Consider the following 57,839-nt stretch of genomic DNA (forward strand, 5'->3'; position numbering starts at 1 on the left):
AAGGAATGACGAAGTGCTGGATATGGCTGGCGAGGAGAGGCAGCTTTTAGATGAGATACGGAGGAGACTGAAGGTATGGATAGAGTTAGTGCTTAGCGGGGAGGGGATGTTGAAAATGGGGTTAGAGGGTAGAATGTTAGGGAAACGAGGGAGGGGAAGGAAAAGAATATGATTTTTAGATAGATTGAAAGAGAGTAGGCCTTACAGTGAGTTAAAGAAGGTAGTGCTGGAAGGAAAGGGAGGCTCCCAGCTCACTTCTTGAATACTCCATGAAAACCTACCTTAATCGGTAGAATACTATAATAATAATAATATTAAGAGATGTTTCCTTGAGCTCTGTGCCTCATGCATGCATTGGTAATCTCAGACTATGTAAAAATCCTGTTTACCCGTATAGCATCTTCGTCCCTGTTACATGGAGTGGCATCACATGGGCGCCAATCTGGCCTTTTTCAAATGAGGCTAAAATTGACCGTTGCCATTCCTCTAAACTGGGAATTATAAAACCAAATAATTTGAATAATATGAATACACTAATGGTGGGTAACGAATCGCGATCAATGCCTTTCGTTTTCTTTGATGAAGGAAACTACCTTATTGGTTGGATCAAAGATTTCCTAAACGATTGCAAACAAAGGGATGTTTTGGATAGAGTTTGGTCGGATACAATTCAAGTTACCTCAGGAGTACCCCAAGAAAGTTTTATCGGCCCTCTTTTGTTGCTTCTTTTCATTAATGATATAACCACTGTGGTCACGAGCAAAATCTGCCTCTTCGCAGATGATGTAGTTTTATACAGAGAAGTTTATGACCATAGCGTTAGGCTAGCATTAGAAAAGGACCTCGTTACCGTAAAAGACTGGTGCATTACTTGGGAGTTAGAATTAAATCTTGAATTAAATTATTTGGTTTTAGAAATCCCAATTTAGACGAATGTTAATGGTCAATTTTAACCTCGTTTGAAAAAAGGTCTGATTGGCGCCCAAACGATGCCACTCCATGTGAAGTCACAGACACCTAGATTCTATACGATTAGTCTGAGATTACCAATGCATGTGCATGAAGCACAGAGCTCAGGGAAACATGTCTTAATAATCACCTATTAAAACTGCCTAAGGTAGGAAAGTTTCCTTCGTTTGATAGGGTATTAATAATCCTAATTTAAGCCAAGCGCTACCAGCTAGCAGTGTACTCTGCTACCTGCTAGCACCCTGCATTGTATCAGCCCTCCAAGCCTCGCCCCAAGGCCACCTCACATGCCGACAGCGGGAACCAGAATGACGTCACATGTCGTTTTCCCAGCATTTATACTTAGCAGTCGCATTTTCGAGCGCTTAAAAATTTTCACTTTTCATTTATTTGCTAAAAATAGATATCATCATTTAAAAATGTAAAAGCGTGAAATAAGTACTCCAGGAGTAATAATCTTTCGATTTAGACAGTAAAAAAATAATAGGAAACCACCCTATTCCAATGGAAATTGTCTGGAGGCTCATACTATAATAACGTTAGCCAAAGGTTTTTAATAGAAAGCCATGGTCTGTGAATCGATCCCATTGAAGGGAAATTTTTTCTCATGGTAATTCATGTTACATTTTAATGTTCTTGATACTAATATTTATAGCAAAAAATAATAACTTCAGTCAAACATCTGGCTCTGAATGCATTAAGTTACATATTTTTGTGAGGTTAGAATTAAAAAAAATCTTCGAGAATGTCGAAAACTTATATTGCACGTTGGAAAAATAAGATTTTTATGTCGAGGATAAATGAGATGAAGTATAAAATTTCAAATTTATTCAACTATTTCTAGTATGGCATTGTACGGTTTCTTATTTTCTAGTTTTGTACTTGCCGCCATCGAACTTCCGTTTTGTGTTGCTAGTGACACCAACGGTGGGTTAGGAAAATTATGTTTGTGTAATATTGGCTATCTTGTTTTGTAATGGCAGCCCTGCTTTTGCATCAGCTGTTTGCAGAATGAAAGGAGGACATAGGTCCATGGATATTACTTTTGGTTAACCCCAGTTTCACTAGATCATACCTCCCCTATGTGGAAACGAAACAAAACATTAGGAAAGGCCCATGTTCGTCATATGCTATGTAAGTACATTTTTTGTTGTAGCAATGTTTGATTGAAACTATTAAGCACCTGTACTTACAGTGATTAATCAATCAACTTCTGCTGCTTCATGGTTCTAATGCCACTTTCAGTTCGGAGTGTTCCGCAGGGTAAATTGTTTAACAACTACAAAGAAATTATTCCAAAGAGACGTCAGCGGTCGAGTTACTGAATATATCTTGAATTTTAATAATTAGGTTTATTTTGGCGATTGGGACGAGAGCAGTATCGAGTTTTTTTTCCAGTGACTTCCATGATCTAAAATTTGTTACTTTCGGCGTAGCGGTATATATTTCACATTTATTCACCAGTAAAGTAATTAATCGCATTTTCGTCAATGGATGTATAGTGGTTTTTTTCGTCCGGTTCAAATGCTTGGAACGACTTTGGATATCAATACGTTGAATGCTAATGTGGTCGTATAGTTATTTTTTATCAGTGTATTAATGCTGAGTGTGGGTATTGCATTAAAATAAGCGAGGTGCGGTTGAGGAGTTGGTAATGTTGAATGTGATGAAAACATTTATTACACCACCATGGAGTGTTTCAGCGAGGCGGCATTTGGGGAGCAAATTAAGACACTTAAAACTCGCTAAAACTACAAGTATTGATGTTTAAATTAAAATATATTTTAAGAATTTGTATTTTTTGCGGTAGGAACATGCTTAGTTGACTTTTTTAAAAAGTCTTGCGGTATAATTCGTAGGAGTTGAATAAATTATTTATATTGACGTGCGGACATTGTTTTGTAAACAACGCTCATGTTATGTTGAGCCCTAGAGTAAATACTTGAAGGTATGCATTTCTGTCATGTATTCCAATGAGCTAAATTATCCACGAAGGATGTGTGGCTGATATATATTCGTGTCTTATGTAAAAAGAGTATACTTTTGAGAGAGTATGACTTTATTCCTATTTTTACTTTCTTGTAACTTCGACAGAATTTTGGTTATAGATAATAGTAACAGTGGGTCAAAAAATCATCTCTGTATGATGAACTGTTAATTTAATAAAGAAAATCAAATGGTACTCGTCTTAAATTACCATTGCCATTCATTTAAAGTTTGGCTTTGATCTTTCATTCATATTTACATTAGATAGCTGCATTGGCAAGGCAGCATGGCCTCTAGTGAGACATAACTTGCTTTTTTACTTTGGAAATAACTCGCCTGTTAATACTTCTGTAATATGAATTTTGACTTTGTTTCTAGATTTCATTCTTGCGGTTACTCTGCAGTCCAATTGCATAGTTTGTACTGAATAAACACCAGAAAAATGTTCAGCTTTGAAGGGGACTTCCGGAGGAAGCCTCAGCAGGATCTGTCAGGTGCAACTCGCAAGGAGAAAAGAGAGGCTTTGCTTCAACGAGCTCAGAGTGAACGTTTTAAAAGAGAGGTAAGGGAAACATTTATACTTCTGGGTCTGGAAGTTAATCGAATTCTTTGGCTTTAAGATCTGTTGGATGGATCATAGACTGAATATTAGCCATCGTCCTCTCTTGCAATATTTTATATCCTTCATATTGGCACTCGTTCATTACTTCTAACCCTGGTGTGTTAAAGGTTCCTATTACTTGGTTTATTGAAGACTCATTTATTGAGCCTTATTATCTAGTTTCTTCTTAATCTCACTTACTCACAATATCTAGAAATTTTCCCATATATGCTTACAGATGAGGTAGTTTGGATTTATGCCTGCCACTACAGTTGTATGTTCAATCCTACAGGAGAGAGATATATTTTTAACTAAGTATGAGTTGGTTTTGAGTGCGTTAAGATGAAGGTTACTTATGACCTTATGCACTGAGGTAATAATTTTGCCAATAAGAGGGCTTGTGGAAAATATGGGAGGTCTGACTACATTAAGTACCCACTTGCAAATTGCTTTTAATGCAACAGCTGGAACCACTAATTTCATCTCGGATGATATATTGAATGAGAGCTGGGTTTTATACATGAATGTATCAATTGGTAATGCATGACCATTCTTTGTAATTAAATGTACTTTCCTTGAGCAGAAGCCAAATCTGTTAATTTCCCATAAAATATCCTTAAAATTGTATGTCAGATTATCATATAATGTAATTTAAGCATCACGTAATCATATCTGAAATTTTGTCCGTAATGGAATGATTTTTTGAGATACTACATACTTTGAGGGTCAATATGTTACCCTCAGAAGACTTAAGTTGAGAGCTTTGGCAGTTACCCTTGAGGTGGCTTTTTTGCATATTTGAACTTCTTGGAATTTGCGCAATGTTTTTCTGTGAAATGGGAATGAAGTCGATGAAAATCCCGAATACTTGTTTTGGGAGACTTGGTAGCTATGCCAGGAAAAGAACATATGTGTGCTTTACATATTTCATCTATTGAAAAGATACATTACCTGTTAGGTACATAACATGTGTGATAAATTGTGGTGAGAGATCCAACCATGTATTATATAGATCATCCTTCACAAATTTTCATTCCCAGAATCTTCCAGGCGATAGTATTGATTTTTCATCATACATATTCCTTTTTTCATGTTTTTATTTATTTTCAATTGCATGCCATATAGAAAGCTGTGAGGTCTGCTTAGTTATTGTATTTCACTCATCAAATGCTGCTCTCATTGCTCTCTTTTTTCATCAAATGTCCTCATTTTCCCCGCATTTCATCCTTACTTGCTAGCCATGAAGTTGTGGGCTCATATCTCGCCTGGAAGTTGAAGTTTTTGCTAACAGAGTATGGATATATGTTTATATTCTCAAGTTAAACACAAGAGAAGGCTGATTAGTCCTAAATATATTAATTTGTATGAAGGCACAATTGTTAGTGCATATTATTTTTTCACTAATTTCATTGGCTTTCATGCTTTCAATTTCAATCCTGGTATATACTAATCCTGGTTTTTTATGGCCGAATGAAATATGAAAATACCTTGTCATAAATATTTGTTTGATTAAAATTTTTACCCGTGTTTGGCTTTTGTATGGGCTTGAAATTGTTTTATGCCAGTTAATACGAAACATAGTTTTTACTCTGAAATATTATTGGTATTTGATTGGTATGTGATAGATGTGGATGTCCTCAATACCCAATAATTCATGTTAACTGAAATTGGCCTATTCATAATTTTTGGTTCTTCTGAAAGATTTTGTTGGTCGTTGTTAATTTCTTACTTTTGAGTTATTTTCATTGTGAAAGTTGTTGGCTATTTTACATATGGTTTTAATAATTGGCCTCTAGGATTGTTTAATGTAGCATATCAACTGTGAAATCTGTTGTTTGAGCACTGAATATTCTTTTTTGTTTAGGAATCCCGTCGACAGCATAATAGTGCCATATTAATTCAGGCATTTTACCGAGGGCATAGAACCAGATGCTTCCTTCAAAAAAGGTTAAGAGAAGAATTTGATTGCAAGATAAGAGAGGGTAATTTATCGCAATGGACAGTTGATGATATTTTGACACCCCTTCGGTGCTTGCTCTCATTTTATAGTGAATCTTTGGATGCCCAAAGGCTGGTAAGTTCTTCACCTTAATCACCATGTTTTTTTATGAAAGTAGTGTTGCTATTTTCAATTCATCATTAATTTTCATGCTCATTGGCCATCTTAACTCTTTCCTGACAAGATTTATTTTGGGAATAAAAAAAACATTATCTACGAAAAATGTTGATTCATGTGTTTAATTGTTTACACTGATCAGTTCATTTCTCAGTTGTATATGTGTTGTATTACCGAGATTGCACTGTAAAAATTGTTGCTATCTTCGTGTTTATCAAAGATAAATATGCAAAAATGTCCCATTGTGTTAAAATATTTAATGATATGTGCTTTTCTTATTTTACAGGCATGCATATCACAACAATTAATTAGGCTTTCTAAAGTGATCATCAAACTTTGTGTGAATGGGAATCAAATTCCAGCGAATGCAGCAGCACCAAATTCCATGGATACTTCCAAATCTCCCCTGGCCATATCCCTTAATGAGAATGTACTCTGGGCATGGCGGATTCGAAGACTGCTGAACCTTTGTCTGTGCAGTGCCCTGTCAATAGCATCTGTTACCTCTGTGAATATGGAAGACGATGGCATGGCAAGTAGTGCTGCAGCTGGAATGGCTCTTCCCCTTCGAATGTTTGAAGTTTTTACTTTTAAAGAAAGCTTGGAGAGTGGCTTAGAAGAAAAAAGTGCACCTTTGGTTGTTCGTCACTTATTTCAAACATATCAGTTCCTCATCAAAAAAGGTAAGTTTTGAGAATAGGGAGCTAATTACTGTTATCATAAAGGTATTCAATCGGTTAAGGTAGGTTTGCATGGAGCATTTGTGAATTACTCCGGCAGTCTTCCCTCCTATCATGGGCCTCCCTCCTCAGTTCATAATAAGGTGTATTCCCATTCATCTATTTAAAACTCCTATTCTCTCCACACCCTACCATACATTCTTACCCCTCACATGATTTTCAACATTTTCTCCCTGCTCAGTAGTTACTCCATCCAAACCTCCTCCATATCTATCTTGAAGCCTTCTCTCATTGTCCACCATACCCAGTACTTCATCATTCCTCTTCCCCTCTGTCCACTTTGCCTTCTCCATCCTCCTCTGTACCCGTATTTCAAATGCTTTGTCTCTTCTCGTCCTCCTTCCTCAGCATCCATGTTTCTGTACCGTGAAGTGCTTCATCTCCAGATCAGACTCTTAACTAGCCTTCTCTATAAAATCTATCTATTTATCTAGTGATTATCCTTTCAATCAATATCAAAATTCATTTGATTACTACTTTTCAGAATTTACTTTTCTGTTTGTTTGCTGAAAGGGTTAAGTTATGGAAGTGTCTCTATTAATTTGCATAATTTGGTGGTTTTGCCTGCACATACTTATTGGAGGGTGTGGATCCAAACTTTAGGTTTTGGGAATCATCACTACTTGTTCTCTTTATCAACCTCCTCTTTCAATGTAAAAAACAATATTATTACTATCTTTCATGGTAATAGAATCAAATATTGTTCTCAGTACCAATTGAATTTGATCTCCCCAAGTGTCAGGGTTTGCTTCTTGTCTGCAGTTTGGCATACATGGGACATTCTTTTTGACTTTGTGGACCGGTTAAAGTTTTTGTCATGTCATATTAAATGTATATGTGGTAGTAAATTCTTATCATCTTGTGGCTGGACTGGCCCACCTCAATTGGCTGGCATGGAAGTAGAGAAAGTTTGAAGATCAGGTCTGTCAACAGTTGAATTTCATAATTTTTGTTGATGTACTTCCATTGAAATGGCTGTTTAAATTTATTTGAATTGCTTGTATGTTTTTATCCTCAGTGAGTGACTCTTTGCTTTAACAATTGCAGGTTATTTTGAGCATTTGCGCTGGCTGATTGAGCAGAGAACCCCTCCCCTTCTTGGCGTTTCACCTCGTCCACCAACTCCTCTGGCAGCTTGTCTTGTCGACCTCCTCGCTCGACCTCTTCTTCTTCTCTCTTCCCACAGGGAGCCAGATTATGTCCAGTAAGATAGCTTAATTTCTTTAATTATTGGAAGTTGCATGCATTATATTCATCAACTTAAGTGTCAAAAATGCTTGGCAGTAATTGACGGGTTGTGATATCAAATTCTTATGATTGTTAATAGAAAGAGTTAGCTCTTGCTCTTTGAAAAAAAATTGTGCCGTTTGCATATTAAGATTAAAACTTTAACTATGGTCTTCACTTATTAATAAATGCAAAACTAAGTTCCCGCTGCTTGTCAATAGATGGCTATAGCAGTGATTTCTGGCCAATTTTGACGCATCGGAAACTTCATGAACGTTCGGTAAACATATCGCTTGGTGACAACAGTGAGTTTTTTTTGTATCATGTCCTTATTGTTGTGTGAAAGTATGATTTTGTGGCAAATAACGTTGTGGCATGAGAAAGTGATTATGTACACGATACAGCATGACAATACTCGACCTCACATTGCCAAACCCACATGGTAACTCTCAAATGGGAAGTCCTAATCCACCCACATATTTATTACACATATATATTCAACAGGCATTGCTCCATCCAATTATTACTTGTTCCATTCGATGGTACACGGTCAGGATTTTCCTGCATATTAAGGCATCAAAAAATGGCTTGATTTTTTGATAGCCTCCAAAGATGAACACTTTCAGTAATTACTTCACTGTATTCCAGCTCTGCCAGTAAGATGGGAAGAAGTATCTAGTGATGGGAAATACTTTGAATTATTCATTTGTTACCATTTTTTCACAATAAAGTTGTATTTTCATTTTAAAAAGCTGCAAGAACTTATGTAGTTGTTTACCTAATAATAACAAAAATTAAAGTTAGCTCTCGTGTCAAGAAATATGGTTCATAGCCAAATTTATGTTGTATGTGAAATGAAAAATCTGCTAGCTCAAGTGTCTGTATTAATAAATACATGGGGTGTCTCTTCTTTTAAATGGCATCTGTATAACCTTCCAACATCCAACTGCTTGCAAAACGTCATTGGCTTAATTGAACTTATAAATATTTTGTTTTGTTTGGAGAAGACTAGATGTTGATTTTAGCGAGCTATTGTCTATCAGAATTTTGAATTTTGAAGTGTAGATCAAAGGAAGTAGGACAAGGAGTAACTTTCAAATAGAGAAGCCATAAATTTTGTTGACACCTTCACTGAAAGTATATATGTACTATCATTTGCAAAAGTCTTGCAACAAATCGAGCGGCGCCACTTTCGCTCCATTGTCGATTTCTGGCCACCATTAAGATTGAATGATCACTATCTAGGTATGAATCTTCATGGTAGCTCGGGAACGACTCACGAACGGGTCATCGTGACACGGGAGTGAGACCACAGATATATACAATAGATTGGCAGTGCCTATGTTTTCCTCACGGTAGCGCTGAAGCCGGCCGGCAGAAGAATTTTGCGCAACTAGCCATCTTGCTTTCACCGACCGTTGCTCATGTGCCATTAACATACGTGTATTTGAGAGGCTACTTTTCCTATTTTTGGAGCTTTTTAAAAGAAGAATGGTGAACCACTGCGTTATGTGGGGGTGCACATTTAAGTATACTACGAGGGGAAATTTTCCTGGGAGCGAAAATGTGTCTCTACACGCGTAAATAATAGATATAAGGAAAGCATGGTTTGCGTTCAGCAATGTCTCCGCTTCCATCTCACAGAGCATGAAAATATTTTCCAAAGCCTTTTTTTTGTACGTATCGCCACGAAATTTATATCACGTGAAGTGCAGGTTATGCTCTACCTTTTTAAATTTATTGTTGACAAAATTCACATAGTTGTAGAAATAGCATCATGAAACTGTGACACGTTATTTTTGCTGAAATGCAAATTGCTCTCGAAAACAAATTCTAAAGGTGTGTGACGGAAGCGGATATTTACCGGAGTTTCTGAAAGCGATATCATTTCAAATGCAGTAGCTTCATATCTCTAGGATCGGTAATTAACCCCTCAAGCGCGGCGGGCATTTATTTAAATACCATCCCAGCGGCCGGATGAGATTAAGAAGACTTCACCTTATTGGCATACTATCATTCAATAATTTATATCGTTCATAATATACGATCATTATCATTAAAATTTTTTGTAAACTTGCATAATGTAGTGCGCTACTATATAATAATTTTTCAAGCGATTTGAATAAATATAGGCGTTGAGTTTTTCGACCGAAGTCGTCAATGTGCTGGTTTAAAACGGTATTTCATCGAATCATTTTAAAAATTTCTGAAGGCCTAAAGTCGTTATGAATATTTTATTGGAGAGGGAAAGCATTTCTTCAAAAGATAGAGCAATTTGTTTTAATCTAAAATACAATATCTGGCGGAGAAAAAAAAATTATATACAGTAGGTCAGGAAGCGTACTGGGTACGCATGACGGCGTTGAGGGGTTAATAACATGTGCATTCTCTGTCTCGGTGTCTGTGTTTTGATGACGGAATCATCATGATGTTTTAAGTTGTGTTTTCTGTGTTTACCAAGAAAAGACTTTCTCCAGTTTCCATTATGTCATATACTTTCCGCTGTTGCATTATTACATTGTATCGGAATTTTATTTCCGTTGTAGTATTATTATTTATTTAGATATGTAGAGCGTGTATTATGCACCTTTAACTCTATCTGGAAACTTAACGAATATATCTTTCAAAAGCATAAGTTTTGACTTAGTTAATATCTATTGAGTGAAATTCCGAGAAACTGATCGCTTAAATAATGGTTTGCATGTGCTCGCGGTGAAATGACGCGGTCACATTCATTATAATTCAACCTTTCCATGTAGCATTTATCAGGTATTTGATCATTTTGTGGCTTCTATATAGAACATGGTGTCTGTTATAATCACTTATCCCGGTAAGATAGAAATTCTAATTAAAAACGTACCCCCTCATGATGTAAGATTTATATTATAGTCTGCTTCCCCTTCGAATATTATAACAACATGAAACTGATTATTGATGATCATGGATCAAATCGTTGAGTTTTTTAAGCAAATAACTTCTTTTCAAGTTCGCAATTGGGTGATCGTGAGGGGAAATCCAAAACACTGCCTATATAAAATAATGTAAATTATATTTCTGATGCTTAAGGATAGGAATTCAATCGCATTGACTCTTTACGACCTCAGAAAAGCATTTTACAGCACCAAGCAGCATGCCTTGCTCAGAAAGTTAGATCATAATGGGTTTAAATAGGTTGAATCAAATTTAATTACGTAATATTTTTGGCCCGATTACTTATGGCAGTGAAAGGTTAGGTAGCATTGCTTCTACGTTTTTCGTCTAATTGACAACTCTAACTGAGCAACAACTCTTTGACAACAAAAATACAGTAAGTGGAAGCATCAAACCTTTGGAATTTTCGAATTATTTTGTTTGAATAGTGTGACAATGTCGCTGGTAAATCTAAGGGTGAACAATACCATGTATTCACGATTGTAGGCTACCTTCCTACACTAGCAGACGACGTAGTTAGCCATTTTCCCCATCTGCTACGCCCCTTCTACATTTGGGACACAATATTTTTTTTTCGAGATAACTCATGCATATGGATTCCAATTCCATAATATTGAGCAGGAACCGAATTAGGATTAATCTTAGCTCAGCTTATATTACCAATTTCATAACTTCGTCACGGTTATGTTCCGCTCAAAGATGGGTTAATTTACCACGTAAGTGTCAAGATCGGTCCCTTTCTTTTTAATTGGATACATCTTAAACGAAAATGACAACGTTTTCTATAGTTCATAGCCTTAATCAATGCGCCATTATCTTTCACAATGTAATTTTCCTCCAGTTCCCTACTTACGCAAACGCATAGGTCGGTGAAAGCAACATGGCCGCCAGCAGAAAGGCATGGCTTCACCCCCCCCACTCCCATTGCCAATCTATTGTATATATCTGTGAGTGAGACGTAGGAAATCATTACGATGTTCAGTTGAGTAAACGAGCGTAGATGTTATTAAGTCGTCGCGGCGTTAGAGATTATTTTTGTGCCCGTAGTTGACTGGAGTAGATAATTGAAAATATTTACCCGTTAAAAGAGTGGTGAGAGTTACCTATGACGCCTGGCTTCCAATGGCCCCAAAAGGCCGGCTGGGGGCACGATTTCGCCATTAGGAACACGGAAATCAACTCGCTCGTAACCCTTTTTTTACGGATTCAACGTCGTTCAGGAGACTTTATATTAAGTTGTTGAAATATTTGTTCGATATAGAAGAATTAATAAATGAAAAAAATTAACTGGCAATTTTCATTGGCATTAAATAGTTCTTTACGTCAGCTAATAGGTTCTGCACCTCGTCTTGCCCTACATCTTTATCCCAAATTTATCAGCCAGGGATGAGGAAGTAGGTTACCTGGAGTAAAACTTGCAGGCCGTAAGTGATTCTCACGTACTTCCAAAATAGTGAAAATAGGGCCAATTTGTAGCCCTATCATATATACATGTTGATGCCACAATTTGCTTGAAGAAAATACGCACTAGAAAAATAGTTGATAAACACCTCAAGATAAGCCTTTCCTATATTTAAAAATAAGGGCCGTGGTGCGTGCACGATTAAGGATTACCATTACATAGGTTATTCCTAGGATTGTACTTAGTAGATCAGCTGGTCTCACATTCTGTCCCTTTCCAACAAAATTACTGTATTAAAAAAAACACTGATTGTAGAATACTGAAGCCTAAAGTTTATAAGTAAAATTCTTCACTTAATTTATATATTTTTCTATCTCTAAGACAAGTTTCCGTCACTGCTCAATTACGAAACGAAAAATGGTTAAATTGTTCTGAAAAACTTTACTGGAGAAATTAACTTGGTAGGAAATGGCGACAAGTTGATGACAAATAGGCAGCATACAACCATAGAGTAAGTATATTATATATACTTACTCTATGATACAACATAGGCGGGCAGCATAATCGCTGCAAAATATCATTCATAATTTTCTTTTTAATCAGATAAAATTGATCTATTTAAGAAATTACGTATATGGAACCTTAGATTATTACGATAGTTCTCATTCCAAAGGTTAATAATGTTGAGCAGTTACGGACCTGTAAAGGAAACCATATAGCACTAGGAATTACATTCACCAGTGATTCTAATTGGAGTTCCTTCAAGAAAACGCAATTGATTCGTCCTACCGCGCTAACTACGCCTGATTCCCGTCGCATGGTCATTTAAATTAGAAATTTGTTGCAAAAAATGCTCAAATTCAACAGCTGGTACCCTCTTAACATAAATTTCAAAAATAAAAAAAACTTTAAAATAAAATACGGCTTTGCGGAGGATAAAAAATTTCGGCCACGGGAAGGACTTGAACGCAGGTCCCTCCTATCACCAGCCCGCCTGTTAATCCACTGAGCTATTACTAGCTCAAGGTCAACACGTTGTAATTTTGATTATTTGTTATTATTGTAACACTGAGCTCCTTCATGTGCTTCTCCTACGGCTTCTCACTTGAACGAATTTGATCAAAATAATCACTTTCTCGGTATATTAGTCTTTTATTCGTTTATATGATTATAACTAGAGCACGGAGGCTTTCGCATACTCTATGTTTCGGCTGGTTAGTATATACAATAGGAATATAATGATGTTGTCGCCTGCGACTTCGGTATGGTATCGTCTTTTTAAGTTATTATTATTTGTTATTATGTTTCAAACTCGGTACTTGTATTTCTAATGAAGCAAGCGTATACATTCATTACAAACAGAAATTCTGTTAGGATTTGCTTACGTCCTTCTTACTCGACTTGAAAGGTTTTATGAAATGAGCTGCAGTTCCACTGATGCCTCAAACATAAAACGTATGGCCAACAAACACATTTCCTAATACAATGTAACCTACTTAATGCAAGTAGATAATTCAATTAATAATGCTAAGTAAGTATCCTACATTATCCCGAATTCATCAGTGTATATGTAAATGATTGCATCTAAATAAGATAACTTAATCATCAACGATATAGCAGCTTAGAGTTATTATTCGCATTCACACTAATTCAGCAGTAGAACATATTATCAAACAATACCTGTTGAAATCCGTCAATCATTAAAAATGGGACTTTTAGCTGGAATTAAGTTTTCCTCGTCATACTTTGAATAAGTGGAAAGGAATACATCTTTACCGATTGACGGACGTCGGAGAACTCTGTTATTACTTACGCAACGATTAATGCCGATCAGCTTAACTAATTCATATTTTACGTGTTTGCTCAGATATTTATATGATGAAACACTGGGAATTTCAAAGCTGCCTCGTATCATATGTTGTAGATATTGTATTAAAACATCAACCCGAGTCGATAGATGTAAACAAAAGTCCACAAAAGTCTACCATGTTCACAGTGAACGACTCGTGATTTCCAGCTCTCTGAAAAGAGCTGAGATCACTCAAAAAGAGCCAAGCTACCAACTTTTTAAAATCTCTCCGAGGAATTACCTTCGATCTTTCCTACTGCATTAATTGCTACAATGTGTTTGGGGGAATATCATGAACATTAATTTCACTTAAATGGAAGCGGTCAAATCCCGAGACTGAAAAGGATGACAAAATACCTCAACCACCCAATGACCCGTTCTCCATGCATTGAACCATGAAGACTAGTATTGGATTGTTGCATACACCTGAAAACCATACAATTACCGGGCACAATCTTTGTGGAGCGAAAGTGGCGCCGCTCGATTTGTTGCAAGACTTTTGCAAATGATAGTACATATTTCTAATTCTACGACAGTATGTAGTTGAAAGGTGGAAGTCATTATTTTACTAGAGGACAAGTTTTGTGAATTGCCCCATTTTTGATTGGATTCATGTGTTGAAATATTTGTTATTGCTAGTTTGTTTTAAAAATAGCATTGATTTTGTATATATAATTTCAGATATTACTGTCTCAAAACATTTATATCTCATGATATTGCTTTACAGGAATTATGTTCTACGATTATTTGCCCGGCACATCCTAAGTCCCCTGCCGTCTGATGCCATTCGACTGTTTGTGCTTCCTTATCTGTCGTCTTTGCCTTCGTTCCCGTATGTGGCGCTTCTAGAGGCACTGCAGCCTCATTCATGGTCTGCAGATGATGCGACTGGACTGATTGACATAGATGATGAAGATTCTGATGAAGACCCTTGCCAAATTAATGGTAAAGGCATGGGCACAAGGCTAAATATTTATAAGCATCACTGTTATTCATTTGTTAGGGAAGAAATATCGCAGAAGAGAGTAACTGTACCTCACACCACTTGGCTACTGCATTCACTGCTCACACTTGAAGGAAGACAGTATGGTAAGTTGAGAAAGATGGAGTACATGTTTTTATTATAATAATTGTATGGTCTCATACATAGCTTTGGCATTAAGAGTGAATCTCCCATAGTCATTCTATTAGAAGCTGTATTTCTATGACTGCCTGTTTTTACTGTGCATTCCACCATCTTGTTAAACGAGTGGTTCTTCTACATATTTTGTTGCTAAAGATCTTACTGTAAAACCTCTAATATTGACTTAATGTTAGCATTGTAAGCTAGAGTATTTGTAAAAAGTACGGTGTATTTATGGATTTTGGGTTTTAGTCAACTTACTTCTTGTCATTCATCATTTTTTTCTTCAACAATTAATTACTAAAACTAGGGATGGGTCGAATAGCAGATTTCTCGAATTCGAATATCGAATTCGAATATTAAATCATTGCTCGAATATTCGAATACCTTGAATACTAAACGATGAATGCTGGAATGTTTGACTCAGTTGCATATGCAGCAGGCAACAGAAGATTTTGGGGAGTAATTTTGATTTCCTTTAAAGGATTCGAACAGGAATTTAGCTGATTAATGGAATATTTTAATTTTATGGAAACAATTGGGCATATAATTAATTCAACTAGTATCGCTTTACCCCCACTACTGCTGCCAAGTGCTAGCTGACAATCTGAGGCATTTTGTAAAATACAAGCTCTTCTCCACCGGATTTTCTTCGATTACTTTTCAGTCCATCTTTGGGAGTTCTCACGAGATTAGAAGATGAATTGGAATTGCTATCAGGGAGAAACCAAGTATCCTGAGAAAATATCCCTTCGTCTGGGACTGTAACAATAAAGATTTATAGCACCACTCATAAATTGTAACATGATATATGTTTTCGGAAAAAAATACCGCATCAACTTCCGAGAAGCTCTGCTGCTCATATCGAGTCTCGCCAGAATGCCAAGTCTCCGTCGTCTTTTGACATTTATTTCTTTGCGTAAAATGCTTAAATAAACTCAGAAATACGTCTTGTTTGGTCTTATTATTTTTGAAATTACGCGCACATTACTAATATTTCAATCCAATAAAGGTATAACATCAATTGACGAAAGTCATTCTTAGACACCTTTTGTGCTAATAGATTACTCATGCAGCGGTTGACCTCCACAGAAATGGGGAACTTCGAAGCTGGTAGGAAAAAAAAGGTCAGTGGGGGAGAAAAGGGGGGGTGCGAAACACGTTTCTATTGTTCTCGCGTAACTTGGTATTTTTTCGAAGTTAAGGTCTTCGTAATATGATCCCTGCGCGAGCTGTGGCCTTTTTTTTTATTTCGAAGAAGAGGAAAGCCTCAGAGGGGGGGCTAGTGCTGAATGGAGGGGGATACCAGATCTTGGGAAATGCGCTTATGTAAGTATCCCACGGTGCTCACGCAGCAGTTGACCTCCAGAAATGGGGAACTTCGAAGCAGGTAGCCAGAAAAAGGTCAGTGGGTGAGAAAAGGGGGGAGGGCGTGAAACACGTTTTTATTGTTCTCGTAACTTGATATTTTTTTGAAGCAGGGGTCTCCGTAATGCGATCCCTGCGCGAGCTGGGACCTTTTGTTTGATTTCGGAGAAGAGGAAAGCGTCAGAGTGGGTGAGGCGAGTGCTGAATGGAGGGGGATAGCGGATCGTGGGAAATGGCGTAAGGTTGCTATCCCACGGCACTGAGGTTCTCCTGGTGGGGGGAATCGGGGATTTTCGGATTTTTTCACCCGGATCAATTTAGGTTCCCCACGTCGGACTCTTTTCACCGATCTAACCCGGGCATTTGATGTAGTTCGTCAGCTTGCCTAAAACGGCGCTGCATGCACTAAACGACTAGAGTTCTCAACATTTTTCCGAGTCAACTACCAATGACGTGCGTGCGACAGTGTACGACAGAATTCAAAGTATTCGAGGTATTCGAGGCGGTACTTTTCGCATAACTATTCGAGACCTTGAATATCGAATACTTTCTAATATTCGAGGTATTCGAGTATTCGCGGATACTATTCGCACATCTCTAACTAAAACTAAACAACAGTTCGAATTCATTTGTATGACTCGTCTTTATTTTATATGGCAGTGCTGTTTGTTGCTAGAATTATGATATTGTATGACAAGATTAGAATTGAAGGTGTTCTTGAGTAATTGTAATTATTTGTTCTATTAATTTTATTTAGAATTTAGAAGTTCTTTATGCATAATAATCTTGTTTAAGGTGACCCATATTTGCTGTTTGTATTCCAGGCTTAAACAGGGATGCTATGGGAGTGGCTACCCTTAATTATCTCAGGATATTGGCTCGTTTGACCATGTGGATTAGCAAGGGGTGTAGGAGAAGGGGTCGTGCACGAGAGGGTGCTTCATCTGGCCAATCACATTCCAGCTCTCCCCTTTGCTCCGGTTCAACTGAGGAGGACGAAGAAGAGGAAGAGAGTGAGGATGACGATGAGGATAACTCGCGGACCTCTAAAGGAGCTAGGGAAGAGAGACAGGTGAGTGTCTAGGGTGATATATTTTTAATTTAATTTTATGGCACACACAATGTTGTTTCAAAAGGGTTGAAATTCCATCTTATCATTTTTGGGTGTATTCATGGCAGAGTTGAAGTAATTCATTTGCAAAAGAATTTGGTGCTCATGAGTAGAATATTTTGTGAATCAAGTTGCAAACCAATAGGGTAGTTTCCTTCATCAAAGAAAACGAAAGACATTGATTATGATTCGTTACCCACCATTAGTGTATACATAATATACAAATTTTTGGTTTTAGAAATCCCAGTATAGACGAAAGGCAATGGTCAATCTTATCCTCATTTGAAAAAGGCCTGTTTGGCGCCCATACGGTGCCACTCCACGTGACGTCACAGGGAACTAATTTTTATACGAGTAGATAGGAGTTTTGCATTGTCTGAGATTACCAGTGCATGCATGAGGCACAGAGCTCAGGGAAACATCTCTTAATAATCACGTATTAAAACTGCCTATGGTCGGAAAGTTTCCTTCATTTGATAAGGTATTAATAATCCTTATTTAAGCCAAGCGCTACGTGCTAGCAGCCTGCATCGCAGCGGTGCACATATCCTCACCCCAAGGTCACCTCTCACGGTGGCAGCGGGAACCAGAATGGCATCACATGGGCTTTTCCCAGCATTCATACTTTGTTGTCGCGCTTTCGCGTGCTTGAAAATTTTCACTTTTCATTTAATCATGAAAAATAGATATCGTCATTTAAAAATCTAAAAGTGTGAAATGCATACTCCAGGAGTAATAAACTTTCGATTTAGGCAATAAAAAAATAATAGGAAGCCACCCTATTGCAAATGCGACCCCTGGGGCAGGTGAAAGTCATTGTTTTGGAGAGGCTGTTTATGGTATAACTTGTCTCACCAGGTTGCCTTCAATTTCAGGGGAAATAAATTAGTATTGCCTCCTTAAAGCCTTTACAGTATTCCTTTTGTAGGTATAAAAATTTGGTAATGTTAAATTAGGTAGATAGTGACGTTGGAAGAGGTAAGAATGGAATTTAGAGACCAAAAGTGATACGTGGTACCTATCTGAAAGTGAAAGTCTGAGAATTGACTGAAATGCAGAAGAGGAGATGGAAGAATTTGTAAGGAAAACAAAGATCCCTCTGTAAAAACCTACCTCCGAGTTCATGAGAAAGATAGTAGCAATTCATTCACATTGAAATTATGTGTATACATTTTAAATTTTGTTTTAATCATAAATGCATTTATCTATGATGATTATTTTTTTAAATCAAACAGGCAATAGAAGAGTGTATTGTAATGCTGAATGATCCTGGTCGTGTCAATAGTCTTTTAGCTGCAGTGGACCATAGTAAAGATCCAGGAGTTTTACATGCTTTATGTCGCCTGTGTCACAATCTTTTACTCTCAAGGCATTTAGCTGTTCATCAATTCAGGTATGTAATCAGTATTTTCATCACGTATACTGCATTTCTTTTGTAATCCACTGTTTCCTCATTTTATGTCAGCCCATTCCACAATGATGTCATCTAACTATGTACATATTAAGAAAAATCTTCAATAGTTTTCAGGCTCATTATGTGGAATCTTGAATTCATGGTTCAATAAATCTATATATATGTACTGTGTTATTTCCATACAACTTTATTTTGCAAGCTCTAATCAGTTTCCACCCTTGTATATCTTGCTCAAGGTCATTTTCCCTTGAGAAGGACACTTGAGTTTTGTAGCTAGACTGACTCTTCATAGTCATGAAAGTCTGAGTACCTAAGTTTATTATTTAGGATCATTTTTTATCTTGATACTGTGTCTCTGTTTGAATTTTTTTAATATTCTGACAAGTTTGAGGACAACTTGCATTGTCTTCATTCAAGTAACTTTTTAGAGGCCTTATATGTATCTCCTTTGTCCTCCTGTTTCCTATTGCAGACTGCTATACATGTTAGCCTTTAAGCCATCATTTTTGCGGCGCCTTTGGTCTGCAATCTTGAGTGCGTCACAAGTATCGCCTCTTTTTGGGCCAGCGTCTGCTTCAGAGGGTCTAAAGAGCACATCGTCGTCCGTCATCACATTCTCACCTTCCAACTCTCGCCTCAACCTTCTGCGTCTCATCTCAGGGGGGGTGGAGACATCCCCAGAAGAGACGGGGCGCATTGTTCCATTGTTGGCCGTTTTCTGTGCTCTCTTCACTTTGCTTATTGTCACTCTTCATGACGGTGAATTCTATGGAGATGACAGCCTTCCAGGTCAGTTTTTTCAGCAATGTGCATTTATATTTGAGTGCTTGAAAATTGTATTGCCTAGTGTTTTAATATTCTACTGCTAAATTTGAATCTAATTATGTACTTTTTTCATGAATTATCAAGTTGTAATTATCTGTTCAGTTGTGATTTGGCCTTGTTTTCATTGTTACTTGGTATGATTTTAATTTGATGAAGCAGTGTAGTTCTATAATGAAGGATTATGGATAGAAACATTGATTTGGGTAAAACGGGTACAGTAGAAGTTCGTTATGACTTCTGAAGATCTCCAGAAAATCACTCGTTATAATGCTAACTTACTAAAGCTGATGCGTATTGAAAATTGCATCTTTTTTAAGTTATTACTGCACATAAATTATACGTATTTGCATTATTTATGCATTTATAAAATATGGAAGATATATGTATACTTGTCTTAGATTTGTGCATGTACAGTATTATTATTGCTATGAGTATGGACACTGCCGTTGCTGAAATCCTCATAAACCGTAGTTTTGGAGTATATGAGACCTGTGTGTAAATGAGGACAACTTTCCTTCGAGCAAATCTGTGAGTGTGTGAGTGAGGTTAGCAGCAATGACTTTTATGCCACTTTTATAAGGAGAGGGAAAGAGGTGCTGGCTAAGGAACTTAAATATGGGCAACCCAACAAATTGCTATTCAAACAATCGATAATGAGCTCTCTCCGTATTGTGCACTAATGATATCGCTATATTTTTCAACCGCAGGTGGTTCGTCCTCGCAAACGTCAATTAGACAGGAGCAACCAGCGTTGGCAGGGAACTCTCAAATGGCACTATCTTCACAGCAGCAACAGCCAAAACTCGTGCAAACATCACCAGCTACGAGTATGTCTTCATCTTCTCAGATAATGCCATTTTCACTCCCTGAATTGGCTTCCCTCAGCCTCTCACTCAAGGTAAAAATGCTTCTATGAGACATTCGATCTCAAATTTATCAGTAATTTGTGGCTGACTATGTGAATAGGAATGTTGTACCTTTCCTGCAGATTGTGTAAATAACTAAGTGAAATGGAATATGATAATAATGCTCTTGATATTTGATCCTATGTGGTATTTTTAAATTTAAAATCAGCATATGGGAGAGCTGTATATTCTTGTACATGATATGTATTTGCATGTCTGCATGCCATATATCTGCATTGCATTGGCTGCACATGTAGCAGTTTCTGATGTGACAATAGTGTATTATTAGAGTAATTTTGTGTTCTATTGTCGACAGATAAACAGAGATTTTTTTATAGTAGGAAGTAATTTCTGCAGGGGAAGACTAATACAGTTTCTAATGGGCAGTAGTGTTTTCATTGGACAGAAAAGCATAAGCTCTGCGTGTGCATTTTTTTTCTTCTCTATTATGAGATATTTATCTTATCTGCAATGTGTTTGACATCATTAGCACCTGATGCGATCAACATATACCATTTTATTGCAAACTTTTGTACTTTTACATAATTTTTTCATGATATGTCTTATATCTTTCTTTTGTAAGATCGTGGACAAATAATTTATTATGTATTACTGGGCAAAAAGTTTCACACAGCACGCTTTGGAAATATGGCCAGTTTATGGGTTTTCCCTGATTAAGGAATTCTGGATTCGGGGTGCTCAACTGTATAAGTCAAACAGTTTCTCTCCCATGCTGAAATTCATATCGGCAAAAGGCTCCATATAGTAAAATTTTTCGTTATATCTGCATTCATGACCTCCATTTTTATGTAAATGCTGGCCATGAAAGATGCTGTCGGCTACTATTTTTAAGTGTAAATAGCTCCTGCTGAATTAATTAGGTTTGCAATCTACGATATTTGCATTTCTGTAATTCATCTTCCCAGGGCCAGTCTATCTGATGCTTGCTTTCAATAAGGAGTGGAGTTGAAAGGTTGGGAAAAAGAGTAAACAAGGGCCATGATTGGATGAATGAAGTACATTTTAAAGTACCGTATAAGCACGTGTAAGAGGCGCACCTTTTTTCCCAGAAATTGCAGCCGAAAATGAGGGTGCGCCTCTTACACAAACTTCTTATCTTCCCCCCTCCCCTTCACCGGTCGCAAGTCTAAGGGGAACTGAGTGTCCTTGGTTTTCAGTGTGAGTCAGTCATCTGTAATCCTAGGTAAAAAACAAGCGGTAGGCAGGGGAGTTTCTCCCTTAGTAACGTATTTTTAAAATGCTCCTGTTTGCTTTTCTTGTAACTTGCTTTGCTTTTTTTGAACCTCGTGCGTGTCATACAATTATTGAAAGCTATCGAGATATCTTCGGGCTCAGTAGATGACTCACCTAGCATTAGGCCTCCATAAACAGGGAGATCGATCAAGGTCAGTTGGTGAGACGGGGTAGGGATGAAACACGTTTCCATTGTTCCCCTATAACTTGATGTTTTCCTATTTTCCTGTGGGGTCTCGGAAAGGAAAAAAAACGGCAGAAGCATTGGCTGATGGAGGGCCGAGTGTGGTTCCGTTAAATCTACGACGTGGTTATTATCCCACGGCGCTGAGATTGCTCCGGCGCTGAGATTGTTGTCCAAGCTCTTGGGAAGGTTCATGCTATGTGCCTGTCGTGTTTTGTCTTAAAGTTTTCCACGGCTGCAATTCTATTGCAATACTCCTGCGATAGCATTTAAACAAAATTCTTCGTGAATAGGACAAGCATCGTAGAGCAACGGCGTATGCGAAGAGAGGATCGGAACTCTTCCTACTCCCTCTTATGCCGCTATTACCGCCGCAGTTATCAAAATTTCCTCTTTCAATTACTATTGAAAGAGGAAAGTTCGATAACTGTCGAAATTCCAGGCGTACGTCTGCAACACCGCGCGATAGTATAAAAAAAATGCCGCAAAATTTTTTTCTTCATAGCTCCGACGCTAAAAATAGGGGTGCGCCTCTTACACACGCTTATATGGTATTTTAAATGGCTGTAACAGCATGTAGCTTTTGAAACCTATTTCTGTTTTCATGTTTTTGTCAGGATGCTTGCCTAGGTCTCGTGGAACTTGCCTTCCCAGAATCCCGACCTGGTGTTCATGATGACTACAGGACTGCCCTAAGAGGACAACCTCAGTCTGTTTGGACGTATGGGAGTGATGGCATTAGCCAACTGTCAACTCAGGGAAGCGTAAACAATCAGAAGAGGAGGCTGCATCGTCAAAGGACAAAGTGGAGGAAGAGAAGGTCAAGACTTGTGTGGTCACACTTATTCAAGGTGGGCTTCGGAATTGAAAATTTGAATTGTTTTAAAAAGGGACGGGTGGATCCAAAACACTTTCAGATCTGGATGTGAACTGGATCTTTGATTTCAGCTGCCAGGTCATTGTACATATATTTTTGGTTGCTGGTGCATTTTTATTCCATGCCAAGAAAAAAAGCTATCAAAGTAATGAAGTATCTTTTGAGTTTTTAAAATTTTAGCGATTCTATTTCATCTTGAGTGCTGTGTAATATTATTAATTTTATTGAATAATTTGTACTCTTTAACTCACCAGAATAACTTTTCTATAGATATTTTTCATTCTCATTTGCTGGCATTTTTAAATTTTATTTATTTTGCGTAGTTCATAACTCATTTTAAAAAGTCAATGCTTCAAAAATTATTTTTTAATTAATGAAAACCCTTAGCAGTGCATGAGAATAAAAAGATCAAAAGTACACTTTAAGTTTTGCCCATGGTAGGCAAGGGTTGCTACAAAAAAGGTTGCGTCAATGGACACACCCGAATACCCCTTGTACCACTGGCTGGATGTGGCATTATATTTTTTATTCAGGTTATTCATTTGGATTTCACGTTTAAATGCTTAAGCTGGTAAATTTAATGTGTTCCCAATGAGTGATGGATACATTTTGTTTTCAGGCTTGTGTTAGCTTGTTGAGACAACTTCATACTAGAGATGCTAGAAGACCTTTTTGTCCTGAAGGCCATTGGATATCAAAACAAGTTGCTATTCTTCAAACAGAAGGTGTATCCAAAGGACCGTCTGGCTCTTTACACGGATCTGCTGTTATTACGCCCATGGCGTCATCGGATATTACTCTAAGGCGAAGAGGTCGTCCTTACAGACCCTTTCAAGGTCTAAGGGCATTGACTCAGGAGGAGATGGGTAAGGTTTAGTGATTTTCATATTTAAAATGGTGCTATCAAAGTGCTTACATTCCTCAATGAGAAGAAATGCTTTTTTTAGCATCTACGAATAAAGATGAATCTGAAAATCAAAATACACAGTGACAATTTATGACCTGGGAATGAGAATTCTATTTTTATTTCTGGAAATGTACAATTGCCTCAAAATTCGCATCAACTTCAATAAAAAAACTGAAGTTTATTTGACATTTTAAATAGAATTCAACTCAAGAGGATTTTGAATTGGTTGAAAAAATGGCATCAGTTAACATAATCCTTAATTATTTTCCATCGGCTTCAAATGTGCAAATGCATATTCTTATGCATGTTATCTCAAAATTATATGTATTTAATCAATAAAAGTGTTTAGCTTTATCTTTAAGCCAAAGGTTGAGATTACGGACATGACCTAATTTGAGGAAAAAAATGCTTTTAATGATTGTCCATACGGCATCATATTTAACATATGAAACCAGTATAAATCATATACAGTTTATGTTTGAATCTCCTAACCATTTCATTTCCAAAACGACAGAATTTGACCAAATAATTGAATTTCTATCCTGTCATGAGTGTAAATTGGAGTTTCACCTTCGAAATCTCAGAAATTATATCACTTGTTTTGAAAATGGAAAATGGGTGTCTGGTTATTTCTCAAACCCATACTCATTTGTAACTATGTATTAACAATGGACCAAAATCTTGATGAATTCATTCATCCATGAATGGGTTTGGCCTCTAATTTTGTTTAGTGACACTTTTGACACTCAGTGTAAGAAAAGGAATTTTTGCTTCCAAGTGATTTTTCATTTATATAATATTTATTGTTTTCCCCTTTTCTTATGTATGTCTCTGTTACCTCAGAGGAGGGACCACCATTGTCTACACGAGAAATACGCACTGCTACCATTTTACGAGAGGTGCCCTTTGTGGTGGCATTTCAGGAGCGTGTGCTAGCTTTCCAAGGACTTGTTCTCAGGGACAAGATGGAGAGACAGGGTGAAGCTACCTACTTCCTGCAGGGACCATCCATTCATATAACTATTAGACGTGCCTACCTCTACGAGGATGCTTATGAAAAGCTTTCCCCTGAAAATGGTGAGTGTTGTTGGATGTGAGCATAATTAGTTTCCTTCGCTCATGTCATCGCATTTCCCACCTTAAGCTCTTGCTGTTTTTTTACTTATGTATTATTCATGACTTTTCTCTTTGCTTAAAATTTCTCATGAAATTATGGGAAAGGAAGATATTAGCAGAAAAATTTACCAACTTGCATGAAGGGCCGATGAATATTTTGGGTAGAGTCTAGTATTATTTTGCTATATGCATGCTTGAATTTAGCCTACTAAATTTTTTGCTCTGCGAAGCTGGCCTTGTTACCGTTGGTGTGTAATGGATTTAACAGGTTGAAATGGAGGGTAGTTCACTTTTCCACAAAACATAATTGGTACACACTACAACTGGATTGGCTGTTGTTATTGTGTTAAAGTACAACTACCTTTCATTTCAATACGTCAAACTTCCACTAAATTATGCCCTAATCGGTTGTATATATTTGGATTAAACAAGCTTCTTATGCAATGATGTGTATATGTTCTCATTTGCTTCAGAGGATAGTTAGAGTAATAAAATATTTTTATGAGCCTGATGAGTTTTGGTGCCTCATGTTCCCATAATTCTGGAAGTTATGCAACCCGAATTGCTATTTTAGATAGTGACTTGATGATGATGATGACAACCTTCTTTGCGTTGCAGATTGAGCCTTTTTTGATCTTTGGCCAACTTTCGTGTTTTCAGAACCGGACTTGAGGCTGAAGATGAGGGTGCAGCTGGTGAATGCAGTTGGCATGAGTGAGGCCGGAGTGGATGGTGGTGGCGTATTCAGGGAGTTCCTCTCCGAGCTCATCAAAACCACCTTTGATCCTAACAGAGGCTTCTTCAGGCTAACACGTGATAATACACTGTTCCCATCTCCTGGAGCTCCACTCATCTTTGGCCAGGATTTTCCACGCCATTATTATTTTGCTGGAAGAATCCTTGGAAAAGTAAGCCAGCCTTGGAAAGACTTTTCCCATATCTTACTTTTATTTTAAGTGTAGGCTTGTACTATAAACTGGACTGTCATGCACCCTGTAAATGTAACAGGGTTCCCACTCAACCGTGAAAACCTTAAAACTGTGAATTTTGCCATGAAGCCTTAAAAATATCTCAATATTGATAATAATACCACAATTGACTGATCAAATTCGATATGTTAATCATGTTTCATGGTCAGGCACGCACAGACTCTTTGTCTACGCATTTCTCTACACACGAATATTCGAAGTGTAGTAATTGGTCCGTAATATATGACGACACATTGACCGATATTTTCCATTTTAATGGAAGAAGTCTGCTATTTTGTCTAAGCGTTTCAATTTCAGTGATAGCTTGGGATGGTGTATTCGAAAAATGACGAATGAAATAACTTGCATTTCTAATGGACCTAGAACGAACCATTAATGAAAATTATCTGATTTGTAGCTCGTGTTCGGTTCCCACACAAAATTAGGGTACATGCCATATGCTTCGAAATATGAGTTTGCCATTGGAATTTTACTTAAGGAAACATTTCTACGGCAAATATGCTTTCAATTTATGACAATGGCTCTCAATAGACTACGCTCACCTCTAGTTTTAAGGTTTTCGCAGCGATTAGATGCACTATTATAATTCATTTTCGGGAATACGTCTGCGTGCTATTAATATTTAACTCAACGTTTCGTTCCACTTACTGGGAACGTCGTCAGGAGAATGAAAATATAAACACCTATCATACCGTTGGAAAAACTGGTCCATTGTTGTTAAGGTATTTAAAAAAGTAAATAAAAATAAAAATAAAATAAAAGCCAACTTCTTTAAAACATCTAATATAAAAAAAGGAAGATGAAAGGTGGAATATTGTAATTAAATTTTCGAAATGTATCTCTTCCACACATGGCTTAAATTATATCCATCATCCCTGTTAAAATTCATTGGTCTTTTAGAAATTTCTATCGCCTCTCTAATAAGCCGTGGATAATATGCAGATTTTCTTGCAATGGCTTTGGCCTCATCCAGGAGGATCTTGTGTCCTGGCCCCGACATAAAATGATCGGCGACAGCTGAAGTTTCCCATTGCCTTGCCTTCAGCGCCCTTTCATGCTCTTTCATCCTTGTCACTATCTTCCGTTTGGTCTGTCCGATGTAACTAGACCCACATGAACACGGAATCTCATATATGCCTTCCATTTGTAATGGGGGAACAGCATCAATGACGGATGGAAGTAGGTCTCTGATCTTCCTCAACGTGCCAAACCTGGTTTCAACGTTGGCTTTTCCAAGGATGCGAGCAATCCGGTCCGTTGTTCCTGATACGTAAGGCAGAACTGCAAAAGCACTTGGTTTTGTTTTCTCCATCAGGGCCTTGACTTCCCTTAAAGCTCTCCTAATGAATGAATTAGCATATCCGTTTCCTTTTAAAATAGAAATAAGATGTTCCATTTCACTTTCTACGCTATCTTCATCAGAAACGGCAAGGGCTCTATGTCTTAAGGTCTTGATAGCGCAGGACTTCTGACGCGGGTGATGGTGTGATGCCGCGTTTAAGTACCTATCTGTGTGGGTCTTCTTCCTAAAGACCGAATGTCCCAAGCTTCCGTCTTGCCTTTTCCTTACTAGAACATCAAGAAACGGTAAGGAGCCATCTTCTTTGATTTCTTTGGTGAACTTGATGTTATCATGAATATTATTCAGGTGTTCATGGAAATATTCAAGAGCCTCTTTCCCGTGTGGCCAAATAACAAAAGTGTCATCAACGTATCGGAGCCAGCATACCGGTTGATATTCACTTGATGAAAGAGCATCGGCTTCAAACTTCTCCATGAAGAGGTTAGCTATGACCGGAGAGAGAGGGGATCCCATAGCAGCTCCCTCTACTTGGGAATATATTTCTCCGTCGTAGCGAAGATAGCTGTTTTTGAGGCATAATTCTGCGAGATCGGGTACATAATTAGGGAGCCCTTTCTGAGTTAGTTCCCTTAAAATCAGAACTGAATCATTAACCGGAACTTTAGTAAAAAGACTCACAACGTCAAAACTGACCAGAATATCATTCTCTGATGTTCTTAAATCCTTTAGTAGCTCGACGAAATGGCTTGAGTTTTTAACGTAGGATTCGGTACTCCCAATAAAGGACTGAATGTCTCTAGATATATAGCGGGCCAAATTATACGTCGGTGAGTCGATAGTGTTCACAATCGGTCGCAGAGGTATTCCTGCTTTATGTATTTTGGGAAGTCCATACAGTCGTGGAGTTTTAGAGGCATGAGGAATAACTTTCCAATGATCTTCTTTTGGAATGGAGGATAGCTTGATTTCTTTCTTCACTCGATTTTCTAAGGCAGCTGTCGGGTCCTTGTTAAGTTTAACATACGTCTTATCATCCAAGAGAGAACGGATTTTAAGATCATATTCATGCTTATACATTATAACTGTTGAATTTCCTTTGTCGGCTGGTAATACGAGACAATTCTTTTGTACCTTGAGTTCTTTGATGGCTTTTCTCTCAGAAATAGACAGGTTAGGAGAAGGCAGCTTACTTTTTCTTAGGGTTTGCACAACTTCATGGCGAATATCCTCAGCTAGTCCAAATGGATGTACGCGAATAGCAGATTCTACTCCAGTTATTATTTCTTCTACCGGCAATGTTTTTGGTGTAACAGCAAAGTTAAGTCCTCTGGATAACACTGAGATGGTATCATTGCTAAACACTTCAGCAGTAAGGTTGTGTACCGCCAAAGGAAGGGAACACTTCTGCACCGGCTTCTTCTTCTGAAGAAATTCAAATTTTTTCTTCTGTTTGACTTGCGTATTATAGAAAACATTTGAAGCCGAAAAAGTAGTGATACGATCTATTAAATTCCAATCATCTAAAGAAAGAACACTTGATAATTCCAAATGAAGCTCATACAATTCCTGTGAGTTATTCAAGAGAGAAAAACGCGTGAAACGAACCCGTTCTCTTAGCAGAGCTCGGCCAGCATTCTTCAATATATTCTTGGCTTTACTTGTTTGAATATGATGCTTTATCTTCACACAACCAGGAAGAGTATCCGAGTCTCGGCATCGTTGTAGGAAGGCGAGAGAAGTCAGAAGGGTGGCTTTCTTCTTCCTAAGGTTTTCCAACTTTCTTATTTTCTTGAAAATATCCTCCCCGTAGAGGTTCCAAATTTTAGTTTTAAGGTTTTCGCAGCGATTAGATGCACTATTATAATTCATTTTCGGGAATACGTCTGCGTGCTATTAATATTTAACTCAACGTTTCGTTCCACTTACTGGGAACGTCGTCAGGAGAATGAAAATATAAACACCTATCATACCGTTGGAAAAACTGGTCCATTGTTGTTAAGGTATTTAAAAAAGTAAATAAAAATAAAATAAAAGCCAACTTCTTTAAAACATCTAATATAAAAAAAGGAAGATGAAAGGTGGAATATTGTAATTAAATTTTCGAAATGTATCTCTTCCACACATGGCTTAAATTATATCCATCATCCCTGTTAAAATTCATTGGTCTTTTAGAAATTTCTATCGCCTCTCTAATAAGGCGTGGATAATATGCAGATTTTCTTGCAATGGCTTTGGCCTCATCCAGGAGGATCTTGTGTCCTGGCCCCGACATAAAATGATCGGCGACAGCTGAAGTTTCCCATTGCCTTGCCTTCAGCGCCCTTTCATGCTCTTTCAGCCTTGTCACTATCTTCCGTTTGGTCTGTCCGATGTAACTAGACCCACATGAACACGGAATCTCATATATGCCTTCCATTTGTAATGGAGGAACAGCATCAATGACGGATGGAAGTAGGTGGAACGAAACGTTGAGTTAAATATTAATAGCACGCAGACGTATTCCCGAAAATGAATTATAATAGTGCATCTAATCGCTGCGAAAACCTTAAAACTAAAATTTGGAACCTCTACGGGGAGGATATTTTCAAGAAAATAAGAAAGTTGGAAAACCTTAGGAAGAAGAAAGCCACCCTTCTGACTTCTCTCGCCTTCCTACAACGATGCCGAGACTCGGATACTCTTCCTGGTTGTGTGAAGATAAAGCATCATATTCAAACAAGTAAAGCCAAGAATATATTGAAGAATGCTGGCCGAGCTCTGCTAAGAGAACGGGTTCGTTTCACGCGTTTTTCTCTCTTGAATAACTCACAGGAATTGTATGAGCTTCATTTGGAATTATCAAGTGTTCTTTCTTTAGATGATTGGAATTTAATAGATCGTATCACTACTTTTTCGGCTTCAAATGTTTTCTATAATACGCAAGTCAAACAGAAGAAAAAATTTGAATTTCTTCAGAAGAAGAAGCCGGTGCAGAAGTGTTCCCTTCCTTTGGCGGTACACAACCTTACTGCTGAAGTGTTTAGCAATGATACCATCTCAGTGTTATCCAGAGGACTTAACTTTGCTGTTACACCAAAAACATTGCCGGTAGAAGAAATAATAACTGGAGTAGAATCTGCTATTCGCGTACATCCATTTGGACTAGCTGAGGATATTCGCCATGAAGTTGTGCAAACCCTAAGAAAAAGTAAGCTGCCTTCTCCTAACCTGTCTATTTCTGAGAGAAAAGCCATCAAAGAACTCAAGGTACAAAAGAATTGTCTCGTATTACCAGCCGACAAAGGAAATTCAACAGTTATAATGTATAAGCATGAATATGATCTTAAAATCCGTTCTCTCTTGGATGATAAGACGTATGTTAAACTTAACAAGGACCCGACAGCTGCCTTAGAAAATCGAGTGAAGAAAGAAATCAAGCTATCCTCCATTCCAAAAGAAGATCATTGGAAAGTTATTCCTCATGCCTCTAAAACTCCACGACTGTATGGACTTCCCAAAATACATAAAGCAGGAATACCTCTGCGACCGATTGTGAACACTATCGACTCACCGACGTATAATTTGGCCCGCTATATATCTAGAGACATTCAGTCCTTTATTGGGAGTACCGAATCCTACGTTAAAAACTCAAGCCATTTCGTCGAGCTACTAAAGGATTTAAGAACATCAGAGAATGATATTCTGGTCAGTTTTGACGTTGTGAGTCTTTTTACTAAAGTTCCGGTTAATGATTCAGTTCTGATTTTAAGGGAACTAACTCAGAAAGGGCTCCCTAATTATGTACCCGATCTCGCAGAATTATGCCTCAAAAACAGCTATCTTCGCTACGACGGAGAAATATATTCCCAAGTAGAGGGAGCTGCTATGGGATCCCCTCTCTCTCCGGTCATAGCTAACCTCTTCATGGAGAAGTTTGAAGCCGATGCTCTTTCATCAAGTGAATATCAACCGGTATGCTGGCTCCGATACGTTGATGACACTTTTGTTATTTGGCCACACGGGAAAGAGGCTCTTGAATATTTCCATGAACACCTGAATAATATTCATGATAACATCAAGTTCACCAAAGAAATCAAAGAAGATGGCTCCTTACCGTTTCTTGATGTTCTAGTAAGGAAAAGGCAAGACGGAAGCTTGGGACATTCGGTCTTTAGGAAGAAGACCCACACAGATAGGTACTTAAACGCGGCATCACACCATCACCCGCGTCAGAAGTCCTGCGCTATCAAGACCTTAAGACATAGAGCCCTTGCCGTTTCTGATGAAGATAGCGTAGAAAGTGAAATGGAACATCTTATTTCTATTTTAAAAGGAAACGGATATGCTAATTCATTCATTAGGAGAGCTTTAAGGGAAGTCAAGGCCCTGATGGAGAAAACAAAACCAAGTGCTTTTGCAGTTCTGCCTTACGTATCAGGAACAACGGACCGGATTGCTCGCATCCTTGGAAAAGCCAACGTTGAAACCAGGTTTGGCACGTTGAGGAAGATCAGAGACCTACTTCCATCCGTCATTGATGCTGTTCCCCCATTACAAATGGAAGGCATATATGAGATTCCGTGTTCATGTGGGTCTAGTTACATCGGACAGACCAAACGGAAGATAGTGACAAGGATGAAAGAGCATGAAAGGGCGCTGAAGGCAAGGCAATGGGAAACTTCAGCTGTCGCCGATCATTTTATGTCGGGGCCAGGACACAAGATCCTCCTGGATGAGGCCAAAGCCATTGCAAGAAAATCTGCATATTATCCACGGCTTATTAGAGAGGCGATAGAAATTTCTAAAAGACCAATGAATTTTAACAGGGATGATGGATATAATTTAAGCCATGTGTGGAAGAGATACATTTCGAAAATTTAATTACAATATTCCACCTTTCATCTTCCTTTTTTTATATTAGATGTTTTAAAGAAGTTGGCTTTTATTTTATTTTTATTTTTATTTACTTTTTTAAATACCTTAACAACAATGGACCAGTTTTTCCAACGGTATGATAGGTGTTTATATTTTCATTCTCCTGACGACGTTCCCAGTAAGTGGAATGAAACGTTGAGTTAAATATTAATAGCACGCAGACGTATTCCCGAAAATGAATTATAATACGCTCACCTCGTTTGAATCTAAATAAATAATAAATAAGTGAATAATAAAGTAAAAGTGAAAATAACGTGTTTCAGTAGGTATTTATTTCGTCTTTATGTATTTAAAACCAAGTGCATTATACAGTGGAACCCCGATCTATCATTCCCGCATTCATTGTTAGCCATTCCTGGTCCCGAATAAAGTTCGGTAAAGGCAATGTAATTTTTTCCCGCATCCATCGTTCTCCGATGTATCGTTTTTCCTCATTGATCGTTTGAAGATCGCGGTCCCGTCGAATAATTTTCCCGCATCCATCGTTTGACGAAAATGAGACGAAGTGTATACAACGAGTTGTTTGTGGCTTATAACGACAGACACCCCCAGGAGATTGAATTACAATAGGGAGAAGCTGAGTGCCGTGGGATAGTTACATTAGCGCATACCCCAAGATCCGCTATCCCCCTCCACTCAGAACTCGCCTCCCCCCCTCTGAAGCTTTCCTCTTCTCCGAAATAAAGAAAAGGTCTCAGCTCGCGCAGGGATCATATTACGAAGACCTTAGCTTCGAAAAAAATATCAAGTTACACGAGAACAATAGAAACGTATTTCGCGCCCCCCTCTTTTCTCACCCACTGACCTTTTTCTGCCTAACTGCTTCAAAGTTCCCTGTTTCTGGAGGTCAACTGCTGCATGAATCACCTATTAGCCCAAAAGGTGTCTAACAACGAATTTTGGGAATCGACATAATACTTTAATTAGATTGAAATATTTGTAAAGTGCACGTAATTCAAAAAAGAATGAGACCAAACACGACATATTTCTAACGTTATTTAAGCATTTAAAACAAGAAAGTAGTTGGAAAAATACAATGATGATTTCTGGCAAAACTCGATATCCTCGTAGCAGAGCTTCTCGGTAGTTAATGTGGCATTTTTCTGAAAACAGGATATCAGGTTATCATTAGTTATAAATTTACGAGTTATACTATAAGTCTCAGTTGTAAGAGTTACTAAGGAAGGGATATCTTCTCAAGATATTTTGTTTCTCTCTACTAACAATCTGAATTCATCTACTCATCTGGCGCTACAATAATTAGAAAAGAATGTGTAAGTTGCCTTCTCTTTCGAACAAAAAATTTCATAGCGCAGTCATATGTTTATGCTTCACCCTCAGCAGTATGTTCTGTGTAAGACGTACGCGATAGCATCAGTTCTGAACTTCACCTCGCACGAGTGGTTCCGTACTTTCCAATGTGGGTTGACTTCAAACTAGGGAGTGTTTTTCATGAGGGTTTAATAAAGTAAGGTTTCATTTTTTTTAAATTTTATTTTTATCCGTCTTCGGACCATCGCCCTTCCGAAAATAAGTGAGTACTTTAAAAGATGCACTGAAAATAATTGAATATGAAGAAAAGCATCCGGGATAGAAGCACGTGAATATTGGAGAATGCCTCGGGCTGTCTGCTAGCACATGATGGTAGTGGGTAGAGCGAGCTACCAGTGAAAACAAGAAGTGGGATGAAGCCGAGGCTCAGGCGGGTGTGCCGCTGACGATTAACGCAACATTGTTCATGCTTTACACATTGCCTAAATTACATGAAACATATATTTATTAGACAGGAACATTACAAATAGTGGACAATTTTTGGCCTATATGATCCATCTCACAACCAAACACTGCGCCGGCGAAAGCGGTTGTTTTAGGCATAACATGCACATTGCTCTCGTGAATACGTGTACTGGAAATGGCGTTTCATGGATTTTTATATCAGAGAGAAATCCATAATAGCAGGGTAAATGCCGAGTGGAGAGCAAACATTTTTATTGAGGTGGCGTGTTCCTTTAGGATATTTGAAAGAGATATTATTCGAATCAACAATATGGCCTAAGTGTCTCGATAAAGTACTAGTATTCCTGTAATTGGCTAAAATCTTCTTTGAATCCTTAAACAAATATCATAGTTATGCACCAAAATCCGGCGTTTCCTGGGACATAGGGAACCTATCCAAACATTCCCGCATTGATCGTTTTCCCGTATTCATCGTTTTTTTCTCCCATCCCCCTGAAAAACGATAGATCGAGGGTCCACTGTAATTATATGAAATTGATTTATTGATTTATTACATTCTATAAACATTTTTAATAAATATTTTCCACGATCTCAGAAAGATTGGGTAAGGGAAATTTGGTTACTGTGCGGTAATAACGTGCGCTAAAAACTATCTCTCGGCGAGGAGATAAAAAAGGACTTCCGGTGTTCAGATGGAAGAAGGTCCTAAGGGCATTCGCATATTAAAGAAGGCCATGGTATTCGGAGTCCAGGCAAGAGCGCGGTTGGGTTGGGCCTTTAGTTGGCCCTGAATTTTCCAAACGTCATAACAGTTATCACTTTTCATTGCTGCATTTAAATTCACGGTGTATGTTGCGTGCATTGATTTTTAGTCAATATACAGCCGGAAATTGTCCTATTGTTGACTTATAAACGGACCATGAATTTGACATTGAGACCGTGAAAACCTGAAAAAACCGTGAATTTCATTATATAGGTAGAGTGGGAACCCTTTGTAAGTAAGTAATGATAGTTCAAGAGTATGCAATTGTAAATCATAATATTGTAATAATTTAAAATAAAGATTTAGGAGGGGTAAACTCAGTAAAAACCCCTCAAGAAAGGGAACGAACTACTTAGAATATTGGAATTGAGCTTCAATCTTCACCTTCGGATGTAGCGAGCACCTGATATAGCTACTGATTTCCTTGGGATTGTGAGTACTCGTTAAACCGAGCTTCTACTCCATTTTGTCATAAACTTACCCGTACCACCAAGGGAACTTTTGATGCCTTTTAACCTGTGACTTCAGGGGTGGCATGTGCCTTATCAGGTTAATAGCAAGGGCAGTTGGATTGGCAGGGAAGGCCCTCGCATAGGGTGGCCCTCATACATACATCTGGAACAATGTGGCTTCAATAATAATGGAATTACATTTTATGCTATGTTATACATATTTTATTGGCAGTGTAAGCATAGTTTTGATGGCTCAGTTTCTCATATTTCTGGTATTTACTCAGACCAATCTGTTATTTATGACAGTAACTTGGTAATAAAGACAAAATGTTTTGAATTACATAATTGAGTGTAATAATGTAAAGAAGAATATTTTTAATTTGCTGTTGTGATTCTGCACAGGGATTGAAAGTAAGAGTCAGTTGTGTATTGGTAGTAATATTTGTATTTGTAAATCTCATTTTCTTATGGTATTGTATTCTGTACTATATTGGGTTGTGAGAAATGTTGATTATTGTTTCGATTGCATGCATTTTTCTTTGAAATTTCAGGCTTTATATGAAAACCTTCTGGTTGAGCTTCCATTGGCTGATTTTTTCCTGTCAAAACTTGTTGGAAGGCATTCAGATGTTGATGTTCACCATTTAGCATCTTTGGACCCACTTATGCATAGGAATTTAATTTATCTAAAGAGTTATGATGGTGATATTGCTGACTTGAACTTAGATTTCACTGTCATTAATGAGGAGTTGGGAGAAACTAGGGTAAGTCAAGTAGTTTTTATCTTTAATACGGGCTAAATGGCTATATTCATATTTTTACTCGTTTTGATACCCATGTTGTGTTAGTTCATGTCACTTTAGTGGCTTGAGTGTAACCTATTTTTTCAAATTTGACCTCAGGTGGATGAGTTGAAGCCTGGCGGAGCCAATATTCCAGTGACTGCAGCCAACAGGATAGAGTACATTCATCTCATGGCTGACTATAAGTTGAACAGGCAAATCAGGTTGCAGTGTAATGCATTTAAACAGGTAAGACTTTGTGCACAGGTCCTTAATTGTGATAATATTGATCAGATGAGTGCAAAGTGCTTCTTAGTCACTGCAGAATCACTATTATATGAAGTGGAAAAGGTCCATATTTTCCAAGTTTGTGAATTAAAGTTTTATAAAAGGGAGTTTGTCTTACAAGGAGACATCGCAAGAGTAATGTTGATGATTTGAATGAAGATGTCATTTTCTGAAACTAGGTATTCAGGAAATGTAGAAAAAGTGTCATGGCTGTCTTCCTCATATGCCTGGCTTTGAGAGATAATCGTGAATAAATATTTCGTGAAGCATGCCTCCCCTAGAAGTACTCATCACCAACAACTGCTGTGGCTGAGTGTGTTTGGACAATCAGTCTATAACCCTAGCCATGGGTGACCTAGGTTTGAGTCCCAGTGGAAGCTGTTTATTTTTTGCCTTACAATTTAAGTTTCATTGTTACAACCCTACCCCATTCATTAAAGTCAGTTAAGGTAGTGTTTTTTTCTTTTTTATGTTATTTTTTGGATTGTCAATGTACCTCCTGAATGAGGATCTACGACGTGATTTCGAGGATTATATTTTCCCATTACAGGCTCACATTCCGTCCTACGCATTAGTTTGGATTTCGAAGGGCCATGAACACTTCCACAAATAAAAAACACTCAATTGTCTGGGTATAGCCAATAGTGTGTTTATTTGGTGATTAGAAAGAATTGAAATCATAAATATATGAAGGGGTTGGAGGAGCAATGGCTGGAGTGTAGATGAATTTTATGTGTACTTATGTGGGAATCGCCAAATCTAAATAAATAGGAATATCGATATACACCCATGTCTCGTATAGCGCAAGGGATGCGTTCCTTGGGGTCTTTGCGCTATACGAATTTGCATTATACGAGAGTGTTTTAACATTGGGAAGATAGGGATGCGTTCCTGGTAGCATAGGTCTTGGGTATTGAATTTCCTCTAAAACATATGTATTCCCATAAATAGCCTTTTAAAACATTATTTATATAAATGTTTATAGTTTAAAACATCTTTAAAGATAGTATGCACGTATTTGAAGACTTTTATTCACGTTAAAAAAAATTCTTACGAGCTTTTTGAAATTCCCTCCTGTCGTGCGGGTGGGCTAACATCTGCTATCTCAGGGGTTCGTAATGCATTGCCGGCAGTTGACGATTTTTCAAACCAGTCTAAAAACAACTATTGTGTCACCCAGGCCCTTTTGTCGCTCATCGAAATGACAGGCAAATGCTACTTTGAATGCCATTTCATAGCTAGCGGAGTTTATGAATGATAAATCATTTTAATTTGAAGTCCTCCGAGTCATTAGCAGCTACGTGAAACAGTCTTTGAATGCCTTGAAACCTGACCCAGGTTTTCCTTCCCTGAAAATGAATGAACGAGAATGCATTCTTTTCCAAAAGAATATCGTCTCGTCAACACTAAAAACTAGTTGAGGGGGAAAGGAGCCACTTTCAATCACAGCTTGGAGTTCATCAGAAAATGTTGTGGTGACTGCGCTATCAGCACTTGCAGATTCACCTGATATCGCCGCACTGAAAATACCTGCTTGCCGTTTAAATTCTGGAACCAACCGGAGCTTTCACTAAATGTCTCGGAGCGATTACCACTCTCGTCTTTTTGTACTGATTCACTATGAACTTTCCGTATGTGAAGACCGCTTGGTTGAAGTTGGTGCGGCTGAGGTCACTGATGTTTTAACTTCGTCTTTATTCAGAATAAGGCATCGTGCGTTTAAACTTCTGCGCAATATCGCTTTGACGTTCTCCATTTTCAAAGCAATTGACCTATATCAATTTCTCTTCTAGGTTTATGGTTTTTCTTGATAAATTCTTGATTTTTCTACCCGCATTCCTATTTTTTGCCATTTTCTCTTGGTTTTTACTCTGCATGGCTCTATCAAAATCACCTTCTACGGCTGAACTGTATTCTTGAGATGCAGAGGGCCTACGACTGCGGGGAGGGAACGAAGCTATTGTGTTTGAGACTCTATAGCGGACCCTTTTATGTGTTGATGCTATTCATACGCAACTCGGCCACCGCTCCATTTCTCCCCCGTGAATACCGATGACCTTGAAGGTTTTAGCGTAGACCCTCTACCTGGAAGTCAATCGCCCGATAACCTATGACGGCAAAAATTGCGTCTCAACCAGTATTGCTTAAAAAAACTCATTTCCACTAGCCCCACGCTTAATTTATGATCTAAATTAACTCATTCTGTTACGGAGACGAGATAAATTACTTCGGTAGGCCGACTATCTGGACCCAATGACGAGTAATGCTTTTGGCCATTGCACAGCAATAGATTTCGATTAATACATAAACAAATTAGAAGATTTGAAGCAAGCAATACTATTAATATGCGTAAAATGATGGCAATTTCGTGTGTACTTAGCGCAAGTTCACGTTTTATCACGAGAGCGTTTAAGATTTTCGATTAGGCTACACTGCGTTGCAATGTTTCCCTGAGGAACGAATTTGCGCTATATCGAAATTGCGCTAATCGAAATTGCGCTATATGAGACATGGGTGTATGGCCCTACAAGTTCCCCTTGCATAGTGATTGATGAATTATTTTCTTTATGCCTAATTTATCTGAATCTATATATGATTACCCAATTACTTAACTTATGTAGAAGATATCTTGAATTAGGAAGTAAAGGTGCTATAATTCTTCAAAAACTGGAATAATTTTTCTTGCAAGTAATTTTCTTAGTTATGTATATGATGCCTGGTGAGTGTTTTATTTTTTCAAGGTAAAGGTGAGAAACATCTCTCTTATTTTCTTCTACCTGATATCAATCTATGGTTTCCAAACCTAATGGTTTCCTCTAAGGTACAGTGCATCCTCGATAAAACGAGATCCCACGGTGCTCCAATAAACACTCGCTATAGCGAATTGTCGCTTGACCGAAGGTGGAGCAAATAATAGCCAATATTCCTGTTGCGAACAGTTATACAGGAACAGGAGTGGTGCGGCGACAGATAAATTATATCCAATAAACGTAAGCATAAATCCAGACGAAAGGCTATGTTTTTTTTATCACTAAATTTCCTTACTCAGACAACGACTAACTATTCAAACAATTTATAAGCGCCGCACTGAATAAAAATCATGTAAAGCATTGTTTTATCAATTATTATGCCAATGCAGAACCGACGAAGCCATTTTTCAATGCACTTAATTAGTGCATTTACGTAATCACTCTATTATTTTGGTATTTTCCACTGAAAATTCAAAAATTAACTTATAAAACTGTATCACGGTTATTTAATGCCTCAAATGTTTCCATTGGTGTATGTTTATTGTTCTTGTACATTAAGCGGTAGTTAAGTGAAATAACATACAGTGGAACCTCGTTAAAGCGAGTACGGGCTATAGCGACACCCCCGCTATTACGAGATATAGCCGATGCACCGTCAATTGACCCTATAATGAGCGTGTTAAAAAATTCGTTTTTACGAGACCCTTTCGGTGTTGGCTCTCGCCATAGCGAGGGTTTCACCGCCGGAAGACTTTCATCAATACTCCTTAACCTCTGTAATTGCTAGCGATCTGTTAGAAATGAAGTTAATGGAGTGCTCAGTATCAAATTTATGTGGTAAACTGTCGTTCGATAAATATAATGGTTGACGAAACAATGCTTTGCATGATTTTTATTCAGTGCGGCGCTTATAAATTGTTTGAATAGTTAGTCGTTATTTGAGTAAGGAAATTTAGTGATGCAAAAAAACATCGCCTTTTGTCTGGATTTATGCTTACGCTTATCGGATAGATGTTTATCTGTCGCCGCACCACTCCTGTTCCTGTATATCTGTTCGCAACAGGTATATTGGCTATTATTTGCTCCACCTCCGGTAAAGCGACAATTCGTTATAGCGAGTGTTTATTAGTGCACCGTGGGGTGTCGTTATATCGAGGTTTCACTGTATTGCATTTGTTTCTGCAGTCGAAAACGGTGGAAGGTTGTATAACGTTCCTGCCTTGGAAGACTTTTTCTATCATATTTATCAATATTTTCACCAAAATGAACTGCTTATTTATCGAACGACAGTTTACTACATGAATTTGAGACTGAGCACTCCATGTTAACTTCATTTCTAACAGATCGCAAGAAATTACAGAGATAAGGGACTCTTGGTGAAGGTTTTCCGGCGATCTATCCGGCGAAACTCTCGCTATGGCGAGTGCCAACACCAAAAGGGCCTCGTAAAAACGAATTTTTTTACATACTTATCATAGGGTCAATTGACGGTGCATCTCTCGTAATGGTGGGGGTCTCGCAATAGCCCTTACTCGCTTTAACGAGGTTCCACTGTTATATGCTGTATTTCCCTAATTGCTGTAATTTTTTTTTTTAAGGGTCTGGCCAATGTGATCCCTCTGGAATGGCTGCAAATGTTTGACACTAGAGAACTGCAGGTATTGATTTCTGGTGCTCCTATTCCTGTGGATGTTGAAGACCTGAAAAGAAATACTGCATATGCTGGTGGCTACTCACCTGAGCATCCAACTATTCGTGCATTCTGGACGGTTGTTGAACATTTTGATGACCTGCAGCGACGTTTACTGCTCAAGTTTGTTACGAGTTGTTCCAGACCTCCCCTTCTTGGGTTTAAGGTTTGTGACTTTTACTTGTTCAGCTTTTAGAAGATGCTCTCTACTAAATGTGCTACTTTTAACCCTTCAAAATGAGAACATATTTCCTTTAGAGCACATATTTTTTCCTTAAAATTCCATTTAATTATTCACAATTTAGCAAGCCAGAAAAATATGGGGTTTATAGTTATCCTTGATCAAATGAAGGCACAAGGATACCCTGTAATACAAAAGGAATGCAATGATAATAGGTCTATATCAAAAATCTAGCCTATCTTTTTCTAAATCTGCCGATGCATTTACAACTTGTAGTTGTAGTTGCATTTACAAGTTCTGCAGAGATTATGTAAAAATGGCTGAAACCCTCAAATTGAAAGAATGCATAAGAATTTGATGTTAATAAAATGGAACCAACCTCCTGGTCTTTTCTAAAGTCATTTTATCACATCCAATCCATAAACATATAAGGGTATGCAATCAAATGTTCAGGTAATTTTAATTTCTCCTGGTGAATACTATTGATGACGATTGATATTCTTCTCGGGTTCTCAGCCAGGTTAATTCTTTCGTATAAGCTGACGTTTCAGTGAAATTGGACTTTCAAAGAATAAGACAGCCTTGAAGATGGGAGACAAGTCGTCTCTCGAAACATCGGCTTATACCCAACAATAGGGTGGTTTCCTATTATTTTTTTTTACCTAAATGGAAAGATTATTGCTCCTGGAGTACCCATTTCATGCTTTAAGATTTTTAAATGACGATATCAATTTTTTGTAATTAAATGAAAAGTGAAAATTTTCAAGCACGCGAAAATGCGACGACTAAGTATGAATGCTGGGAAAAGCCTGTGTGACGTCATTCTGGTTCCCGTTGTCGCCGTGTGAGGTGACCTTGGGGCGAGAATATGTGCGCTGCAGGCTGCTAGCAGGTAGCACTCCGCTTAACCTTTTCCCTACTACATATACACGTATATATACGTATATACACATGTGGACATTTCCTGAGCCGGGAGACGACGGCCGTATATTTACGTGTGAGATTTTCCTGGCCAGGAGAATGAAAGCCGTATGTATACGTTGTCTAGCTCCCCCCTTTTAGGAAGGTCACGGGTTTACGTCGTCTTTGTCTCGGGACCCAACCCTGCGGGGTTTAGGATTTACCCTCGGAATCCAGGAGCAGGTACCTGGACCCCTCGTCTTTTATAACCCCTCTTAGTGGTAAGGAACAGCAGTCTTACAATTGTTTATCTAGTCAGTTTTCGAAGTAAATATTTTTTCATTTCTCATAAAAAATAAACTAAGAATTGAATTATTTGTCTTTTGAGCAGTGTTTACAATTTTTAAATGAAATTCTATGATAAATATTAACTTATATCTCGACTTATGTATATACATCAACATGGAAATTGTTGCTGCATTAAATGCGTTAATATAGACCTTAGAACGTCCTTTAAAATTTGACAATGCTCAGAAAAAAATGAGGAATTCAATTCAAAGTCTGCAATTTACGTGCAAGCAACAATTATCCATTTGCTAAATACATATAAGCAATATGTATACAAGTTGACCGCGAACCAATGCCGCAGGTATGGTCGTAAACCCGGAAAGGAGGGAGCACAACTACTCTCGGAGTCTGAGATAATGCGGAGTCCCAGCGGTGAGGGGTCGAAAAAGGTTCAGCGAGACCCTTCTTAACGAATGTCCTCCAAAAATGCTCCATACCACGAGAAAGAAGAGTCTCTTGGGGCTCAGTACAGCAGTCATGCTAAGACGAAAACTCCGCCGTCTCAAAAGGGTCGAATAAGGATTATTAATACCCTATCAAAGGAAGAAAACTTTCCGACCTTAGCTTAATAGGTGATTATTAAGAGATGTTTCCCTGAGCTCTGTGCCTCATGCATGCATTGGTAATCTTAGACGATGTAAAACTCCTATCTACTCGTATAGAAACTAGGTCCCTGTGACGTCACGTGGAGTGGCATCGCATGGGCACCAATCTGGCCTTTTTCAAATGCGGATAAAATTGACCATTCCCATTCGTCTAAACTGGGATTTCTAAAACCAAATAATTTGTATGTTATGAATACACTAATGGTGGGTAACGAGTCGCAATCAATGCCTTTCGTTTTCTGTGATGAAGGAAACTACCCTATTAACCTGGCTGAGAACCCGAGAAGAATTCATCAAATGTTCAGGCGTTTCTGAACTTGCTGGAGAATGTGGATGTACCTCAAATTTGGTGTGATTAGTTGACATTTAAAGGATTCTGACTGGCTCCAGACATAGGAGCAAGTGTTTCATAATAATTCAATAGCTTAGGCCGAAATCATTAGCAGTTTTATGTCCCTCAAATAGTTTTCCATAGTTTTATGATAACCTTGGAATCATGGGCTTCCCTTCATGGCCTCCTTTCACGTCCTGCCCATTGGATTCCTGTTGCTTCACCTATCTACCCCTACTCATGTTCCCCAACTAAATTTGAGGAAGCCATTTGTTTAGTTTTGCACTTGCAAACTGATAGCTACAAATGTTGTTGCATTCAGTACTGAGTGGATATATAAGTGTAATGTATTCTTTTTTAAGGAGTAATTTACTTTGATAAAATACTTGCTTGCATTGTTTCCGATGTACTACACCTGGCAAGATACTTCTGTCATGTTTTTCTGTTCAATTCAGTTGAATCAGTTCTTTTTCTGGAAAAAGAAATGATTCAGCTGTTTCATTTTGTGTTCACTCTCACTCACAAGAGGAGACCATGTACCTTGCTCCGCCTATTTCAATTCCATACTTTTTATGGCATTTGGAATGGCGAACGCATCTCTGAACTGGTAGTGGTTCCATTGAATGGGCATTAGTTTGGCTGTAATTAACTAATTTTCGAGCGGTATATTTAACAAGCGATATATAATCCCAAAATAATACACATCCTAATATAGTAAACTCTCGATTATACGAAGCAGGATTTTACGAAGTTTTCGATTATACGAAGTGATAGTGCGGTCCCGGCAAAAAGCCTATGGTAAATACATGGTGCTATTCAATTATACGAAGTTTCGATTTTACGAAATGTTTTGAATTTACGAACCCCGGATCGGTCCCCAGCAGCGAAAGGCATTCGTTTATACGAACTATGGCGAAATATTTGTCAACAAAACTAGTTACGCCGGCATATCTAGTTAAAAAATAATCAGCTATCAACTGTGGTTCATCAAAAGTGTGAAATCGTAAATGATAGTGCAACTTTGGAGAGAAAGGGTTCGCCTCAAACCTCACGGTGGGAAATTAGGGGAAGTAGGAGTTAAGTAAAATATCGCGACTGACATAATGCCCCTATTTACGTGCCTAATCGTAAACATCGCATCGACAATACTTCATAGTTTAACATGTCAGGAAGGTCGCGCGGGGTATTTCGTACACTCCTATTTAACCCTTTGCACTGCTGTGAACGTACCTGGTGTGTTCGCAAGGCAGGCTGCTGTGAACGTACTTCGAAGACAACTTGACTACTTTTCGCCGAAGCACTTCGAAGGGTCCCTAATCCGGGACCCTTTCCTCGACGAGCTCACCCTCGCTGGCCCCTCTCTTCGTCCCTCCGAGCCTTTCTCCCCAAAAGTGACCGCTCTGACTGCATTTTGAAAATCTATCAATCAATGCCGTCATCAAAAATAATTGTTTGCATCGCACTCCTGCCAATCAGGCATTCAAGTACGTCTCTGAACCGTGTTTCTGGGATGAGAAATAACGATTTTGTTAACTTTGCTAAAATGGCCAAGTTAATAAAATTGTCATTTTTCAAAGACGACCTTTATTTCCTCCACTACAATAGCAAATTGCTGGAAATAGGCCGGATTCCCTTTGATAGCGCATCATGAGGATGTTCTCGAGGTTGGTATTTGATACAACTAGCCTACTAGTAATTCTACCGCTATAATATCACGGCTATAGTTGATTCGTTACGTTATACCTTCAGGAAGCTGCAGCGGATAAAATCGTGGAGGAGATTAGAGGCTTAAAAGATGATTTTGAAAAATTCTTGGAAAAAGTAGGAAGAGCACAGCGCGCAACATCAAACGATTATATTGCCCTTGACGATGATCTCCGGGCTTGCGACAATGGGACGCCGGTACATACGTCGGAAGAAGCAGCGGCCGGGACTAGTCAGAATAGCAGTGACGACGAAGATGAAAGTGAGGAAGTAATTTCACCAAATAAAAAAGAAGTACACGCTACCCTCCAAACATTAAGATATTTGATCTGGCTAACGAGTTAGGTCCCCAATTTCATTCCCATTTATGCAAGTTAGAAACCATTGTGGAAGCGGCGATGGAGTAGGGCAAAAAGAAAAAAATGACAGATTTTTTTAGTAGTATCTTTTCGTGTATACAATAGCCTTCCTGAGTAAACAACTTAAATATCTTAAGTATTGGGCTCTATTAACCACAAACTTATTTTTCAGGCTACTCGTAATGAAGACGCACTTCTAACTCTAACCATGAACTTTCTTCTCGTGCGTCTCCCCGTTTTCCCATGCCGAGAGATCTTTCTTTCCAAAGTCTTTGTTTACTTCCTCCCGTGGCCTTCTGCTGATCTTGCTGACACCCACCTTACGCATCCCAAACCCCTCCTTCCCCAGCATTGCCCATTCACTCCCCCCTAAAGTTACGGAGCTTGAGTGCGTCGTAGAAAAATACGCCCCCCAAATGTAAACTGGGGCAGAGCTGAAGGCCCTTTCCCCACCCTTCTTTCTCCTGCCCCCTTCACCCCACCATATGCTGACCGCTTCTTTCCTCAGGCAATCCCCATCCCACTCTTATTCACCCCACCCACTGAGAGTATCTTCCACTGTCGGGGAAATGGTGTCGCGCTTATAATTGTCTCTCTTCTTCTCTGCTGACGTTTCTATTGAAATTATTTTCATTGCTCTTTCCTCACTATATTTATTTACGATTATATCGCGCCTATTTTTTAGTGCTAAAGCTAAGAAAATCTTATCTCTACGTCAATGATTCTTTGCATAACTTTCATTACATACCCGGTTGGAACCTTGCTCCTGTCGGCATAAAAGAAGAGAGAAATACTATATGAACATAGCACTTCACACCCTGTATGAAGAATATGGTCCTGATGAAGAATTAAGTCATTCGTAGCAATGTCTGCTAAGATGACGGAGCACAGTATCTGGACAGAGAACTCAAACAGAATTTACTTCAAATATTCGCCAGAAGATAATCATGTCCTACGTAATTTATAATCGTAACTGAATCTCAATGAAAATAACTAATGGAAAAGATAGCACATTCGACTGAAAATACGGAGTAACTCGAAATATTAACTTATGAAGGTTATTTTGGAAACGGGTGGAGGCCTTCGTTTTTCTTTTTTTTTTCTCGTCACTGAGCGAAAGAGGGCGACATAAATGGCGGTTAAGCCGGCTGCCGCTAAAATTCCGTGGGTGCTGGAAACAAATATATATCTTACGCGAACTTAATAGTTGTTATTCCCTCCTAACCACAAATTTATAACATTAAATTCTTATAATAAACTTTGCAATTCATTATTTGATTACGTTTTCTAAACTAGTCGGGAATTTCTTAAGCGATCGTTGATGTTGAAGTATGAACGAGAATTGGGAATTTTATGGTGGTATAATTATTTAACGATCTATCACAGCATAAATCGATAAGAAAAAGCCTTTTCTATGAATAATACCGAGAATAACCACCGAAAACGTTTAAATAAGACCACTAAAGACAAAAAAGGGCGGAAGAAACAAAAGCGAACATTTTTTCGTGACTTATGAAAAAGGTTTGAAATTACGAAACTCGATTTTACGAAGTGCCAATTTTCCGGTCCCACTGACTTCGTAAAATCAAGAGTTTACTGTAGATGGGTCGGCTGGTGGAGTGGTGAGCGTCTTTGACTCTCACTCGGGGGGCCAGGGATCGAGGCTTTGTCACAGCCTTACATCTTGTAGTCTTCATTTTGATCATGCTGCAACAAGTACATATTTCACTAATTTGAATTGCAGCAAGCATAGGCATGAGAAAAAAATTTTATCATCACAACAGCGTTTAGGTATTTAAGCAGTGTCATTTTGAACGTGGAGATATGAAGACTACACTTGCTACCATCCTCAAAAACATGCATAAAGATTAACGGTGGGCTATGACAGTGGCTTTTTTTTTTTAAGAAATTACATTTGTAGGTGATCCCCTTGTTATTATGCTGGAGGGCTGCGGAAGATTTTGGGAAGCGGCGAGCACGATACACATTTGGCGTACCGTATATCTCCGAATGTAGTCACCCCCCTAATTTTGAGGCTTAAGCTTCGGGAAAATTTTAAGAAATGCGTTTGAATATATTCCCCCTTTTACTTTTACCTCGGGTGTTTTTGGAAAAAAAGGGGGGACTATATTCAGACAAATATGGTAATTGTTGATTTTAAATAATAACCTTTAATCCATTCTATGTATTTGTTAATTGAACTAATATTTCAGAATGGCTCTTTTAGTACATAGGTACTTGAAGTGAACTTTGGAGTAATGTCAATTACAAGTGTTGGAGAGATATGGCAATTTATATTTGTTTTGTGTTCTTATTTATTGCGTCTGCACACACATTGCTGCTCGCTGCGAGCCTTAATGGCATGTGCTCTCGCAAGAAGAGTTTTTTTATTTTTAATTTAGACGTTGATCAGTATAAGTAATACAAAAAATTAACATTTTAGCACACACCAACCCTTGATAGTGTAGTCGTCATATCTCCGCGTCCCAAATGACACTGCTTAAATACCTAATTGCCGTTATGATGAAAAAAATTTTCTCATGACAGCGTTTGCTTAAATTAAAATTAGTGAAATACTTGTTGCCATATGATGGAAATGAAGACTATAAAATAAACTGCCATACGAAAAGCCTAGATCCCTGGCCCCCCACAGTGAGAGCCATAGAAGCTCACCACTAGATTCACACCAGCCGACCCATCAATTAGCATTTGTATTATTTTGGGATTATATATCACTTGTGAAAAATACTGCTCGAAAATCAATTAATTACAGCCAAACTAAGGCCCATTCAATGGAACCACTACCAGTTCAGAGATGCGTTCGCCATTCCGAATGCCATAAAAATACGGCATTGAAAAAGGCTGAGCAAGGTATGTGTTCTCCCCTTGTCAGTGGTATAACCAGAGGATTCTTTTGGATAGGTGAGCGTAGAGGTAACCCCAGACTAAGCCGCAGGCATGTTGATTTTGCACATGCAGGGTGGGTGGGCGAGGGGCAAGGTTCCTTTCCGTGGACCCACTTGCAGTTTGACGATTTTGATTTGGGGTGTCAGGAGGCTTCACCAGGGATTTGAACACAGGTCCCCTCAATCAGCAGCCAACTGCTTCACCCACCACATTCCCCATTTTGTTTTACGCTCCATTTAAATCTTGTCTCTCTAATGGCTATTCATTTTTCATCAGGAGTTGGATCCACCATTTTGCGTTCAGCACGCTGGTGTTGCCAGTGACAGACTGCCCACAGCCAGCACTTGCATGAACCTTTTGAAGCTCCCCGAATTCCCCGATGAAGAAACACTCCAAAGTAGGCTTTTATATGCCATTCAAGCTGGTGCGGGCTTTGAGCTGAGCTAGTCTCGGTCTCTCTCTCTGTGACGTGGAAATCATTCTGTCCAGGATGGGAGTTGAGTAACGGAGGGGAAGTGGTGAGTGCGTGTACATAGAAAACAATTATTCCTCTGTGATTCAAATGCCCCGAGAGTGTTTATTGCAGTGAAATCCAATTCTGAGGTTTGCTTCCGTGCTGCTGCTACTTTTGATCTCTTGAAAGGCATTAACCATCATTAGTTTCTAGAGAGCAAATGATTCTTGCTTTGATTTTATGCTCATAACGTGTGTGATGTAGGTGAACGAAGTGAGATAATCATTCCTAATGGAATTCCTAGCATTGGAGTCAACTGAAAGGGAAAAGGACATGCTAAATGATTATGTATTTTATTGAACAATCACTGCTAGTTAATTTTTCACAGTTACAGAATGAGTATCTTGTACATTTTTACAAATTTTAAGTTTCCGGAAGTAAAAGGATTGAGAATATATTGTTATTATTATTATTTTGAGTATTTGTTTCAAATGCAATTACATATTTGTATATTTTAACCAATGTATGCAACTATTATTTGTACTTCATGTATGAGAAGAGTGAAACATCCTTCAATCATGGTTGATGTTCATGGAATGTTATGAATTTGACCATGCTGTAAAAATTAATTCAAGATAGATGACAGATTTTGTGGAAGGTGTTGTGAATGAAACTAGTCAGTCAGGGGCTTTGTTCCCGACACTGTTTTATATTGATTATTTTCACACACCTTCCACTAATGAACTTGTTTGATGAATTAAGTTTTACTATAACAGTAATGGATCTATTGGTGCTTGGAGAAGTTGTGTAATTCAAGGCGTCATAAAGTGCTGGAATGGTCAAATTGAAATCTGGTGGTGAGATGTAAATGAAGTGGCTGCAATAGTCACAGCTATAAAAATAAAACTCTGGAATGCTGATTTTGGTGTCCATTAAGATGATGTTTTTTCCCTGATTTCAGCTCCTAAGCTGTTTTCATTTCAATTGTTGGTAAAATGTTTCTTTTAGAGATGGGTTGAATAGCAGATTTCTCGAACTCTAATATCATATTCGAATATTAAATCATTGTTCGAATATTCGAATACCTCGAATACTAAACGATGAATGCGGGAATGTTTGACTCGGTTGCCTATGCAGCAGGAAACACAAGATTTTGGGGAGTAAGTTTGATTTCCTTTAAAAGGATTTGAACAGGAATTTAGCTGATTAATGGAATATTTTATTGTTATGGAAACAATTGGGCATATATTTCATTCAACTAACATCTCTTTCAAATATTCTAAGGGGACAAACCACCTCGCAAAAAATGATTGCATGCCGTCTCGGCATTTACACTGCTACGATGGATTTCTGTCTGATGTATACATTCTTATCTACCAAACGCCATTGCAGCGGCATGCCCATCTGATACTTGGCTTCATCCAACTTCTTATTTTCAACAGGTAGCTCGCTTTACCCCCACTCCTGCTGTCAAGTGCTAGCGAACGATCCGAGGCATTTTGCAAAATACACGCAATTCTCCACCGGGTTTTCTTCAATTATTTTCAGTCCATCTTTGGAAGTTCTCACGAGATAAGAAGATGAATTCGAATTGCTAGCAGGGAAAAACCAAATATCCTGAGAAAATATCCGTTTGTCTGTGACTGTAACAATAGAGATTTATAGCACAACTCATAAATTGTAACTTGATATATGTTTTCGGAAAAAAATACCGCATCAACTTCCGAGAAGCTCTGCTGCTCATATCGAGTCTCGCCAGAATGCTAAGTCTCCGTCGTATTTTGACATTGATTTCCTCGTGTAAAATGCTTAAATAAAGTCAGAAATTCGTCACATTTGGTCTTATTCTTTTTTAAATTACATGTACATTACTAATATTTCAATCCAATAAAGGTGTAATATCAATTGCAGAAAGTCATTGTTAGACACCTTTTGGGCTAATAGGTCATTCGTGCAGCAGTTCACCTCCAGGAACTGGCAACTTTGAAGCAGTTAGGCAGAAAAAGGACAGTGGGTGAGAAAAGGGGGGGTGCGAAACACGTTTCTATTGTTCTCGTGTAACTTGATATTTTTTTCGAAGCTAAGGTCTTCGTAATATCATCCCTGCGCGAGCTGGGACTTTTTATTTATTTCAAAGAAGAGAAGAGGAAAGCCTCAGAGGGGGGGCTAGTGCTGAATGGAGGGGGATAGCAGATCTTGGGAAATGCGCTGATGTAACTATCCCATGGTAATCATGCAGCAGTTGACCTCCAGAAATGGGGAACTTCGAAGCAGGTTGCCAGAAAAAAGGTCAGTGGGTGAGAAAAGGGGGGAGGGCATGAAACACGTTTTTATTGTTCTCGTGTAACTTTATATTTTTTTCGAAGCTAAGGTCTTTGTAATAAGATTCCTGCGTGAGCTGGGACCTTTTGTTTGATATCGGAGAAGGGGAAAGGGTCAGAGTGGGTGAGGCGAGTGCTGAATAGTGGGATGAGTGGGGATAGCAGATCGTGGGAAATGCCTTAATGTTGCTATCCTACGGCACCGAGGGACTCCTGGTGGGGGACACCTGGGATTTTCGGATTTTTTCACCCAATCATTTCCCCACGTCGAACTCTTTTCACCGCTCTAATCCGCCAATTTGATGTAGTTTGTCAACTTGCCTATTACGGCACTGCATGCACTAAACAACTAGAGTTCTTTCCAATTTTCCAAGTCAACTACCAATGACAGTGTGCGGCACGAAATTCAAAGTATTCGAGAGCATACCTTTAGCATAATTATTCGAGACCTCGAATTTCGAATACTTTCTAGTATTCGAGTATTCGCGGATACTATTTGCACATCTCTAGTTTCTTTCCATGAAAGATTTAACTTCCTTGGTTGCTTTTTACTGTTTCCATAGATGAGAAATTGTTTTGGATGGTCTTTCTGATGTTTATGGTACCCCATGGCACATGTGGAGTTAGGGTCATCCACACTGCTCCACACTGTACTATTACTATAGTGCAGATGACAAATATAATAGTAATTATTTTATTTCTGTCAATACCAAGTAACATATAAATCATCAAAAACGTGCATCATGATAAGTAGTTGAAAAATAAGAACACTACAGGAAATTGTTAAAAAATAAAAATGAAATAAGTGCATAAGTGTTACAGAAATCACACTTATGTACATATGTACTATGAATTCATTAATATTGTTTGTTAACAAGTTTATTCTTTACACGATGCTTGAACACTGTCAGATGAGAAAGTGATTTAAAATCAGGTGATATGTAGTTTGTTATTGCTCATTGAGGCTACACGATTAGGATCATGTAGGGGAAGGGAAGCAGAGCTGTGGGATAAGTGTGTGTTAGTACTATTTCGTGCACGGCTGGTGTGAACGTCATGGTGAGAGGAGAATATTCGGTGGTTTTGTTTGACAAATAAGTACATACATGCATAAAAGGATTGAAGTTTCATGATGGTATGGCTATTGATAAAAGATCTGCCTGAGGTATGGAGGGGAAGGCGAAGCATTGCTTTTATGGCCTGTTTTTGGAGGGGGAAAAATCTTATAGGATAGGTGGCTATTATGCCAGAATAAGATGCCGCATGAAATGTAGGATTTGATTTTTTGATTGAAATAGGAATTTCAGGCTATCTAGAGTGATAATTAAGCTATTTTTCTGATCAAGAAGATTCCAAGGGTAATTTATTTCATGCATACTTTATGTGGTCAGAACAGTTCAGGTTTTCGTTGATTACTAGACCAAGAAACTTAATAAAAAAATACGATGTGATGAGGATGGTGATGGATGATGAGGATCATTTGAACAAAGTACGGAACTGGAGGTGGAAGGGTTCCTTTTGTGGTGGAACTGCGAGTGAAGAGATTAATTACAGTTTATGGTGAGTCTATGCCCGTGGCACCAATTGCTTAAATCTAAGATGGAGGTTAAGGAAATGACCCCAGTTGTGCTGAATTTTTTTACTGAAGAAGATTGAAAGAAATGCTTTTGTATTAAATATTAGCATTTTGTGGGTGACAAGCTACACAAATTCAATGCACTCTGGTGGAGTCTACAGACTGTTTGGAATCAAATTATGTGAGTTTAAAAGAAAAATGCTATTTTCACGGGATTTTCAGTGAACATTTTAATGTGGCGGAGTGTTCTTAAAATGGGCTTCGGGCTGAAAATATTGCTAATTTCAAGTCTACGAATGATATGAAGATAACCTTTTTAATTATTTCTGCTCTAAACACAAAATGAATGAAACCAGCTTGTGACATCGGGTGCATCCAGCTGCAATTTGCTCTGTCATGAGTTGACCATGATCACCTGGTGTAAGTGTGACAAATATAAAGTTATGCTGTAAGAGTTTCACTTATTTTGCTCCCTTCTGCTCCATTATCAGTTTTGATCGAAGTTTTTTCTTCATTCACTAAACCTTTTCAAAGCTATCATGACTATCAGGTGTGAGAAATACATATGTATTTGTGGCATAGCCCTGAAGAAGCTTGAATTCGTCAAGCGAGTTGTGGAAAGGGTATTGGATGAAAAAATGAAAGAGAGGTACTACTTAATTCTTTTCAGGTCGCACTGTGAATACACAGGAAGTAAGGGAATTGACTCAGATAGACTGACTCCGTAAACTTAATAAAATGCTGAGGAAAGCTTCACAATTCATGGAAAGCTGCTACAAGCAAGCAGTGTGCATTACACAGCTTGTTCATCGATTACGGTAGGAGCCGTTAGAGACTCTGAGACTATGTGGTTGGTTTAGATTGCTTCAACAATAGGGCGGTTTCCTATTATTTTTTTATTGCCTAAATCGAAAGATTATTACTCCTGGAGTATGTATTTCACGCTTTTAGATTTTTAAATAACGATATCTAATTTTTGAAATATTATATTAAATTATATGAAAAGTGAAAATTTTCAAGCAGGTGAAAATGTGACAGCTAAGTAAGAATGCTGGGAAAACCCCGTGTGACGTCATTCTGGTTCCCGCTTCCCCCTTGTAAAGTGACCTTTGGGCGAGGATATTGTGTACCGCTGAGATGCTGGCTGCTAGCAGGTAGCAGAGTACCCTGCTAGCAGGTAACACTTGGCTTAAATAGGGATTATTAATACCTTATCAAACGAAGGAGACTTTCCGACTATAGGCAGTTTTAATCGGTGATTATTAAGAGATGTTTCCCTGAGCTCTGTGCCTCATGCATGCATTGGTAATCTCAGACGATGTAAAACTCCTATCTACTCGTATAGAAACTAGATCCCTGTGACGTCACGTGGAGTGGCATCGCATGGGCACCAATCTGGCCTTTTTCAAATTAGGATAAAATTGACCATAGTCATTCGTGTAAACCGGTGTTTCTAAAACCAAATAATTTGTACATTATGAATACACTAATGGTGGGTAACGAATCGCAATCAATGCCTTTCGTTTTCTTTGATCTTAGACTTTCTTTGAACTCTGCTAGCTGGGTAGGTGAGCTACAGTTATGTTCTGTAGTGAGGAGTATGACAAAGAGATTCAGACAGTTGGGAAGGGGTTGCATGTGTAATGGCTTTGTGGGAACTCTGGAAAATCTGTGATCACCCTCGACTCCTGGGCAATTCGTAGAGATGAGATCAGGTGTGCAGATGGCCGCCATAGGGAGCCTACGTATGGAAGGCAGGAAGGTTGGATTGGCAGGTGTAAGAAAATTAGTTAACAATCATTTCGTTGCTATGGACACTTCGAAATTCCTCCGAATTTGCTTCCTCAACCCTTAGTTTTCTATGAGCAAGATCTTGCTTCAACATCCCTTTGGTGTTTTCCTTTTAATTAATGTTTGGCCAAGAGAGAAAATGTGTCTTTATGTCTAGCACACACTTCATATTTTTTAGTATGTTCTCTAGCCTCTCATACTGTCTGGCCAATATACGTAGCCACTTATTCAGTGTCAATGTACGTATTCACTTACACTTATTTCAGTTCATAAACTCCACATTTTTTTGGCATAGGAATTCAGTCTTTGGTGTGTGATATCAACTTCCTGAAGCACAGTTTATTTTAAATGGCAACTTTGATCCAATATTTGGAATTTTTCTAGAAACTTTAAAAGGTAGAGGACCCAAGGTAGAGAAACTCTCCAAATAGCACTTGAATCTCAATTTCTATCAGACTCCTAGATTAGGATGATGATTATGCATGTATTAAGGCAGATAGTATAGGGGGAAGAAACGTATCCAAAACGCAAAGTGGACCAGGGAAACAGTGACATGGAGCATTCTGGTTCTGGGATCTACCTTTTTATGATATTGCTTACGCTGCTTTCCCTATTTTGCCTGCAAAGAGGTTGACCATCACCAGGAAATTTCTCAAGCCCTCAGCAAGAAACAGGTAAGTGTTGAAACATAAATGCGGAAATTGCAAAAATACTATTTGTGAGAATTAGCTTAACCCGTTGACGCCTAGCGATACCGAATGGTACCAGCTGGTAGTGCAGTGCTAAATGTAACTTTTTTGTCATTAACCTTAACTTATTAGGATTTTTGAGAGTTTTGAATTGATAAGAATATTTTAGTGACATTTTCCGAAAAGTTTGCTATTTTAAAGCTGTAATTAGGCATTTAAAGCCATTTGAAATTTGAGAATTATCAAGTAGCCCAAAAAAAAACCGGAATTTTTAGAATAAGCATTTCGATTCTCTTTACTTATGCCTTATGTACTGTTAATACAAAGGTTTTATTATGCAATTATGCCTTTATAAATTTAGCACCAAATGACTCAGAATTTAGTAGACATTTAGATGCATGATTACCACAAAAATCTCAGAAACTTTTTAATTCAGGCGTTACCGGGTTAAAAAATCATGTTATAATGAAATCATGTATGAACACCGGTGAAATTCACATTAATTGCCATGGGAAAAATTTCCCTGGAATAGGAATCAAACCATGGACTTTGTGGACCTCTTTGCCTTCCAGGTTCCTTAGACTTAACTTTTGGCAGGAAAGCCGAAGGTTTGTGGTTCGATCCCCGGTCATTCAATTCCAAACAATTACACAGTCCTGGGAAATTGTTTCTCATGCCCATAAGTGCAAATCTAAGATGATAAGTTTGTCAATCTTTTCCTCTGTCTTTATTTTCTAAATGGAGCATATTTTCTGGGCAGTCCTTGTATTCGCTACATATTATGAAGTGGTGTGAGAATTGATGATTGAATTACATATTTCTTTATATATTGTTGAGTCTTCTGATCATAAAAAAAATCAGCCACACATTTTTGATTGCCAAATGAACGGAATGTTTCAAGTAAAATGTTAAAATCTTTTTTATTTAGTTTGGAATTTTACGTTGGAGCAGTTCCTACTTTGGTGCCAGAGGAGAAAAAGGGGTGCAGCTTAAGGTAATGAGATTTCGAGAAGAAAATAAATTGAGAACCTTTTTCTTGGTTGTAATTTTTGCTCTCTATCATTTATTTGCTAGGAGGTGCCTAGGGGAGATTGGTGTGTTCCAGGAGACTGTGAATAGAAGGAAATTTCAAATCAAGGTAAGGGCAACTTAAGAGCATTTTTTCCATTCGTTTAAATGTAAACAATAGACTCTGGTGTAATTTGGTGGAACTTTTCAAACATGATTATTAAGAAGAACCTATAAAATTTTGTGATTTACAACGCTTTAATCAAACTTGCACGGATATAGTAGGTTGGAACAGATAATTGTTATTCTTTTAAGGTGGCAAATATTGTCTAATTACTAAAATGTATACCTATTACAGTTGGGTTAGGGGAAGAAAATATTCCGGGGGTGGGTAAAAGGGGGATGACCCACTACAATGCTAGCCAAACATCAATTAGTCCACCTATACAAACACCAAAGTATTGTAAAACAAGGGAGAATACTAGACAGGGTTCTTTGCTGGCATTTGAAACCTTGAGAGTGATGATTATCCATTGAAGTCTAGATCAGTGCACCTTTAATTAAAGTGTGAAGAAGTGAGCACGATGTAGAGGCGAGTTAAACTGTTCATTTCATGAACCATTCATTTTTATCCTGTACAGTAAAAAGAACAGTTTTAAATATCTTTCTTGATGAACAGTCGGGGCATATACACATGTAATATTTCCCAAGCTATTTCTTATCCCATTTTGCCTCTCCTTGAACAAACTTTTCCTTACATATTCCTTTTCTTTACAATGACACCTTTTTTTGAGTAAATTAACCGTACTCCTAGACATTTTTTCCAGATTCAGTGCTTGCAATTTAAAAGTCCAGTTCCTATCTGTCTGAATAGCTTGTACAATTCAAATCTTTGGGTATTTTATTTTCCACACTTTCATTTTTTATGTTGGTGCAAATAACAAATTTTGTACAGAAAATGATTATCCATTACTTCCTGAAGAATAGTGTAATTATTAAACAACATTGAGAAAGTTGATCAATGTGTTTAACTTAAGGTGCCTGTATAATTCCTCAATAAGGAATAAGAGTAATTACTGATGTCAAATTAGACCAGTACCTAAGTGAAACACAATATTTGCCTAATTTTATTCTCTCCAAGAAGTAAAACAATTTTTTTCTCCCAAATTGATACTGAATACTTTGTCAGTTTTCTCTATGATTTATTATTAGTTTTTATCCCCTTCTGACTTACTATTTGTTTTTATATACTTACTATTTATATTAATATATACTTCTAACTAAATCATTAAAAATATTTTCTCTGTTTTAATGTGAATCTACATAACTAGTAACATAGTATGAAACGTAAGATAGAGTTAAAATTTTGAGGTTTGGTTATGTGCAATTAAATGAAGAGGTCACAATATCATTTTTCAAAAATTTCGTGAAATAATGTACATATGTCATCAAATAAATTGATGTGGTTGATAAAGTTATTTCTTCATTAATCCAAAAATGATGAGTTATATGTAGGTACTTCTGTTGACTTTCTCTGGCCAAGTTGGAAGTTCCTCCCCTCCATTGTCAAATTGCAACTCAATTATGCAGAAACAGACTTGTCAAGTAATTCATGTAAAACTAGAGCCGGATTTTATTTAAACGAACACCCACATGAACACAAGCTGCAAGAGGAACAGGAATGCCGAAGTGAAAATGAATGCCCAAAGGAAAAGAACTCCAAAGAAAATGAAGGCCTAGAGAAAACGAATGGCCAGAAGAAAAAAAATTGCATTGATGAATCACTCAAGAGGTTGAAGTTCTCATTTTCGTCTTGGCATTTGCTGTTAATGCTGCCTTGAGGCAAGATTGAGGGGTATGAGAGAGAGAGGCTCAGTGGTCAGTGCTGCACGCCAGGCTTAGATTGCTTGAAAAATTGAGAGTAGATATCTTTATGAGCGACATGGATGCTCATCTGAAAGCCCCACTATATTTCCACGTCTGATAGAAGTGATGAATTAAGAGAGATATTTAGCCGAACGGATAGGCGTGGGAATTCGTTTTTCCCCCAAACCATGAAGGACTTGATTAAATGCTAATTGTAATCTTGTTT

At 38.0% G+C, this 57,839-nt stretch overlaps 1 protein-coding gene across 1 annotated transcript; it reads left to right on the top strand.

The window, feature by feature from the left end:
• The first annotated feature begins 1,933 nt into the window (after nt 1–1,933).
• Nucleotides 1,934–49,282, top strand: LOC124157051 (ubiquitin-protein ligase E3C). Its single transcript, XM_046531527.1, has 18 exons — nt 1,934–2,103; nt 3,334–3,517; nt 5,421–5,630; nt 5,959–6,355; nt 7,460–7,616; nt 14,549–14,910; nt 17,137–17,384; nt 18,659–18,816; nt 19,310–19,626; nt 20,370–20,560; nt 22,623–22,856; nt 23,502–23,748; nt 24,633–24,866; nt 25,566–25,813; nt 35,615–35,827; nt 35,966–36,094; nt 40,482–40,739; nt 48,185–49,282. Exons 2-18 carry the CDS (start codon nt 3,398–3,400, stop codon nt 48,353–48,355), a joined length of 3,894 nt encoding a protein of 1,297 aa, XP_046387483.1. The 5' UTR covers nt 1,934–2,103; nt 3,334–3,397; the 3' UTR covers nt 48,356–49,282.
• Nucleotides 49,283–57,839: the final 8,557 nt, after the last annotated feature.

Source organism: Ischnura elegans, chromosome 4 (genome assembly GCF_921293095.1).
Source record: "Ischnura elegans chromosome 4, ioIscEleg1.1, whole genome shotgun sequence".
NCBI lineage: Eukaryota > Metazoa > Arthropoda > Insecta > Odonata > Coenagrionidae > Ischnura > Ischnura elegans.

Coding starts and splice junctions, on each gene's coding strand:
- LOC124157051 (XM_046531527.1), top strand. CDS start 3,398: ATGTTCAGCTTTGAAGGGGACTTCCGGAGGAAGCCTCAGCAGGATCTG. Junction 19,627..20,369: donor TGGAGATGACAGCCTTCCAG/GTCAGTTTTTTC, acceptor TTTCAACCGCAG/GTGGTTCGTCCTCGCAAACG. Junction 35,828..35,965: donor AGGAGTTGGGAGAAACTAGG/GTAAGTCAAGTA, acceptor ATTTGACCTCAG/GTGGATGAGTTGAAGCCTGG.